This window comes from Saccostrea cucullata, unplaced genomic scaffold (genome assembly GCF_032062105.1).
Source record: "Saccostrea cucullata isolate Sc308-1 unplaced genomic scaffold, CSIRO_AGI_Scuc_v1 ctg334, whole genome shotgun sequence".
Taxonomy (NCBI): Eukaryota; Metazoa; Mollusca; class Bivalvia; order Ostreida; family Ostreidae; genus Saccostrea; species Saccostrea cuccullata.
The window spans coordinates 149,659-221,747 of NW_026923666.1; the positions used below are offsets into that span (position 1 = coordinate 149,659).

General features: G+C 34.4%; 2 protein-coding genes across 2 annotated transcripts; both read right to left on the minus strand.

Moving 5' to 3' along the window:
* Positions 1–2,747: 2,747 nt before the first annotated feature.
* LOC134264621 (ethanolamine-phosphate cytidylyltransferase-like) lies at positions 2,748–21,386 on the minus strand. Its single transcript, XM_062746902.1, has 15 exons — positions 21,231–21,386; positions 20,312–20,354; positions 20,156–20,201; positions 16,439–16,524; positions 15,550–15,625; positions 13,955–14,021; positions 13,285–13,332; positions 12,691–12,772; positions 5,986–6,126; positions 5,500–5,574; positions 5,265–5,342; positions 4,165–4,230; positions 3,905–3,970; positions 3,728–3,816; positions 2,748–3,460 (listed from the first exon to the last, which is right to left on the minus strand). Exons 1-15 carry the CDS (start codon positions 21,320–21,322, stop codon positions 3,376–3,378), a joined length of 1,140 nt encoding a protein of 379 aa, XP_062602886.1. The 5' UTR covers positions 21,323–21,386; the 3' UTR covers positions 2,748–3,375.
* An 8,175-nt stretch (positions 21,387–29,561) lies between these two features.
* Positions 29,562–54,593, minus strand: LOC134264616 (uncharacterized; the record flags this gene model as incomplete). Its single annotated transcript, XM_062746895.1, has 33 exons — positions 29,562–30,060; positions 30,863–30,963; positions 31,814–33,073; positions 33,172–33,349; positions 33,614–33,843; positions 33,942–34,080; positions 34,163–34,961; positions 35,075–35,235; positions 35,342–35,512; positions 35,788–36,009; positions 36,190–36,389; positions 36,584–37,025; positions 37,147–37,344; positions 38,576–38,814; positions 39,228–39,363; positions 39,491–39,643; positions 39,886–39,990; positions 40,343–40,489; positions 40,818–40,942; positions 41,049–41,228; positions 41,824–41,994; positions 42,191–42,369; positions 43,039–43,284; positions 43,817–46,377; positions 46,472–46,812; positions 47,045–47,861; positions 47,946–48,289; positions 48,430–49,249; positions 49,421–49,737; positions 50,011–50,168; positions 52,817–52,964; positions 53,341–54,178; positions 54,370–54,593. Coding segments are annotated over 33 exons (12,506 nt in total), but the record flags the coding sequence as incomplete, so codon positions are not given.
* Positions 54,594–72,089: the final 17,496 nt, after the last annotated feature.

Sequence of the window (72,089 nt, forward strand, 5' to 3'; positions counted from 1 at the left end):
CCTATCAGTTGAAACATCTTAAGTAGGTGGGTTGCAACCCAAATGTAGTTTGTTGTGGTCTCATTGTAAAATTTTATGGCAAAACATGTAGTCAGACTGCATACTGTGAGGCCTAAAATTATCAAACCAAGCTGCATTTCCAAAAGTCTGTCAGTTTTACCACCTTTTAGCACTTTATGGCTTTGTGTACTCTTGGAAGAATTGGACTATGGGTCATTGTCGGATAACAATGGGAAATCTCATCTAAAAGTGATAACTAAAAGAAGAGATATCCGCAGGTGATTTTTGATGAACTTTGGGTATGTCACAGTAACAGAATTGTGGTCCCCCACTTTCGGTGTTTTTGTTGGTGAAATGTCATTATTTATGGCATATTGTATCAAATATGAATGCCCTATCATATGTCATTCAAAATTTATCACCAAATTTGTTTATTTTTAATATGAGGTCCAATATGAAGGTCAAGGAATCAGAAATCATAGCATGCTCAGGAATATCTTGTCACAGGTAATACACATGTCAAATATGAAAGTCCTCTTCTCTATCAAATGTTGCAATGAAAAATAAACATTTTAGTATATGAAATATATAGATCAAGGTCACTGGGCCAAAAATCAGTGTACCGGTACATGTATTTAAAAAGGTCTTGTCACAGGTATTAAATATACATTTAAAAGATGAAATCCCTCAATCTTCTCATCCAAAATTTATGATCAAGGTTAAAGGATTTGAAAAGTAGGTAAGACTTCAAGGTCAGGGGGTCAAAATTCATAGTGTATTTGGTCTTGTCACAGATAATACACATATGTAATATGAAAGTCCTATCTCTTCTCTTTCAAAAGATATGAGACATGGAGACCGGTTCTTCTGATGAGACCGAATAAACTGAGGTCGAGTGTCGCAGTAGGTGCTGGCAGGAAAAAGATCCCTTATTGCTCAATGGCCCTGAGTGCCGAGTATGGGACAAAATTTGTAGCTCTCCACTGGCAAGTGGTGGCATCTCCGTATGAGTGAAAAATTCTCAAGAATGACGTTAAACAACATACAATCAATCAAAAAAATATGACCAAGGTTCAAGTTTGTGACAGACAGACAGACAACTGAGATTTAATGTCTCCTCACTTTTGCGAAAGCGGGAGATAAAAATATGTAAGGTCCTAAAAGTAGGGCATGTGACCTCATTTTGAAATTATGAACATATACGTATAGCTTTGAATAATAAATAGTCAAATTGTGTGGATCATACAAGTACCCGGTATACATATTGTGCACAGAAAGAAATGTTGAATCATATCAAACTTTGTCAGTTAAGGCATCTTTGGTGAACCAAAAACAAGTGTAGAGTAGTAAAATATTAGAAAGTTAACATTTTGTGGAAGAAATGTGAACTTGGTCTCTTCATTCCTTTAAAAAACAAAATTAATTTCACAGTATTACCAATGCAAATGAGTGAGTAGGAGCAGATTGATCACTATATGTATTCACAAATATAGACAAGGGAAGAGTTGAATGCAGGCACTTCAATATGATTCAAAAATGTGACTGTCTATAAAAATATTTCTTTTTGTCTAAGCAGTACTACTTGTGCTCATCTACTCCCTTCAAACAGAGCCTCTGTCTGCCATAAATCACACCTACACTTTCAAGAATAAAATAGAAATAAATGTTCTCTCGTTTACTTTCACAAAATTTAATACTGTACAATTATATGTCTATTATGCAAATAGAAATATATTTGTTCATAATAAAGCACATTTTCAAAATGTTTGAACTCTATGAAATCTTAGAAAATGTTTCTTTTTGTGAATAGAAAATGAACAATTACTGGTATACTAAATTTTTATCTTACAGAAATCACACATGAAATTTTTCTAAGTCCAAGGGACATAACTCTGTAAAAAAATACATTGATATTCATCTGATTAATGTACAAGTTTGTTTAGGTTGAAATATCAATGCACACTAAAACATAAATAAACAAGTTTAATATTAAATAATGAATGAGCACTAATTTAAATAATGGTTAAGAAAAAAAATCTTAAATAAATACATGTATACCAAATACATGTATACATATAAAGTTTGAACTTAAAGTTTGCATTGACACATACTGTGTCACGAGTTATCACAAGCCCTTAAGAAGGAGAGTAAAAATATAACACAGCAGCAAATATAATGAGCACTAATTTATAATGAATATTAAAAATGAACTTAAAGTTTATCACAAGCCCTTAAGGGGAGTAAAAAATAACACAGCAGCAAATATAAATAACAAAGTAAAACAAACACCTCAAATATGCATGCAAGATGAACATTAATATAATGGAAAATATAAATTAAGAAATACAAAGAGGGCATCTTTGTCTGATGCCAGTGTCTATTTTGCATAAAATTCAACCTGTTTTAATCCAAAAATGATGGAAAAATACATCTTTTTTGCAAAGTAAAAAATGACATACAGTGGAAACTGGAAATGGATAATTGTTTTATAGACACCTAAATAATGAGCCAAGTAATATTAGGTTGAGAAAAGTTTCTTTATTATTACTATGGTTCTACATGAAACTGTTCTTTAGAGACAGAATCAGGACAATTTTAAAAGCAAATGAATATGTTTATTTATAAGACTTGCACATACAGGTACTTGAAAAAGCTAAATAAATAGTGATTTGTATTATATACAAAACAATACAGGTATAAATAAGTTTTAAATCACAGAAAAGGAGAATGACGTAAAAAAAAATTAATAATTTTGACAACAGTATCTAAAACAGACATCTTTTTATCTAGTCAATATAAACTGGTTTTGATGTTGTGGAGCAGCAGATATTGTTTGGTAATGGTTACAGAAGCGGGACATGGTGTTGTTACTAAAAATAATACAGGGAGGATATGGACTGTTAACAGATTACAGGGGAGGTAATCAGTATTCTTACAAAGAATAAAAAAAAAAGAAATTTCAAATCCAGAACATTGTCTATGACAAAAACATAAATTCCTTTTTAAATGTAATACAATACAGTGGGCCTTCAGATATCCGGACGCCAGATATCCGGATGCTTCAGTATCCGGACGTTTTTTCATCAGAACGGATTTTTTTATATGTTATTTTGTCTTGTTTAACTGGTGATTCAGGTATCCAGACGCTTCACATATCCGGACAAATTGACTGGGAACCAAAGCGTCCGGATAAATGGGGCTCCACTGTACACACATTTATAGATGAGAGAGTATATATCAATCCTCTAGAACAGGACCTCAAAATTATAAAATTTCAAGTCTAGTAAAATCTAAATATAACTATGCACACATCTACACGTGACCTCAATTTAAAATCCTATCAATTGTCTTTCCTATAAGAATCAGCTGCAGTTTCTACCCACTGGCTTGTTTTTCCAACATGGCCAAAATCTTCAGTTCTTTGTCTTGTTTTTTCTTGTTTCGAGACTGATATAGCAACCTAGTAAAGATAATGTAATGCACAATGAAAGAATCCGTACTGTTAAATCTGTTATAATTAAAAGGCTCATTTTGCTTCTTATTCTTATCTTAATGTCTGAAATGCAATTAAATTTAGTATGTATACACCTGCAGATTACAAATTACAACAAATTTTGAACATCAAACATGTAAATAATGTTCTGTATATAAAAGAAAGTAAATATGTGTTGTACATTTACCTTAAGCTATATATTCAAATATTTTTAAAACAATTTTGACCAAATACCTATGAGAAATGATCCTGTCTATAATCATTTGAGTAGTAAGGTCACACTGGCTATCCAGAAGCTTGAATTTATTTCTACGTTTAGGTTCCTGGAAAACATAAATTGTGATTAAAACAAATTGTAAATCAAGTAAACATACAGAATCTGCAACTATTTCAAAACCACAAATTACTTACAGCATAAGGATCAGCTCCGTCAACATCAGGCATGATGGGAGTTTGTCCGTGACAGACCAGATCAACCTGTGAAAGGAACAGTCCAAAACAGTGACAAAAGAATACCATAAAGGGGGCAGAAGTCTGCTTAGTGTAACATAAGAAATATTTCCCAGTTTCATTTTTTAAGGACATTATTTTATCATGTACCATATCAGTTTGTTACCTAAATAGACGGTGATGATATGTAATGGTTTATAAATGAGATTTATATACTGCACCTTGAAATGATCCATGAGATCAGATGTCACAGCATAGGGAGCTCCTATTACAACCTCTGAGACATACTGAAATGTATATATCATATAAATAATTGATTGAGTATTGATCATATGATTTCTAGGCACAAATTTATAGATTTTTTTTTTCTGTTAGATTAGGAATTTACCATGCATATCCATGTAAAAAGCTTTGTATCTGTTAAAATCACTCAAGTCTGAATTTACTTACTTGAATTATGAATAACATTATATTCTTACAATTATTATGTGGTCTTGGGTGAAAACAGAAAAATAATCATAGGCAAATTGAAAATAAGACTTATCCTTGTGATACATTTTAAAAGTTTTAAAAGACAACAACAGCTGAATTAAAAACTTTTGCAACTGTTTCATTTTTAGCTCTACTGGTCAGAGACCAGAAGAGCTTATGCGATGGTAAGGTGTCCGTCTGTCTGTAAACAATTTTTCAAAATGCTACTCCTCCTACTGTTTTGGTCTGATTTCAATATAACTTGGCACACACGTAGACTGCACTAAGATACATAAAATAGTGCATCGGTTTTTGATTTCGCTGAACGGTGTTGCTATGGTTGCTAAAAATAGAAATTTCTGTGAAATTCCTTTGAAACTCTACTCCTCCTACAGTTTTTGTTGATTTCAATCCAAGGGGCATAACTGTCAAAAACTACCCAAAACAGAACTTGACCTAGATATTTATCTGATAACTTGGCACACAAGTAGACTACACAAAGATACATAAAATAGTGCATCGGTTTTTGATTTCGCTGAACGGTGTTGCCATGGTTACTAAAAATAGAAATTTCTGTGAAATTCCTTTAAAACGCTACTCCTCCTACAGTTTTGGTCTGATTTCGCTATAACTTGGCACAGAGGAAGACTACACTAAGATACATGATTTAGTGCATCAGTTTTTGACTTCGATGAACAGTGTTGCCTTGATTTCTAAATTAAAATAGAAATTTCTGTTAAAATCTTTCAAAATGCTACTTTTTTCCTCCTTTGTTATAAGTACAAACCAGTAGAGCTACAGTCTTAACAGAGACTTCTGGGGTTTTTTTAGCTACAAGAATATGACTTACCCGACAAGCTAGGACACTTAATGTTCTTTCATGTAAATTCATGATAGGGAAATTAGATCCTTTATATCTATTCACAGCCTGAAAAGATGTGAAAATGATTCATCCGACAGTGCTACGTCACAGTTTTATTAAACAGAAGTAGGAAATATTTATTTAATCCATCTCATTAACCAACTTTAAAATAATTACTAAATACATGTAGTTCTGCATGTGTATACAAGGTTGATATACTTACAGGGTCAGTGTGAAGGCCTACTATAACAAAATCTCCCTCCTGTTTAACTTTCTCTAGGAAATCTAAATGACCTACATGTTAATTTTTTGTCAAGGTCAACACAGAAGTAAATTAAAACAACTATACCTGCATACATATGTACATAGTAAATAAAAATGTTGACTTTAACAATCGTATAAATGACCTAAACTCTGAATTTTGCTTCCTCAAACCATTATTTACAAAAATTCTTTAATTTTTAAACCAGCATGTCATTAAACATGTTATATTGAAGATATATAATGAGTATTTTAAATGCATGTGCTTATAACTACACCGTATATAGGAAGTACTGGCCATAGTACATGCACCTCGCATCTTTGCTTCTTTTTTTTTTTTTTTTTAAAAAGAAAGTTCATCCATTCTTTATGAAACTTCAGCATATATGATAGATATCAATCTACATCTTTGTCTAGCCCTGGTGTATTATAAGTTTTCAAAAAGGATATGAAAAAGATCATAAGCTCCAGCCACATAGACGATTCTATCTCCCGGTTTGGGTTCCTTTCCGGAGGAGAACTGGATGATTTTATTGGAGGTGGGTAGAAACTGTGAGACACCGGTCCAGGGACTGCAACCTTTACTGCCCTGTGAAGAAATAAGTATCATGGAGGTAGTTAAAAAATATCTCAAAATAAAAATGTATCCATATTCCTCCTCAATATGATAGATTTAAAATAAAGATTTGTACTAATTATTACTTTAAAAGTTTACAAAATATCTAACAAGTCAGCTACATGTATACTTATTATTAATTTGATGTGAATTTTATCATACAAACAGGAATTACTTAAAATGAAAATTTAATAACAAACTTCATGCTTTTGCTTGTTTCCTTTTTTTAACAAGAATTTAATTTTTTTTTCTCTGACATACCAAATATTTTTTATTTTTATGAATAGGTGCAAAAAGAAATTTTCTTTTTCATAATGTGTATTTAAAATACAAAATATAATAAATATAACCTGAACATTCATGCAAATTAACATCTATATAAATAAAATTGATAAATGATTTTATTAAACAATTTTATTATCCAACTATAATCAGATCTATGGAGAAGAAAATTCTAGAGGGGGGTGGGGTGCATACAGTCACTCATACATGTATATTTCTTTCATTTCCTCTTCAAGGTATATGTGCACTCCGATAAAATTTTACAAGCAGAGCTAGTGAACTCACTTAAGACATACATGATTTTTGGAAAACAAGATTGAAGAATGAAAGGAGACTTCAGCCATATCACAAACATAGGTAATCAAAGATTACGAAGCTCACCTCGATGAATGTTATCAGTGTAAGTAATGCAAATCTCACATCATATTTTCTTAATATCTAGTATTTATCCCAACAACAATATTCTTGCAAGTTGTGTTTAACCTCTTACAGGGCATATACACATTTCTACTCATGTAGCATGAAAAACATGTATAGTGTAAACAAATATTTATTAATCTGTTAATACTGCAGATATCAATGTTCAAGTTCATTGGGATTAATCTGTTCCCAAAACTTTAACCTGGTCTCTTGTATGGAAAATATAGGTCAGATCCAGCATCCGAAGCAAGTCTGGTAGTGTCCATCCCTAGATGCATCATCCATGCAAGTTTGGTTCGGGTAGGTCTTATAATTCCTTGGGAAAATATAGGTCAGATTCAGCATTCGAAGCAAGTCTGGTAGTGTCTATCCCTAGATGCATCATCCATGCAAGTTTGGTTCAGGTAGGGCTTATAGTTACTTGGGAATGAAAATATACGACAGATCCAGCATCTGAAGCAAGTCTGGCAGTGTCTATCCCTAGATGCATCATACATGCATGTTTGGTTAAGGTAGGGTTTATAGTTACTTGGGAATGAAAATATAGGTTAGATCCAGCATCCGAAGCAAGTCTGGTAGTGTCCATCCCTAGATACATCATCTATGCAAGTTTGGTTCAGGTAGGGCTTATAGTTACTTGGGAATGAAAATGTAGGTCAGATCCAGCATCTGAAGCAAGTCTGGTAGTGTCCATCCCTAGATGCATCATCTATGCAAGTTTGGTTCAGGTAGGGCTTATAGTTACTTGGGAATGAAAATGTAGGTCAGATCCAGCATCCGAAGCAAGTCTGATAGTGTCCATCCCTAGATGCATCACCTATGCAAGTTTGGTTCAGGTAGGTCTTATAGTTACTTGGGAATGAAAATGTAGGTCAGATCCAGCATCTTAAGCAAGTCTGGTAGTGTCCATCCCTAGATGCATCATCCCTGCAAGTTTGGTTCAGGAAGGTCTTATAGTTACTTGGGAATGAAAATGTAGGTCAGATCCAGCATCCGAAGCAAGTCTGGTAGTGTCCATCCCTAGATGCATCATCCATGCAAGTTTGGTTTTGGTAGGTCTTATAGTTCCTTGGGAATGAAAATGTAGGTCAGATCCAGCATCCGAAGCAAGTCTGGTAGTGTCCATCCCTAGATGCATCATCTATGCAAGTTTGGTCTGGGTAGGGCTTATAGTTCCTTGGGAATGGACCTACTCCAAAAACTTTAACCTGGTCACTCATCTGGAAAATGTAGGTCAGATCCAGCATCCTAAGCAAGTCTGGTAGTGTCCATCCCTAGATGCATCATCCATGCAAGTTTGGTTTGGGTAGGGCTTATAGTTCCTTGGGAATGGACCTGCTCCAAAAACTTTGACCTGGTCACTCATCTGGAAAATGTAGGTCAGATCCAGCATCCGAAGCAAGTCTGGTAGTGTCCATCTCTAGATGCATCATCCATGCAAGTTTGGTCCGGGTAGGGCTTATTATTTCTTGGGAATGGACCTGCTCCAAAAACTTTAACCTGGTCACTCATCCAGAAAATGTAGGTCAGATCCAGCATCCGAAGCAAGTGTGGTAGTGTACATCCCTAGATGCATCATCCGTGCAAGTTTGGTTCAGGTAGGGCTTATAGTTACTTAGGAATGGACTTGCTCCTAAAACTTTAACCTGGGACGCCGACGCCGACGCCGGGGGTATAGCATAAGCTCATCTCGACTTTGTCGAGGTGAGCTAAAAATCAATTTTGTAAAATGAAGGCTTAGGCCAAATTCTCAAATCAAATTTTATACTCTTAATAACTTTCTGGTATACATGTACATCATCAAATTATAAAAATAAGTCTTAAATTTATTTTCCCCGTGTATATAAAACATAGGATATATGAAACAGGGGTTCTGCAAAGGGAGCATCTCAAATAATTTTCTTCAATCCCATTAATACATTATCCATTCATGACATTTTCACTACCTATCACAAAGTTTTACCAGACACTTGACCTTTACGTCCTGCCACTTACAGCATCAAAATTCAAGATAACTGGACACAGTAGCCAAAGAGCAAAAGCTTCTATTGTGTCAAAGTCATATGCATGGTCTCAATCTAAACATAGGTAATCAGAGATTACAGAGCTCACCTCAACGAATGTTGTCTTTAAGTAAGGCAAAGTCACACAATTAACCAACAAAAAGTGTACATTCCAAAAATGAAAATATTTAAGCAATTTTGATCTGATACTTTGAAATAGACCTACATAAAAAATTTAAACTAGTTCTTCTTCATGAAAATGTAATCAAAATCCAGCATCTGAAGCAAATTTGAGAGTTTTCATCTCTTGATGCAACATTTGTGCAAGTTTGGTTTATACAATGTTATATATATGGTTTATTGTGTTTCTTAAAAAATGCACTTACTCAGTTCTATCTCATAACAAAATTATCAAAAACTATTGTATGTAATTTTGATATCATCAGAGAACTGTCAGAAAAATTATGAAATTATATATTATATATTGATCCAAAGGTGACCTGGCCTTTGGGGACTACTTTCGTAGGGGGAAAAGTGGACTCTTGTGCGTTGGTGTCCCCCTATGACTATTTCTTTTTCCTTAATGCTATATGTACATGAAAATGTATAAAGTGCAAGTATGTGGAATATTGTATTTTTTATATATACAAATAACTGTATTTTTTTTTTCAATAGTTCTAGAATGTACTTACTCAGTACAAGTATGTGGAATATTGTATTATCTATATATACAAATAACTGTATCTTTTCAATGGCTATATTTTATTGAAGTGTGGACATCTGAATATATGTATATCAAAAATCAAATTTAATTAATTATTTCTATCTGATCCAGGGAGCCCCTGGCACCCCAGGTGAAGATATATTAGGAGGGCCTCCGCGGAGGTATTACCTCCATTTTTTTTTTGTTAACTATTATTGAAATAAAATTGAAATAAAAAAAAAAAAAAAAAAAAAATGTTATATAAGCCTTATAGTTTTTTGGTAATAGACCTGCACCCATAACTTTTACCTGGTCTATTAACTGAAAAATGTATGTCGAATTCAGCATCCGAAGCAAGTCCATTAGTGTGCATCCTAAGATGTATCGTCCATGCAAGTTTGGTCAATATAGAGCTTATAGTTACTTGGAAATGAAACCTACACCAAAAACTTTAACCTATTCACTCAACCAGAAAATGATGGTCAGATTCAGCATCCAAAGCAAGCCTGGTAGTATGCATCCTTAGATGTATCATCCATGCAAGTTTGGTCAACATAGGTCTTATAGTTACTTGGAAATGAAACCTGCACCAAAAACTTTGACCTGTTCACTCGACCGTAAAATGTAGGTCAGATTCAGCATCCAAAGCAAGCCTGGTAGTATGCATCCTTAGAAGTATCATCCATGCAAGTTTGGTCAACATAGGCTTATAGTTACTTGGAAATGAAACCTGCACCAAAAACTTTAACCTGTTCACTCAACCAGAAAATGTAGGTCAGATTCAGCATCTGAAGCAAGCCCAGTAGTATGCATCCTTAGATGTATCATCCATGCAAGTTTGGTCAATATAGAGCTTATAGTTACTTGGAAATGAAACCTGCACCAAAAACTTTAACCTGTTCACTCAACCGGACAATGTAGGTCAGATTCAGCATCGGAAGCAAGCCTGTTAGTATGCATCCTTAGATGACCATCCATGCAAGTTTGGTCAACATAGGGCTTATAGTTACTTGGAAATGAAACCTACACCAAAAACTGCACCAAAAATGTTAACCTGCTCCAGAAACATTAACCTGGTCATTCCTTCGCTGAAATTGCAGCATCTGAAACTTTGACTGGTACAATGAAACACACTAGAACCATCTTCCATGCATGTCTAATCAATATAGGACATAGAAGTACTTAAAAAGAAAACTGCTCCAAAAAACTTAACCTGGGACGCCGACGCCGACACCGACGCCGACACCGAGGGTATTACATAAGCTCCCCCAACTTCGTTGAGGTGAGCTAAAAACTGTATTTCACTTTGATCTTCACCTTTCAATTTTAGTCATTTTTTTTTTCTCAAACACCTCAAATTTATCAATTACTGTGTGGCAAAAGCATTGTAAAAATGTCCTTGACCTTCACCTTAAGGACAATAAAATGAAATGTTTCCTCCTCCTTCAAGTACAATTAATTTCGGTAGTCTAGTCTCTAAGTCTGATCTTACTTAAAACATACATCACTCTCCATCATTTTGGTCTTTTAGACTGTTAACTAAGAGGATTTATTTCACCTGGTTACCTATAGAAGCATCTACCAGCATATAGCAAAAAAAAAAAAAAAAAAAAAAATACATATATTAAACAAGCTTTGCATTGTAAAAATTTGTATAAAGGCCAAGAAAGGGATCATTTTTAAAGAAATTTTTACTCTGTGATATTCTAGATTACATATATGTGACTTAGTTTTTAATCTATATTTCTACATTTCTGTGTATGTTTTATAAATGTGGAGCTAATTTGATACAATTCTTAAAATGTAAAATGAACGTGTATAAAAGTAACTAAGTATAAAACAATAAGGAATGCAACATTAAACTACATTTTCTGTTATATGTTAAGAAATTAGTTACACCTCTGTACCACATACTTCCTACAAGAAAATGATTGAATAATAGATGTAAAAAGCAAAGTATAAACATGGCTTGCGAAGTAAATTACATGCACATTGAAGACTTTTTTACTGTGTTACTGTAAGTTGCATTTTACACAGCCAATAAAAAAAATCAAGAGCTTAGCTACGCAATTTAGTCTTCCACTTATCAGAAGAGAGAGTTGATGTTTTACCTACATGTACATATATGTACCTCGTTAGCAATTCTAATTGATTCATTAATAAATGTTTCAAGTAACTTAAATTTGCATTTTAATTCACACTGGATCACAAAAAACTCAATCTATAATAAGTTTGGTGAATGTGTAGATATCGATTTTCAAATTTGTGGGAAACGAACATTTTAAAACAGGTAGCTCTGCATACAAATTGCTATATTTTTTAAATATAGCACTGCATACTGCAATTTCCTTAGGGAGGTTAAACTTTTTCAGCTTCACCATTTTCATTTTCTGAATTATGTTGGCAAACTAAATTGCATGTTATGATGCTGTACTAGACAAGATGCAGCTACACTGAAAGAACATCTACATTTAATGTACTTTTCTTTTGTAGAGAACCGAGTTTCTGAATAAACAACAAAGAAAATTATATTTCACTTCTAGATGTAGTATGCAGCTAAAATGTTGTTAAAAATAACTTACATCTGGTGGTGTCATGCTCTATTCATATTTACAAACTACATTTACATAATGTGAACATGAACTCTCTGTCATATATATATATCTACCTCATACTGTAAATGTATTATATTCAGCGTGTACGATATTTGGCGGAAAGTGACTTTTGAATAAGTTAGCGTAGATTTGATTTAGCGCATTTCTTCATATTCTTATGTATGTGTTTCTATGCGAGACATTTAGCGTTGTACTTGAATTAGCGGTTGCTGCGTTCCGCCAAAGCTGCTAAAAAGAATACACAGCCAAATGTAATACGTTTACAGTATATCTTCTTCAAAATAATATTTCCCATTTCACTCAAAACATCTAGCTCACTGTTTGCTTACATAATTTGAAAATTGTTTGAAGATCAGTGAGCATTGAAGACAATAATGGAATGTTGCTGGCATATCGATAAGTCTCATATGTTGTACTGTTGGGGACATCATGGAGTGAGGGCTAGATAATCATAAATATTTTAAACAGAAACCTTAGATGAGATATTAAGGTATGATAACCTTTTTGTACTTACTGATCCTATGTCCCCTGCCTGAGCCTTGTCTACAGGTTTTTCCTCATCTCTTTCGTGGTGAGTTTTTGTCACCAGTAACATCCTAAAAATTATTTAGATATATGAATGAACAATCATGGCCTCTGGTCGGTTACTACACATATTTCACTGCACTTAATTCTCTATGTATGTTTGACCTTACCCTCACCCAAAGGATTTTGTTGATATTGTAAGAACATACAAGTACCTTTTTTGGACAAGATCTCAAAACTTTACACAAACAAAATGCAACTGTAAAACACATTACTTCTGGTGTCAACACATTACCATTTGACTTTAAAAAATGACTTGCCCTGAATCTCTTTGACCTTGACCTTCTACCTGGTATTATTATTAAGACACTGACTCTTAAATATTAAACAGATGACCAAAAACAATGTTAATATCCAACCAATTTTGTTCTGTTTATATACATGAACTGAGCAGACAACAAAAAACACAGGGCTGTTCCATCTTAACCTAATCCTCAATAAAATATTTAATTATATATCTTCGCTATCTGTGAACAGTTTCTGCTGCTGATTATCATAGCTTTGTATAATTCCATATCCATACCTTCCTACAAGATCTGTTGTGGATACACCAGCTGTTCTCTTGCATTCTCTGTAATAAAGAAAATACATTCCCAGTGAGAACAACAAAAATTTCATAATTCAGAAGTCAAAGTAGTTTTCTTTTCTCTGATTTTATGGATGTTAACATAAAGAAAACAAATACAAAGAAGGAACTGGAGTTAATTCCTCCAATAAATGCAAACACAATTCTAGGTCATTTCAGTAAAATGGTGGTGAATAAGCAAAATTTTTTGGTGTAGAATGAAAATATCAGAAATAGTCTACTCTTTCTTTAATATCTGATCACTTTGAAAATAAGAGAAGCAAGGACGGTTCATATGTTACCTTTCTCTTTTAACAAACTTGAATGAAATTCCAATAAGAATCATAGTTTTTAAAAAAAATCCATTGAATAATTATAGGACTCTGTTATACTAAAATACTTCACTTTTTAAATTGATGTACATTGAATAAAAGCAGTGTTTTCCCTTTATTTCACAGTAAAGAGTTAGAGATCAATTGTAACCCGGATTTAAACAAAATCTCTGTGGACCTAACAACAATTAAATTTTTATTATTTTTTTTTTTTATTTTGAATCCGCATTTTTGTCAATTGAAACGGTAAATTTAGCTAATAGCCAATTCTTAGGGAAAACACTGTAAAGTATTACTTGTATTTTCCAGCTGCCTTTACTAAGTGGTATGTATCTGTTCCATCAGCTGTCACTGTGATGTCATCTGTAATTGAAAAAAACAAGAGGCCCATGGGCCTTATAGGTCACCTGAGTATTGTGTAACAACTTTCAATTATATTTGGTTCGTGTTTTAGACCGGAGGCCATGAAATTCACAATTTACAATTTTGAAAGAGGCACCATTGCTTATCATAATTATTAACTTAGCATGCTTACTCTATTTACTTAATACCCAGAGGTAGATCAGAGTAACAAAGAGAAAATGCACTTCCACTTTATAACCAGTTGTGCACCTCACCCACTGACCCATGGGCCACATATTTCAAAATTTTGCAAATGTAATCATAAAATGGTTGATTAATAGCAAAGGGCAGATTTCAAAGCATTAATTTATTTTCAGACTATGTAACACCCCCCCCCCCCCTTTGACCCTGGGGGCATAAAAAAACACTTTGCTACATGCACCTTTCTTCATCATAAATATATATAGACTTGGATCATTGGCATAAAACCCAGAAGCAAAGGAAAATATTTTCAAAGAATTAATGTATTTTTACTATATAATCTATAGAGCCCCGCCCTAGCACTAGAACCCCTGACCCTGGGGCCATAAAATTCACAAATCTGGAAGAGGCACTCTTGCTCATCATAACTATGTGCTTAGTTTATTTAATACCCAGAAGCAGAGAAGAAGATTTTCAAAGAAATAATGCATTTTCACTATATAATCTACAGAGCCCTGCCCTAGCACTAGAACCCCTGACCCTGGGGCCATGAATTTCACAAATCTGGAAGAGGCACTCTTGCTCAAAATAACTATGTGCTTAGTTAGTTTATTTAATACCCAGGAGCAGAGAAGAAGTTTTTCAAAGAAATAATGCATTTTCACTATATAATCTATAGAGACCCGCCCTAACACCAGAACCCCTGACCCTGGGGCCATAAAATTCACAAATCTGGAAGAGGCACTCTTGCTCATCATAACTATGTGCTTAGTAAGTTTATTTAATACCCAGGAGCAGAGAAGAAGATTTTCAAAGAAATAATGCATTTTCATTATATAATCTATAGAGCCCTGCCCTAGCACTAGAACCCCTGACCCTGGGGCCATGAATTTCACAATTTTGGTAGAGGACTCAATGCTCATTACATTCATGCCAACAGTTTGCCTGCTTGATGTCCAGGAGTAAAGAAGAAGATTTTTAAAGATTTCATTAATTTTAGTGGTTTTGGCCCCACCTCTCAGGCCCCAGGGGGGCGGGGACCATGAAATTCACAATTTTTGTTCCCCTTCACCCATAGATGCTGTATACCAAATTTGGTTGAAATTGGTTCAGAGGTTTTAGAGAAGAAGCTGAAAATGTTGAAATGTTAACACACGACGGACGAAAACGGATAGCAATAGGTCACCTGAGTTACTCAGGTGACCTAAAAATAAAAATACTGCCACACATTTGATCTTTTAAGAGCTGACTGTCTGATGAACAAGTGTGTTATACTGTATGGAGCTGAGTGGGAGTTATTTCCCTTTACATATACCATGACTTCATTTCACAGCATTATTTTACATACCTCCATGTACACAGAAGTCACAATTGTATTTTTCCAGAGTTTCTAGAGTTGTCACATATGGAGCATCTTCTACAACCTGTAAAAAATGTTTCACTTTACTTAGCATTATAATTACTGTTAAGGCTATTTTATAATAAATTTTATGTAAGAAGCTTTGATCAACTACACATTGTACATCTCATATAATCAAACATTACAGAGCTCGATCGGCTCAAAGAATATTATTCATAATTAAGGCAATCAAGTTTTTTTTAGTTAGTAAGCATTCTTAAATCAATATCCATGCAGATTTACTTTTAGTAGGGTGAAAAGCTATTTAGGAATGGGCGAGCTCAAGAAACTTGAACCTATACACTATCCAGAAAATTATTTGAATATATTTAGGAAGTTTATCTCGTAGTGTCCATCCCTTGATGCATTATCCCTGCAAGTTTAGTCCAGGTAGGGCTTATGGTTACTTGAAAATGGACTTGATCCTAAAATTTATACTGAGATGCCAACACCAGTGTCAGGGGTACATGTATAGCATTTGCTCATCACAAATTTGTCAAGGTGAACTAAAATGAATTTGATGCCGAGTAAATAGTACATGTATATTACAAATCTTTTCATTATATTAAACTCCAAAGTAAAGGAGAAGGGTATTTCCAAAACAAAGGAAGGTGTACTGAATCAAGGCAAAATATACATAGAATGTAGCTAGGATTTAATTACAATGCAACCCACAGGATCATTGATTACAGATTATCTCCATTGTAAATTGAAAGATAAGAGCTGTCAGTTCTTGACAACTGAAGCATGATGATCAATGTTCTTGTCTTCATCATCACAAACTGACATAAATAAAAATACAAAATCAATGTAGATCAAATCTCCATGCGAGTTTTACCTCATCCACCCACTTAATAGCTCGCACCATCTTGTATCGCTCCTTTTCATTGTAAACAGGTGGGCCTTTGTGTTTGGAAATTTCCGCTGTAAAATTGAACAAGAGGCCCATGGGCCACATCGCTCACCTGAGAAGCTTTGACCATTCTGTTCTTTACCAGATTTCCCCCTTGTTATACATAATGTATCCCCACCCTACCCCACTGATCATAATTTAGACATTCTGAAATCTGCACTACCCCATGATCCTTCCATGGGCACATATGTTTCAGCTTTTTTGGCCCAGTGGTTCCTGAGAAGAAGATTTTCAAAGATTTTCCTACATATTTCTATGTAAAACTTTGATTCCCTAAAATGGCCCCGCCCTTCCCCCAGGGGTCACGATTTGAACAATTTAGAATCTACACTATACCAGGATGCTGTCACATATGTTTCAGCTTTTCTGGCCCAGTGGTTCTTGAGAAGAAGATTTTCAAAGATTTTTCCTATATATTTCTATGTAAAAGTTTGGTCGGCCATTGTGGCCCCGCCCTTCCCCCGGGGGTCATTATTTGAACAATTTAGAATCTACACTATGCCAGGATGCTTCCACATAAGTTTCAGCTTTTCTGGCCCAGTGGTTCTTGAGAAGAAGATTTTCAAAGATTTTTCCTATATATTTCTATGTAAAACTTTGATTCCCCATTGTGGCCCCGCCCTTCCCCCGGGGGTCATTATTTGAACAATTTAGAATCTACACTATACCAGGATGCTTCCACATAAGTTTCAGCTTTACTAGCCCAGTGGTTCTTGAGAAGAAGATTTTTAAAGAATTTTCCTATATATATCTATATAAAAGTTTGGTCGGCCATTTTGGTCCCGCCCTTCCCCCGGGGGTCATTATTTGAACAATTTAGAATCTACACTATGCCAGGATGCTTCCACATAAGTTTCAGCTTTACTGGCCCAGTGGTTCTTGAGAAGAAGATTTTCAAAGATTTTTCCTATATATTTCTATGTAAAACTTTGATTCCCCATTGTGGCCCCGCCCTTCCCCCGGGGGTCATTATTTGAACAATTTAGAATCTACACTATACCAGGATGCTTCCACATAAGTTTCAGCTTATCTGGCCCATTGGTTCTTGAGAAGGAGAATTTTAAAGAATTTTCCCATATATATTCAGTAAAAGTTTGGTCGGCCATTGTGGCCCCGCCCTTTCCCCGGGGGTCATTATTTGAACAATTTAGAATCTACACTATACCAGGATGCTTTCACATAAGTTTCAGCTTTACTGGCCCAGTGGTTCAGGAGAAGAAGATTTTCAAAGATTTTTCCTATATATTTCTATATAAAACTTTGATACCCCATTGTGGCCCCGCCCTTCCCCCGGGGGTCATTATTTGAACAATTTAGAATCTACACTATGCCAGGATGCTTCCACATAAGTTTCAGCTTTTCTGGCCCAGTGGTTCCTGAGAAGAAGATTTTCAAAGATTTTCCTACATATTTCTATGTAAAACTTTGATTCCCTAAAATGGCCCCGCCCTTCCCCCAGGGGTCACGATTTGAACAATTTAGAATCTACACTATACCAGGATGCTGTCACATATGTTTCAGCTTTTCTGGCCCAGTGGTTCTTGAGAAGAAGATTTTCAAAGATTTTTCCTATACATATTTCTATATAAAACTTTGATACCCCATTGTAGCCCCGCCCTTCCCCCGGGGGTCATTATTTGAACAATTTAGAATTTACACTATGCCAGGATGCTTCCACATAAGTTTCAGCTTTTCTGGCCCAGTGGTTCTTGAGAAGAAGATTTTCAAAGATTTTTCCTATATATTTCTATGTAAAACTTTGATTCCCCATTGTGGCCCCGCCCTTCCCCCGGGGGTCATGATTTGAACAATTTAGAATCTACATTATACCAGAATGCTTTCACATAAGTTTCAGCTTTACTAGCCCAGTGGTTCTTGAGAAGAAATTTTAAAGAATTTTCCTATATATATATATATATAAAAGTTTGGTCGGCCATTTTGGTCCCGCCCTTCCCCCGGGGGTCATTATTTGAACAATTTAGAATCTACACTATGCCAGGATGCTTCCACATAAGTTTCAGCTATTCTGGCCCAGTGATTCTTGAGAAAAAGATTTTCAAACAATTTTTCCTATATATTTCTATGTAAAAGTTTGGTCGGCCATTGTGGCCCCGCCCTTCCCCCGGGGGTCATTATTTGAACAATTTAGAATCTACACTATACCAGGATGCTTTCACATAAGTTTCAGCTTTACTGGCCCAGTGGTTCTTGAGAAGAAGATTTTTAAAGAATTTTCCTATATATTTCTATGTAAAAGTTTGGTCGGCCATTTTGGTGCCGCCCTTCCCCCGGGGGTCATTATTTGAACAATTTAGAATCTACACTATACCAGGATGCTTCCACATAAGTTTCAGCTTTTCTGGCCCAGTGGTTCTTGAGAAGAAGATTTTCAAAGATTTTTCCTATATATTTCTATATAAAACTTTGATTCCCCATTGTGGCCCCGCCCTTTCCCCGGGGGTCATGATTTGAACAATTTAGAATCTACACTACCCCAGGATGCTTTCACGTAAGTTTCAGCTTTACTGGCCCAGTGGTTCTTGAGAAGAAGATTTTTTAATGACCCAACCCTATTTTTGTCTTTTCTTGATTATCTCCCCTTGCGAGGGGATATGTCCCTTCATTTTAACAATTTAAATTCCCCTTCACCCAAGGATGCTTTGTACCAAGTTTGGTCAAAATTGGCTCAGTGGTTCTTGAGAAGAAGTTGAAAATGTGAAAAGTTTACAGATGGACAGACAGACGGACAGACGGACGGACGGACGACGGACAAAATGTGATCAGAAAAGCTCACTTGAGCCTTCGGCTCAGGTGAGCTAAAAACAGAATCAATATTGTTTAAAATGAAAAGCTATTTAAAATGACATATATTCTACTACATGTATGTAATAAAATGACAATCTTAACCATGCATAGATTATCAACAATTAAAACATTTCAAGCTATCCTTTAAAAAGTTATGTCAAATTGTTTGAATTAATTTGGTAGTCTGTCAAATGAAAAGTCTGAAATATTTCTTGCTGAATTTTTGTGTACTGCAGTATGTACACATCAAACTGGTAGATCATATTCAAATTTAAAGATTTCTCTTTTTCTAGATTTTCCTAGCCTTTGCAAAGTCTCTGTTTTCAATTGATCCTCTAAATTTCTTATCATGTCATTAACTGAATTATTGTATTAGTTGGTTTTCAGCATTGACTCAATATCATTTTAGGTGGATAGCCCTCTCTCAAATGAAGAATTGTACACTTAGAAGACTAGTGTGAAACACTGAATAAATTTGATAATGTTTGACATGATAATCATATATCTTCATATTCCAAACCATTTTTTTTTCTTTTGTGCTCTTAATATTCCATAAGGACAATCACTCATTTAGTTTCTTTTTCTTGGATCACAAAATGCTGAGCTTAAACAGCTTCATTTTCATTTCCATATTCTGTTGACTCTACTTTTTTGTGAGGTGAAGAGACATTAAAAGGCTGCAACACTTGCCTTTTTTTTTTTATTATTAAACCCATTTTCTTGAATTTTTTCTTTCAATTTTTTCTATATTGTCTACATATTGTGGCATGATATATCCGAGAATAGTTTTCTGCAGAGGACAAACAATTTTAAACCAAACACTTAAATCATACAAACCATCTGAATGAACTCCAGCAATCAGATAATCCCCCATTTGTTTAGCCTACAAGTAAAAAATAATAGAAACCTTAAGAAGAATTTTACAATATGATCATACCATTCCAATTTTTTCCCAATCAAACTCTTTATGCATCTAGTGTTTCAAACACTTACTTGTCGGATAGCATTGGCATGGCCAAAATGAACCATATCGAAACTGAAAATTAAGCAAAAACCATTTAAGTTTAATTTTGTCATGATAGTTGGACCCATATATAAATCAAAACATTTATCTACAATTATATAAGTGGTTCAGCCCTTGACGTGTTGAATGAATTAGAATAATATGTGTCTAAACTGCATAGGGATGTAGGACACAATTTTTACAATGAATATCATTCTAATCTATGGACCTAGGTACAAGAATGTTATAATAGGAAGATTAATAATATCATATCACTTCATTAATTATTAATGTAAATCCCTAAAGTTCTTCTGAATATGCTGAACAAACAGTTGTAAGAATTTTTAATAGTTTATCTTTCTTTTTTTTCTATAGTGAAAATTGCTTTTTTGTGGGGTTAAATCCACAGACACCTGACGAATGGATGGTGGAACATCCCCCCCCCCCAAGCTTCTGTCAGAATTTTTATTAGACACAAAATCTATTTTTATCCCCAAAAAAATCCCAGAAGCTGGAGGGAGAGGGGGCATCATCCATTCGTCAGGTGCCTGTGGATTTAACCTGTGACTGTACTTCAACTATTTTTCATTTTGGATCGATCTGTCAAAATTGTTTCAGCAAGTTATTTATTTTGAAATGTATTATGATCCCTGATTCAGGAAGGTAATAAAAATTAAAAGAAAAAGTCAATAAATGATCGATAATTTCTGCATAGTTAATTCCCATTTATACATAACAATATAACATTAAGCAACATATCTTTTCATCTTTTGATTGTTCGGTAGGCCTAGTTTTTCTGAAGTGAAGATCATAACCCCTCCCTTCCATTGCAAACCGATTACGATGATCGGTAATGCATTCCTAAAGAATCCAAATAAACATGAAACGTTTTGCATTCCTGACACTTACCAGCCATCGACCCACACTCGAACCTGCTTCTGCTTCTTTTCACTAGCCATGTCGTTTGAACTTTGATCATCCGATGTACGCTTCGTAGCCATGCTGATTGGTTCTCTTTATTATCGTGCGATATTGAACACCAGTTTAGTGACAAGCAAAACCAAACCAAACGGAATCTGTAGTTCCGAGTAAATCAAGTTCGTATCGCGATGCAGTTGTCAGAAGTGAAGCTAATTTTATTATTTTTATGCCCCCGTAATCGACGATTCGGGGGTATATAGTTTTTGTTTTGTCCGTCCGTCTGTCCAGCTGTCCGCAAAAACTTTAACCTTGCCCATAACTTTCGGTGTAGTGGAGCTATGACTTCCATATTTCACACTTGTACTACTCCTTGTGACAAGACCTTTTTTGGGTACCACCAAATTTGACCTTGACCTTGGAGTTTGCCCCTTTTACACCAAAATTCCAAACATATACATTGGCCATAACTTTGAACGATAGGTACTAGGAGATTCATTCTGCACATATGTATTCTTCGTGGCAAGACCTTTCATTGGATACCAACAACTTTGACCCTTTGACATTAACCTTGGAGATTTCCGTACTTATAAAAAACTTTAACCTTGGCCATAACTTTTGAACGGTAAGAGTTGGGGCTTTCATACTTTACATATAATCATTGTGAGAGGACCTTTCATACCTCACCAAGAACTTTGACTTTGGAGTTTGACCTACTTTTTAAAAACAAATATTAACTATACTTTTTGAAGGGTTAGGGCAAGGACTTTCATACTTTACACATTTAATCCCTGTGAGAAGACCTTTTATTTTTTACCGAGAACTTTGACCCTTTGACATTGACCTTGGAGTTTGACCAACTTTTTAACCTTGGCCACAACTTTTGAACGGTTAGGACTAGGGCTTCATATTTCACAATTGTATTTCTTGTAAATAGACCGTACTTTGAATACCAACACATTTAATTCCATTCAAGAAAAGTTTAATTTCCGCTATGTTGCCATACGAGGGCATCAGTGTTTCACAAACATCTTGTTTTTCTATATATATTTCACTGAAAACAAAATTTTGTTTGTAAAATCACTGGCATGATGACAGTTCTTGACAGATATTATCACAAATGACTTGATAATTCACGTTTTTTTCCTTTGAAACAACACTCTTTACCTTTTTTTCTGATCAGCATCGATTGATTGATTGATTGTATATTGTTTAACGTCCCTCTCGAGAATTTTTCACTCATATGGAGACGCCACCACTTGCCGTTGGAGAGCTGCAAATTTTGTCCTATACTCGGCACTAAGGGCCATTGAAGAGGGAGGGATCTTTTCATGCCAGCACCTACTGCGACACGGGGCCTCGTTTTATACGGTCTCATCCGAAGGACCGGTCTCCACGTCCCACAGTGGGATTCGAACCCGCGACGTAAGGATCAGCTCCTTACATCAGCATCGATATTTTAAAATACGCATCAGACGCCTTGTCGTAGTTTCTTTAGCAACTAAAGAAAAATCAACTAGATGCAAAATCACCCAGATTGAAAGAATGGGCAGCAACCTTGTATAGAAAGAAAGATATTAGGAAATGACGGAGTCATTAAGGAGATATAAGCACTGCTATACATAGCAATTCGTCTAGGAAGCACAGGGAGCCGCAAAAAGAAAAAAAAACTTATCAGTTTACCAGAACATGAAGGAACAAAGAGGTGATAAAGACCCCAAACAAGATCCCCTGAAAAAGCAGAAGTACACAGGAAATGGCAAAACTATATAGAGGTGGAGAGACCATTGTGTGAAGATACATAACCGCGATCAGATCCATCGATATTCCCTGACATTGATGAGGCATTAAGATAGAAATGGGCCACATCACGCAAAATGTGGTGACCAATGCAATTCATAAATTAAGAAAATGACAATGTCCTTGGAGAGGATGGTGTATGCCACGATATGCTGAAAGCAGAAGGAGAAGAAACACACTGAACCTCCAAGATATGTTTCAAGGGTAATGAGAATGATTGGATGAAAGTAGTCATCATCAAACTGCCCCAACAAGGTGACCTTGAAAACTGCAACAACTGGCGTGGGGTTACCCTCCTCTCTCACCAGCAAGACCTTCAGCCACACCATATTGTAAAATGCATCACAAAGTTCTGCTTTAGAGGACACTTCAACAGGAGCAGGTCCGAATTAGAAAGGGGAAAGCATGTATTGACTATATATTTGTGCTATGGGTCTCTCTGGAAGATCATGTGTTACTTCGGCATTCCACAGAAACTGGTTCATATCATCCAGTTCTTCTATTACAATTTTGAGTGCCGAGTGATACATAACAACCAGCTCACAGCTAGAACCTTATGCAGTGAAAACCGGAGTAAAGCAAGGAAGTATTCTGTCACCTGTGCTATTTTCCCTCCCAAATGGCATGGTATCTATGGAGAATCACACATAGCAATTCCGGTGCTAAAAATTCGGATTGAAAGTCAACACCTGAAAAGACGATTGTTTAACGAGTAAGCATCACTAGCAGTACATGTAATCTAGTACTGATCAACAATAACCCAGTTAGAGTATGCCAAGGCGTTCACGTACCTGGGTAGCAAAGTCACACAATAGGCGACAAGGAACTCAACACCATGATCAGCAAAGCAAACCAGGCTTTTGCAATATTGAAACCCATATGGAGATCCACAACACTTAAATATCATAATCAGGATTTTTAACGACAATGTCCTCAGTGTCATCATGAATGGATCAGAGTGCTTGAAAACCTCCTTGGCAATTGAAAGAAAACTTGAATTCTTCCAAACTTCAGACGTATTCTCAAGATCTTTTGACCAAACACCAACTCGAATAAAGAACTAATAAAAATGACTGGGATATCAAAAATATCAAAAACCATCCAAACAAGACACTGCCTATGAAGTGCTTACATGTATGTCCTGCGTATTCCCCTAAACTTACTGCCCAGGGTTGCCCTCAAATGGACACCCAAGGGAAATCAAAGTACTGAAAGCACTCACGGGAGTTGAACATGGTGTAAAATAAAATCTTTGATCGGGAGGTTAAGTGAGTGAACAATATTATTATTTCAAATACAGACAACTGTTTCAGATTTTTTGAGTTGCAACAATCTTGAGAAAGACATTCAGAGACACTGAATAGCAAAAAAAAAATGCATGGGCCATAATGCTTGCCTACCTACATTAGTCCTTTTTTTAATACCCCCTGCTTGAAAAGGGGGAGGGTATTTATTAATCGGGATTTCCGTCCATCTGTTTGTTACGCTTTAGGTATAACCATCCTCTTACACCACTGAACGAAATTTTCATAGAATCTTTATTACATATTGCCGTTGTGCACCTGCTATTACTTTTTCATCCTACATATATTTTGGGTTTCCCATTGCAAAACATGGACACTGCCATCATATTCATATTAGAGGCGGTTGATCATTTATATAATTCACTGATCACAGTCTTCAAATTTGTAATATATTTTTCCTCACCTTTATCCATGTGTTATGAAAATTTCAGTTTCGAAGGAATAATATCAATGTTGATAAAATGTGGATTTTCACACAGCATCCTTTTAAAAGCTAACAGGTTTATATATAAAACTTCTCTGTGAATATAAATGTATTTCAATTACACGAACATTATACATGGAGTTTGTCAGAACTTGATCTGTTTTAATATTTTGAAGAAAAAAGCAATACCAAGTTAAAAACAAATATTTATTGACCAAACATAAAAACAGTGGTATATGTGAGAGTTTGTGAGCGTACAAATTATCTGGTATGTAAATGAGGTTTTCCTTTTATCAAAAAAAAAAAAATATACTTCATTTTGTTGTTTTTAATCGCGATTCTACGAAAACATCGGTGTCCATTTTTGGTTTTAACATTTATAACAGAGTACTAGATTAACCGCTTTTGGCAGGTGATACTGCTGATTTAGTAATAAATACGCATGTTTCCTAAAGTTTTTTGCATTAATAATTCAATTTATCCAAGGAAATGTTCATGAAAAGTTTGAATAAATTCTGTGCACCCGTAAAAAAGAAATTGCCAAAAATCCGGGACCGTCGGGCGTCGGGAAGACTAGATTTACCGCTTGCCGTCAGTATGTAGAGTTGTCGTTCGTATCTCTCTGTGTATGAAGCTACACTAAAAATGAGTTCCATTACGAAAAACTTTTGAAGTTCTTTATAATTTAGTTTTACTTTGAACAAAATCTAATATTCAAAATAAGATTACTTTATCATTACATTTACTTACATTTCAAATTATGAAAATTAGATCAATTCAGGAGAAAATGACATGAACTATTTGTGGCGGATGTTTATGCATGTTTTCTGTTATCATCGGAGTAAATCGGTCGACACAGTAGCCTCGCTTTAGGCTCTATATAATCAACACAAATTACTGCGCATGTTAAATGCGTGATGACCATGGGAGATTGAACATAGTTCAACTCCCAAAAAAGGAATAGAGACCGGCTTTAAAGGAGACGTAGAGGCGAACTTTCCTCAAACAGCCGAAAAGCAGAAATCTGACCATTAAGACAGCACTTCGACTCGAGGGGATCCAGACCGAGCCAGAAATCCCCTGTAGTCACCTAAGCACCTGACGACACTGAGAGAATTGTATGAGTGAGCGTATTGAAGGCTACACCATAGGTATTTAAAAACCCAAGTGTTGAATTATTTCCCTTGAATAATAATGTTTATGAAAATAGTGTTTTTCATGATTTCTTGTAAATCGGGGGTCTATTTTCATTGATATTTTGGATTTAGAGAAACAATAAACACTCCTATTAAACCCATATTTAAGATTTGATAACAATGTTGATGCTACAATTTCACACCTTAACAAAGATGAACGCAACACGGGCTAACTAGGATGATAACCGGAGCTACGCAACAGGAGGTTGCAACTGCATTTAGTGTACATCAATCGGCTTTGCAGCGGTTTAACGTACGTCTCCACCAGCTAAGAACACGGATAACAGACCAAAAACTGGCCGTCAACGGGATACCACATACAGAAAGGACCGTCAGACCCCCCTTCAGCAATCGATTCAGAACTGCTGCACAAACTGCTGCTACAATTTCTGGTTGAAGAAAGCGGCATAAAAGTGCACAAATTGTTCGCAAGAGACTGAGAGGAGGAGATGGTATTCGTCCACGACATCCGTACATTGGAAACCCACTAGCGTTGAGACGTCGCACAGTATACATGTATATTGTTATGCCCCTTGAATTTGGGGGCGATGACAATGACATCAACTGGACTTTTAAATTTGCAACATAGGACATGTTTAATTTTTATCACAACACAGTCTAAAATCACTTAAATAAAATAATGTTTAAACTGAAGACTCAGATTTTCATATTATTCTGAATATACATTTCTTTTTTTGTTGAGTATATAATTTCGTTTTATTAAATTTTGCTCTCTATGAAAACGAAAAGGTCTGTTATAACGGGACATATTTATATGTAGCATCCATGGAATTAGATTCCAACAGATAGTGAGGAAACCCTGATCTCCAAACACACACATTGTGATTCAGGAACACAAACATCTTTTTATTATAAACTTCGGAGCATTTTTTTTTTAATTGCCGATGACAAGGTCTGCAAATTTACGAATTCCATTTTTATTGAAAAAAGAAGCTATCCATGTATAATGCCAAAAAGCTTTATTGATACCAGTATACCATGGGAAATGGTTGTATAAATGGTCTCCAAACACATACATTGTGATTCGGGAACACAAACATCTTTTTATTAAAAACTTCGGAGCAATTTTATTTTAAATGCCGATGACAAGGTCTGCAAATTTGCGAATTCCATTTTTATTGAAAAGGAGCTATCCATGTATAATGCCAGAAAGCTTTATTGATACCAGTATGCCATGGGAAATGATTGTATAAATGCTTCCGAATTCATCTGGTTAAATGAAGTCAATTTCACCGCAGTTTCTTTTTTAAGTATCCAGAATATGATCCATTGATTACTTCTGGAATATGATGTGCAATAATCCTGAATACTCCACTATTCTCCTTCACTGCTGTTAATATTTGGTAGAGTATTTAAAGACAGACTCTAAGGCTTAGTGCATTTGTACAACATTTACATTTACATTTTTGTCGGATTTGAGAATTTAGTGATTCAAATTCAGTTTGATTGCTGGAGGTACTGGGGGTATTAAGAAAAACAAGAGGCCCAGGGGCCACAGCGCTCACCTGAGCACATCGGGCTTGAATTTACTACCCCCTCCAGGCGTTCATCATTTGAACAAACTAGAATCTACACTACCTGAGGTTGATTCCATATAAATATCACTAATCATAGCTTTGAAGTACTTGAAAAGAAGATTTTAAAAGGTTTCCCTATATATCCCTATGTAAAACTTGGGTCGGCCATTTGGCCCCACCCTAGCCACGGGGGTCATGATTTGAACAAACTTGAATTTACACTACCTGAGGATGATTCCACATGAGTTTCATCTTTCCTGGCCCTGTGGATCTTCAGAAGGATTTTTAAAGATATTTCCTATATATTCCTATGTAAAACTTGGGTCGGCCATTTTGGCCCCACCCTTGCCCCGGTGGTCATGATTTGAACAAACTTGAATCTATACACTACCTGAGGATGATTCAACATGAGTTTCATCTTTCCTGGCCCAGTGGTTCTGGAGAAGATTTTTTAAAGATTTTTCCTATATATTCCTATGTAAAATTTGGGTCGGCCATTTTGGCCCCACCCTTACCCCGGGGGTCATGATTTGAACAAACTTGAATCTACACTACCTGAGGATGATTCCACATGAGTTTCATCTTTCCTGGCCCAGTGGTTCTGGAGAAAAAGATTTTTAAAGATTTTTCTTATATATTCCTATATAAAACTTGGGTCAGCCATTTTGGCCCCACCCTTGCCAGAGGGGTCATGATTTGAACAAACTTGAATCTACACTACCTGAGGATGATTCCACATGAGTTTCATCTTTCCTGTCCTAGTGGTTCTTCAGAAGAAGATTTTTAAAAAATTTTCCTATATATTCCTATGTAAAACTAATTTTGGCCCCACCCTTGCCCCGGGGGTCATGATTTGAACAAACTTGAATCTACACTACCTGAGGATGATTCCACATGAGTTTCATCTTTCCTGGCCCAGTGGTTCTGGAGAAGAAGATTTTTTAAAGATTTTTCCTATATATTCCTATGTAAAACTTGGGTTGGCCATTTTGGCCCCACCCTTGCCCCAGGGGTCATGATTTGAACAAACTTGAATCTACACTACCCGAGGATGCTTCCACATGAGTTTCATCTTTCCTGGCCCATCGGTTCTGGGGAAGAAGATTTTTAAAAATGCCATTAATTTTTAACAAATTTATGATTATCTCCCCTTGGAAAAGGGCATGGCCCTTCATTTGAACAAACTTGAATCCCCTTTACCCAAGGATACTTTGTGCCAAGTTTGGTTGAAATCGGCCCAGTGGTTCTCGAGAAGAAATGAAAATGTGAAAAGTTTACGACAACAACGACAACAACAACGACGACGACAACGACAGACGACGGACAAATTTTGATCAGAAAAGCTCACTTGAGCCTTCGGCTCAGGTGAGCTAAAAAATTAAAACATACTCATTTATGTAATTTTGAAGAACTTCCTCTTTTGGGAGGGAAAAAGTTGGGCGTTGGTTTACCTCTTATGGAATTCATTATTCTACAATATAATTCATTATTCTACAATATAATTATAATAATGAGCCTTATGAACAAAACCAATGTTGAAACCTGTTTTGTTATAGCTGATACCAGCATTTATTGATCGTGAAATCTTTGTGATATTATCTTTTTTACACTTTCGAATCGAAAGGATAAATTGTTTTAAATACTGCCCCATGAACTGTTAAATGAAATTTCAACGGAAATCTTATATTTTTGATCCATTATAAAATCTGCCAAGGTTTTCATTTCCATGTTTGATCCATCGCCTGGTATAATCTAAATCAGAAATAAAATATTTATGAAATTTTGACGCCATTTTAAAGATCAGGTTAACTTAATTTTGACCCTTTCAAAACAATCGATTTCTTGTCCTCGTTATTATATTACACTCACGTCACCATTAATGGTTTCTTTAGAAAGACCTTTATTTTAGTTGAAGGGAGAAGAAGAAACTGAACTCCTAGAAGAATTCAGTATCAAGACAATGTAGAGATTGATGTGGCTTCTTAAAAAGGACTCAGCGGCACTGTTTGGTAAAAAACAATACAACATCGGCATATCAATAATTAATAGACAATACAAGAAACATTGCATAATAATTTTATAAATTAGATAACAGACACAAAAATTCAACCATGACAACTCTTTTGTTTAACAGAATAACGTGCTAGAACATTTGTATACATTATCATCTCGCATGCTTAAAAAAAAAAAGAGTAATGTCTACTATAGAGTGCACAATTAATATTTAAATCCATTTTTTGAGAGTACCATCTACTTTTGTAAGTGAAAAGCTAGTTCACTGTCGTCGATTGTTAAAAAAAGGTTATGTGCTTATTAAAAACAACCCATGAATACCATTAATAATTTGCATAGAAAAATACAGTATATGTGACCAAGGTAAGACATTACAAGCTGGACATGGTCTTATAGAAACTGAAATCGCACTCTTCTTTCATCGTCATCTACATCGTCTTTCCAGATGTCTCGTTTTGGGCTAGCGGAACCTCGTTCTGAGTTTTCTTTGTCGACGTTGAGAAGAAACTCCTGGATTCCCGTCATTGGCTTTACCGTCTCCACTGGCTTAAAAGGAGAACATACAAGAAGTTAGTATAATAAAAACAAGATAGTGAAAGAGTTAAATTAAGGATGACGTAAAGGCTAAGTACATCTGTATGAAGACTGCCTTTATTATTGGAAATTTATAGAATGTATATGAATGCAAATTTCACAGTTAATAAATGCATTTTAGCCCGACTGAAAAGTAGAATGATTTATATGTATTAGCGATTCAAAATATTGATAACATTTTTTTTTTACATAAAATTCTTTTTTTAGAAAGATTATATTTTAGAAAATATTTCGTATGCAGTATGATGTTTAATTTTTGCTTTGGAATGAATCGCATTAGATACAAACATAAAAGAGCACTAAAAGTAAAGAATTGTTGTTAGATATTAAGAAAACAATACTACATGAATCTTTTACTAAACAAGTATATACAGTTACACTAAAGATGTCAAATTGTATAAATATATAAATACATGTATATACGTTTCCGTAACCATTCAAGGAATTCAAAATTTACAATATGACATCGCACTCATACAACCGAAATAATTACTGTAGCATGCATAATACAAACAAAATTGGGTACATAGTATACAGGTGTTAGTGAAGCCCAGACGATATCATTTCGCCAAAAACTCAGACGACTCGTATTCATATTCTAAAAATTATTTATTTATATAATAATTAATTTTTTCGCTTAAAAGATTTTCTATGACCAATACTACCTCGTAATAATTGTATACATTATATTTCAAATTGAAAACTTAAAGATAAATGTTTCATGATACTGTTGACGAAATGATGTTTCATATACCTTCGTCTGTACGCCTTCAACATCGCTAAAGGTTTCTCTAACTAGTCTCATTACATTTAAAGCGCTTACATTCCCTTTACGTAATTCATCTTGTAGATCACCTGTGTGCAAACATTGGAAAAGTAAACAAAGTTATAACTTTGTTATAAGAAAAAGACAGCACATAAAATATGGAAAAATATTTCAATTAAACTGGAAGATTTTTTCCTTGAGGTTTTGTTTTCGAAGCAAATATGAATTAACATGCAGTAACAAATTTCAAAGTAGAAACACACATGAGAAATTAAAAAAAATGTAGTTGAAAAATTAATTTAAAAAAATCTTCTGCAATATATATAAAGTCGTAAAAATCTTCAGTGCTCAAAACCTTGGTCAGTATACTAGTAGTGTATTTCTTGTCAAGATTTTAACATGTAACCACCGTGTCAAGAATGTTCAAGTGAACGATGGACTATAGGCAAATTAGGCAATCAATAATAATGTTTAGCATGTTACTTTTTAAAACTCATTTCTTTCTCTGACATATCAAGTATTTTCTTTAACTTAATGGAGGAAAAGTTATGGATAATGTTTCAAAAGCTATTTAGTATGATCAATGGCTTAATTAAAACCTTTGAATCATCTATAATAAAGTCCTTTTCTTTATGTTAATATAATAATAGATTCACAAATATTGTATCAATGAAAAAAAAAAATAGAAAATCAAAATAATATACAAGTGTTGAGAATAATCCGCAAATAGTATTTAATTGCATTATGAGCAAAGTACAATGTAACATTAAAAACAAAGAATTTTCTAGAATCCTTTCTGCAAACCTTATATCAAGTTTTCAGATCAAAAAAATTGTAAAATTAATTTTAAAAGCTCATAAAAATATGTGAAAACAACAAAATTCTCATGTAAAAAAAGAAAAGTAATAAGACTTGTGAAAATGTCTCATAAATACTTACTCCAACTTTCTGAATGATCTTCTTTAGAATCGGTTTTGCCAACAGTTGGTACGAATGATAATGCTGATTTGGCGGATTTCAGTACGATATCCATTACTCCAACCACATCTGGGGAACTCTCGCTATCATCTTTGACTTCAGAAATGCTTTTGTTGAGAATTGCAGCAAATATAGTAAATAACGTCATTATAACTAACAAAATGTACATAAAGTAAAAAGTTCTTGCTATTGCAGGGTTTGACTCTATCAAGGCATCGAGACTGTTGACACCAATGAACGTGTTAGTCAGGCTTCCAATTACGCTGAAGAAGCTCTTGTACTCTTTGACAGTTGACCCAAATAACAGATATCCTGTCCCGACAAACGTAAAGAACATGATTGAAAACATGATCAAGAATCCGTAGAGGTCTTTTCCTACGTTTGTAATAACTGAAATGATTTCTGTCACTTTCTTGCTGTATCCCAAGATCCGCAGGAACTGAATGATGGACACAAAAACCAAGATGGCAAAGATGATGGAGAAGGTATTGTCCCATAATACAATGTTAGCAAAATTAATAAACTTTGATCCTGTGACAAGCTGATCATAATAAAGGTCCATGGCTTTTGTTGCAGCTTGGATGCGTACTATGTAAACACCAATGGCAGCAAATCCAAGAAAGGCCATGATCATATCAACGTAATGCCAGGGATGCTTTAGGTAAGCTGGACAACCCAAATTTCGAATTCCTCTTATAAATTTTACAAACGAGTAGATGACGTAAGCTATGAAAATAGAATAACAAGCTATGACGTAGGAACCAACAGCTGAAGCAGATGCCACGGGTCGAAATGCCTCTGATTCATACCAAGTAAAAGCACGCCCAAGTTCGGTGAACTCCGTAAGAAACATGACGTAGGCAAACAGATTCACGTTCGGATTGTACAAAACGAACTCCAGAAATACAGCCCTTGTACGTCTGTCGATCCACGTTTTGTTGAGTAAATCATTAACAATATTGGTTGCCTCAGTTATTGTCTCTTTTAAACTTATGACATAACCGCCTCCACTGTATGTGTTATATTCACCAGCCTTAGGAATCCCCCATATGTCAAACGCACTAGTGAATTTCCAAGCTTCCATTGTTTTATCATTGGGATCAAGACAGCTTTGTTCATAAGGCCTCCAACCTAAACAGTATGAGTGGTCATCTTCGTCAGTCATCGAATACCGACTATAACAAGGGTAGGGCCAGGTAAGACGGGAATATTCACAGTCATCTACATCGTAAATAAAACCAAGTAATAATTCAACATAAACAACCAGTTTATAATAGAAAATTCATGGTAAAAAGAAGACCAAATGGAATTGTCTTTACCTTGTCCCATTCGGACTTGCCTCAGCCTGGGAGGACCTATTCGTATACTGACATTGTCGCCAAAGTACTGTAAATCTCTTGCAAAAAATATTGTCTGATTCGCGTAATTTCTCTGTGGAAAATATGTTGGGAGAAGCGAACCTTTTAACCAGCTGAAGAATGAATCTGTCTCCGAAATCTAAAAAAAAACCCAAAGAGATTGTTAAGTTCATAAACAATGTTTGTAGAAAAGATTTTGGTCCCAGATTCCTTATATTATGTTTTGTTTTATACTTATAGAAGTATTGCAGAATATGATAAAGAGACTAATTTTGTTTTAGTTCTATCTGGTTGTTTTGCATTTAATATTGATGAAAATATATGGATATTGGCCACTGGTAGGTTTGAATACATTCAAAATAAAATGAACAACAACCATATCATTTTCAAGATAGCAACTCACCTTAGAGAAAGAACTGTACATAAAATTATCCAAACTCTCTTTGAAACTGTAAGCTCTTTGATCACGCTCCATATAACTGATGCTGTAAATGGCGGACACATATACGGCATACACCAGTAATGTTATCATAGCGTTCCTTGCTGTGCGTTCCTCTTGTCGTTTCTTTCTCATAATTGCGACTTGTTCTTCAGACAAAGGCTTCTGACTCGTCACTATATTATTCACTAGAGCTGCTCAAATCAACATAAATTATGATATAAATTATAAAATAATACTAGTATTTTACAAATGCTAAAATTACCATATTTTTAAAAATTTAAATTCATACCATTAAAACCTTCACGACTCTTTGTCTTAAACTGCGTTTTAGACACTGATTGAAGCTTTTCAAATTCAACCTTAGGTGGGACGGACTCATCCGCCATTTTCCTGAATATCAAAGCAAAGACAGCCGATATCAAGAGAACCTGCAATAGGAAAAATACAAAAAAAATTAAGAAAGAATGAGAGATTGTAAAAATAACCCAGAATATCATATTCTATAGTTACTTTTAAAGGATCGACGCAGAGAAGAGATTCCAAGAAGGATAATAAAAAGGAGGATAGCCATTCCTCTGACTTGGCTATTCCCCATTCCATACTGTACAACAGAAGGAAGAAAGCTGACGTCAAGACGGAAAGGAAAACGACAAACCAAGCAATTCTTCGAACCCAGTGTGGCAATGGTAGAGAACTGTTGTCAAGTAAATCTTCCAAGTCTACATTTTCTCTGTTGTTGCTTAAGTTTTCGTCTTTATTTACAGTGTTCTTCTGCATTTCGTCTTCCATATCTTCAGGAGCTTCCTTCTCTATTACTGAACTGTTTTCAGTATTTTTCTTGTATGAAATGGTCGAGATGGGTTGATCCTTCTTTGCCTTTTTACGTTTACGTGGGGCTGGACGACTCTTTCGAAATGCAAATGTTATGAACATGATTGGTGGTGTTGTGATGGATATTCCTATAACGGACACAATAATGGTTGTTACTGATATACGAATAACTCCGACTTCCAAAACTCCTTCGACTTTGTCTTCATCAGAAGATCTAAAGAACATGGCATTAGTAATCATTGTCAGGAAAAGTAGAGAGAGCAAGCATGACAACCGTTGAACTCGAGTAAAAACGCTTCTTTTTGGTCTTATAAACATGGATAACCACAAGTGTTGTTCAGTTATGTTTGATTGTGTATGCTCAGAAAAGAGGGTGTTAAACGAAGTGATATCATCTTTGCTTGACACGGGAAGTATTCTGTCAATCATTCCATCCTCTTCATCAATAGCCAACCACTTGTCACACAAGAAAATATATCTGTAGAGACCAAAATAATGGTTATTCGAAAGAACAGTTCACTTGTGTTTTATACAGCCTATTTTTTTTTGAAACATGCATATCTAAAACATTGAAATATAGAGACTTCCTACCGTTCCTGTGTACGTAAATCATCAACAACAATCCTATTTAGATACCAACTCCGACGTCCCTTCGGTCCGGAGTTATCATGCCAGATTCGAATATGTGTCAAATTTCCCAATGATTCAGAATTTCCCATTACATATTTATTGACACTTGCAGTTTCAAAACCCTAAAATAATATTTTTACAAAAGATATTAAAAGTATAATAAAGATATCTGAAGACAAATATTTGGGAAGTAAAGTAATAAATAAAAATATGATAATGGCAATATACCTTTCGAACACCATCACTAAGTGATCTTATTCCGGTATCAGCCTCATCACCAGATATTACAAAATTAACATTAGAAAGAGTTCCTGCTCCCTTTCGCATCCCAGTGTAAACAGATAATAAGTAGAAGTTTGTATCAGCACCGTCCGTATCTTTCAGGAAATGAGTAGCCCACTAAAATTAAAATGTAAAACACATTTAATAAATTAAAAACTGTTTTTTAGAAAAATCAAAATATCATCTGTAAATTGTAAATGGGACACAACTTTTGCCTACATTCATTCTCTACAGTGTCAGGAAAAAAAAACCTGTTTGCTTTTACCTGTACTTAAAGCAACCTCAAAGAAATGATATTGTTTAAAAGGTAGACTTTTTGAAAAGTCTAAGAAATACTTCTCTTTCATGAAGTTACCATTTATACTTGTACATGTAACAAACGTGACAGTTACCTTTTCTTCGTCTTTCTTATCCTGTCTTCTGAGATAGATAGCAGCTAGAGCGTAGACAACGAGAAAGGCTATAAGTGTACCATATACGGCGGCGTTGGAAGGATCGAACTTTCCCCACACATTGGTGAAATCTATAGTGCTCAGGGGTACAACAAATGTGGAGGAAAATGTCGTTCCGGTACAACGACAAACCGTGTTTTCTTTCGTGCTAATTCTCAAAACCTAATAAAAGAATATGTTTACAAACAGTGTTTAGGTAAACATCTACAGCATCGTTCTTAGAATCCATAGAAACAAACAATAAGTTTGATTTTTATGTCAAGTTCAAAGTTTGAGAATGATAATTTGTCTTTATCCAAAATTGTTTAAACAATAGCACATAAACATGATATAAGGTGATACCTGACAGTTGTTAGACGTCCAGGAGTCTGTAGCCTTGTCATAAGATCGACAGCCTGTGGTTGTTATTGCCATGCTGAAGTTGGAACTCGTGGGTGTAAAAGGTGCAGACTCATTGTAGCCAGGGGTAGTTACAGATTGACTGGTGTCTCGACGTCTCCTTCTCGAGGTCGAAGAATCCGATGTATCATCGGTAATATCAACTAGAGAAATATTTATTTGGAATATACTTAAACTATAAACATGCTGCAGCTTTTGTAATAATTCAAATGTTTCTTTTCATAATATAAGGGATTTGTAAATGACACATAGAGTAACTATTAAAAGAAAACATTATTATTATTCGAAATTTTAGTAAAAACTTCCGTTAGAAATGTGTTTGTCTCTGCCATCTCACCTTCTCCAAGCTTAATGCCCATATAACAAATCCCTTTATTGCAGACACCACCATCCAAAAATATCTTGAAACCGTCATCCTCAACAGACCAATTAGTAGCCGACACCACGATTTCTAAATCTTGAGATGTTGGAAAGTAAACGCTACTGAAATAGAAGCTGTATAGAGTGTCATTAGGATTCTTTGTTATATCGAAGTTATCAGGTTTGAAGAAAACTACACCCGCATCGCCATCATTCTCCACCTCAAACTTATAATAGATCATTGCCTCGGGGAATGTCGTCTGGATTTTTGGTTCATATTCCACAGGTGCTGGAACGGGTGGATTCTTTATGACCGAGTCTACAGTAGATCCCGGGCCAAGGTCAATAGAGGACACACCAGTGGTCAGGGATGAGGCGTTCTCCACAAAATTATAGGGATTTCGTTTATAAACAATAACCTGTTAACAAATGGAATTGTAGGAAACTTGACAAGAAATTTGATTTAAAAATGAATATATCTTTGGAAGTTTTATTTTACCAAATTTTGTACAAATATAATGTCAAAGTATAATATTAAACCTTTATTGTTAGTTCTGTTTTGTTGGTTTCAAACTTTTTCATATAGGTTTCATCCATGTCATCGGGCGCTATTTTCTGTGTGACTATATCAAGCACAGATGTTGACACTAGTGATTTCTCTCCTAACGCCAAGGTTTTCAACTTCAGTCCTTGGATTGTTTCAATAACATTCTGCTGATTGGCGAGAACTCTAGCAGTCTGCAGAATATAAAAGAAATATTGTAAAGCGCAGGCAAATCAAAAATATACTCCCCATGAAAATATGAAAGTTCATGAGTTCTTCAGTGTAATCATGAGTTGCACATTGTTTTAATTGATAAATTTGTTTTACGATTTATTTAAATTGGGACTGCATGATAGGTAGTTTACGCTTTATAAACCGCGAAGCGGTTTATAAAAAAGCGTAAACTGTTCCAACCCAGTTTATACCGTATAAAATGGGTAGCTATTAAATTCATTCCTTATAATTTAATTTTCATTCATTTGATGTAAGAAAAAAAGATGATTGTTCTAACAAAATGACTTCAACTTGTACAAAATTTGAATGTAACGTCAGGCGGATTGATACATTTTTGACGTAAGTCATTGTGACGTAGGCAACCCATTTTATACGATATGAAGTAAATTTTTTATCCAATCAAATACAGCGTTACAACCAGAATTAAATTATTTAACTATATTGACCAACGAATGTGCAAGATACTCGAGATATAATTTCCGCAACCATATGTACATGTATCTGCTCCTTTTTTGGATTATTAAATTATGTACCAGAGCAAAAGATTTTGTTTTGGTCATGATAGGTAAATCTCTATACCATATCCTTAATTTAAATGCATATATTAAAATTACTACAAATATTATTATAAATAATGTAATTTACCTTAAAAAAAATTGCGTTTCATTCAATATAGTAATGAGCAAAAAAATAATGAACATTTTTTTTTTTTAAAATCCGATCAGTTCAGAAACCACCCAGTCTAAATCAACTCCTAACATGGAAATATGGATGGGTTGAAAGATATACCACAGTCCCTTACTATGTTGAACGATAAGTTTGAGAATCGAATCCGGAACGTTATCTATAAACAAGCCCCATGACAAAAGGCGAACAAAAATGGTCACTGGTATACTCTGAAAGAACATTTATGAATAATGAACAGCGATGATAACGTGGTTTCATTGGTATTAATGGTCATGGGGAGCAAATTTTGTGGTTTGGCAACATCTTCAAATTTGTTCCTATATGAAAATAACATGTATGTATGCAGAAATACGTTAAATCCATCCTAATTTAAAACAAATAAATATGCAGTTCGTTGAAAATCAAAATTTTTGGTCTAGCTCAACCATAAACAACGAAGAATTGAGGACACTATGATAAATCTAATTTAAAATAAATGACTTGTGAGATCAGACAAAAACGTACAATATTTGTTTGATTCAGTTGTATCTCCCGCTCATGTTGTCGAAGAAGAAAAATCTGGTTGGACTTTTCTTTGTAATTGGTCACGTTAGATATACCCAAATGGGCGTTCATTTTATTCTCAAACTCGGATTTTAATTCCATCTCTTCTTCAATGTCATCTAAATTAAGTTCCACATCCAAGTTCATCAACTTTGCCGGCAGCATTTTATCCATTACTGTGTTCAAAACTCGTATGGCCACTAAAACATAAACAATACCTAAATTACAGTTGTAACAAAAATTGAAATAGGACGGGGTTGTAAATTTGAGTGTTACCTGTTTTCTGCAATAAGTGAATAATTCACTTGTTAACACCCTGGTTTGATTAAAAGTAATCCCATATTTTAAAGTACTGACAATCCTCCAGAAGGAAAAAAATAAAAGAGGATTTACGTTGGTATTAGCAAAGATGCATTTGATTTTGTATATACAAACATCATTTTTATCTTGAACATTTTACAGGGGAACATACTCGTATCAGGGAAATAATATCAAAATAAGTGCCAACACATTTACATAGTTTTTTAATTTATCTGAATGTTATAGAAAATAAAAAAAGAATGATATAATTGTATATATATGGAAGAAAATATAATAAGAAAATATTTATCACCATCAATTGTGTCTCTGACAATGTCATAATACTCAAGTGGGAGGAAAGAAACGCCTTCATCCAACTCGGTTGTCACATTACTGATGACGCTTTCAAAACAATACGTCATATTGTAGATGAATCCGGTTAAGTCCTCCTATTGATTTTTCAAAGTAAGACAATATAATGATGAGATGGATGCTATAATATCAATCTATTCCAATAATAGTTGCATTAGCAGTTGTGAAAGCAAAAATTGTTTGCTAAACATTTGACAACCTTACCAAGACATCCAAAGGTATGTACTGTTTCAATCGAGTTAGAGAGTCAAGAGTTCCAAAAATGTGTTGAATGTCGTTGATGCTAAATCTTTTTGGGTTGTCGGAACAATCAAGACTAATTCCTGACTTTAGAATGTTGATAATTTCTCTTAATTTCTATGAAATAAGAACAAAATAGATTATGTTTGTCTATCTTATCTGACCTTTCTACACAAAATTTAAAGAAAATAAATACAAGATTACCCTGTTGTCAAGGGATCAGTTTCTTTTAAATAAAAAGGAACGTCTTTGCAAGTTGAAAATTAAATGTTATCTGGTTTCACAATTAATTACAGTGTACAGTCCACAAAAGTTCTCTGTAGAATACTAAGTATAAAGATAGTAAATTTTATGCTAACCTGAATATAAAGTTGCTCCACAGGATCAGGAGTAGGATTTACGGTGACCTCGTCTGCTACCCGAGTGTTCGACAACACTTCTTGTTCTGTAGGAACCGTTTTTGACTATAAAGTATATCGGATATTAAACTTAGGAAATATTAATTGTGACCACAAAGTAGTTTTGGGCTTAATAAACTATACATTGTACATTGTATATACAGTTATTACGTTTGGTAATGTTTTAAAAATATAACATCATTGCCTGCTCATCAGCCAATTGGCTTAATCACGGTTATAGTATTTATATTTTCAATCTATATGTACATTATTTTGTAATTTACGTAACGATAAAGGTGACTTGACACCTCCAAGAAACACCATTTGATTGCTGAAGTATGAATTCTACAAAACAAAGTATCACAACATATCCTTATAACTTGGAACAGGATATTAATCGTTAGACAATCAAACTTACATTGGTGACATTGTCAAAAAGTGAGGCAGCAGCTCCTAGAACCCCTACTGCAGACATATCGTTACCGCCAGCTTTAGCTTGGGCAAATGAAGTCAACACACCCTCAAAGAAAACTTCTGTAGAATCTGGTTTTGCTGGTGGAATTATCTAACAAAATTAGAAAGGTTTGAGTGCTTTGAGTGGCAATTTACTAAATGTAAGTACTGTAGATTCCGTATTTATCGCGAGTACTTATTATCGCGAGACGGCTCTCTAACGTCAAATCGCGAGAATAATAATTCGCGAATGAACGCTTGATCAATAGAATTTACATGGATTTTAGCACCATAAAAATGAAAGCGAGTAATTTTATTTCGCGAGTGTTGCTTCCCGCGAAATTACGCGATTATTAATTCCTCGCGTATAATTAGGAATCTACAGTATTTAAAAGACCCAAAATTGTATCATGAGGTTAAAATAAGGTTAGAGTACCTACAGGTATAATTGTTTCATATAGGGAAAAGTCTCCAAACTCATCTATAATTTTAACACGGATCGTCACATTGTAGTCAGTAAAATTATCTCCGGCTTGGACAGGTACGCTTGTTATTGTGCTTTCACCTATTTAATAATAAAGTAAGGTAATAAATTTGAAGTAATTTATAACAAAGAGTTCAATGAAAAAACAAGTTACTGAAACTCAATAATTATATTCGCCGCAACGTACCGCCTCTGTACAGAATGCTTGTAATTGTTTGTATTCCAAAGGACGTGTTCTTGGTCATTTCTGTTTCGTATTGGTAAAGCAGCACGACATTGTTGTTTTGATCTCTGACAACATTTCGTGATTCATGTAAACCCTCATCCAGCCAGCCATTGCAGTCTACACTCAGTCGGTTGATGGTATCTTAAACAACCACATATTCATTAATAGATCTACTAGGTACAAGATGAAAACCAACTGCAGATAGCAAGCATATAAGAAAAATAATGTATTCTTCAAGATAAATGATTAACAGTCTATTTAAAAGCACTGTCACAGTGGTAAAATAATCGAATACAGAGAAGGTAAATACTCTCACGTATAATAAATGGATGAACTTTATCAGTAAATATTTACATCCACTGAATATTTTCTTCTTTATTTCTTAAGAAAACCCATTGCGTTCATCACTGCATGAACTACATTAGGCATATCACCTGTACAGATTTCTTGATCAGTGGCCGTTCCATCAATGAAACGTACAAAGACGTTTGCATCAATAACACAATAATTAATATTTTTAATCCTACTTAAAATGATAATTTAAACAGATATAAATATAAACAATAAAATGTCTTACTTTGTTTGTTACTGGAATGAACGGTCGCAGCTATTGCAGAAAAAATTTACATAACCCGCTTACGCGGGTTATGTATTTTTTCTGCAACAGCTGCTTCCGTTCATTCCAGTAATAACAAACAAAGAAAGCATTTTATTGTTTAAACAATTATAAATATACCTGTAGTCGTGTTGACTTGGCATTCACCATTGTATGGAGGGAAGTTGGTTCGAAACGTTTTGTACACATAGTTTGGTCCACTGTCGTTAAATGACCCCTTCATGGCTATGAGATACTTTTTGCCCATTTCCAACTGATGAGCTTCAATGGTTATTCCTTCACGTGTGATTCCTTATGACGATAAAAGAAACACTAAATTGTACTTGCCTACATATTGCTTCTGTACGTAATACAATGAAATTACAAGACGGTAAACCTTTTCATCAAGTTTGATTACAAACTTTCTCCTGTCAAGCAGACATATATCAATACCATTATAAAGGTAAGTATGATAAGTCTAGAAAAATAATCATCTCTTTTTATAAACCTGTTGTTTCTGTCATTTCTGTAAAGTTAGCGACTTCTTTATATTCATTCCCTTCCTCAGACCACAACTTCCATTCTGACAGCAGTTTTCTAGATCCCGAGCCTTCACAGTTAGAACACTGACCTCTTAAAGCGTAGGAAGCCGCAACACCAACTTTTGAGAGACAGTTTCTTGAGCAGCTGTGAACGGTAAAATGAAACAGTGCACAGAACTATATTAAGGTCATACGCAATGTAGTTTGAACTTTTTTGGGTTCTTCCCTGGAGTTGAAGAGTTCCACGAAATAAAGGACCCGTGTGCAATACTTTTATGTCTATATATGGATTTGTACACTTCTTCTAAAACAATTTTTAATGAAAAAAAAAATCTGGAATTTATGTTTTGTAATTTTTGTGCATTTTTCTGTCATGGCATACGTATTTACAATTTTTAATTTTCGTTTTTTAATAACACATTTGTTAGATGAAATGAATAATCATGTGTAGAATGAAAAGGATGAACAGAACGATCAGCAATCGATCTAAAAAATCAACAATACAATCTGTGTACAGTCATTAACCCGGACCCTCAGAAAAGCCATAGTTGGGCTGAGGTGCCTAAGAGCAGAAAGCGTCCCCTTTTACCCGGTCACTCCTGCCGCAAGCCCAATGTAAAATTGATTGTTTTTAACGCAAGTAAATTTGATTTGCACATGTATTTTTTGTTTAAAAAATATCTTGCGAAGCATTATCATATATATGAAGCTTCATCTTCAGTTTCATTTAGCATTTCAATCCAAAATAATGTTCTTTTTCAAAATAAAAAAAACAGTGGATACTCAATTATCTAATCACGTGTAAATGTCAAACCTCAGTGACAGGATTGGTAAGTCTCCAGAGTCCACCACTAAAACTTGTGTATAGCTGTCAGTAGATCCTGGACTGTTTCTGATGCTAACAGTGACGATGGCTTCGTATCTTCCAGCCGTTAAACCACTTATCTCATATATATACTTGTCAGTTTTAGCTACAGAATTTTGACAGTTATTGCCACCTTGGCCAGGATTCAAATTAATCACTCCATCATCAAATAATTCGAAAGGATCCTGTGTTAACCTTAAATTGAAAACAGTTTAATAGTCATTATATGTATGATAATTTTACAAAGAATAAAAGAAATACGATGAACTACTAGTATTTATTTATAAACATGTGACGTACTTATTTTGATAGGGAAAAATGGCTTTCAAATACAGAAATTGTCTGAAGCTTAATACGCGATATTTTTTATAATAAAACAATGCAGATGTAAATATATTTAATTACATTGTTTTAACAATCTAATTGATAATACTGACAAGAAATCGGCTCATTTTTCGCTTCAGTTTTTAAACCAATGATTTTCTTTTACACCTCGTAATTATATATATCTTGTATTGCTTTACACATTTTACATGGAAAAGTATTGTATTAGAAAGGTACACTGTATGGACAATTTATCCATCTAGGCCTATTTCGTCGAACCAAAAATTGAAAAAAGTTGTATATAGTTTATCATTCTGATCAAAATAGTAAACTCAATCTTTCAAATCAGATAACATCAAAAGAAGATATTGTTATTGCTACAAATTCATAATTATTATCTCACGTTTTACAATTCCAACTAAAGTCGATGTTTTCCGTCCCACCCTTTCCGTTGTGAGACAAAGAGGCGTCAAATTCATAAGCTGATGTCGTACTAGTAATGGTTTTGGTATTTCCTCCAACAATGTATGCAAATGGAGGAGGGTCCTTGAATGTCATGTATGTGTGTTCGTGAAAGTATGTAGTCGCAAGTGTCACATTTAATTCTATTTTGTAAAGCCCTGCCTCGAATGATCCCTTCGTGATGAGAAATGTGGCCGTGTTTTTGCCCAAAGGATTATCGTAAAGAACGATCTCTTTGTCAGAACCAAACTCGTCTGTTTCCCGAATGGTCCAGTTATATTTTGTATTATTTTCAATGCAGTGAACATCCATTCTACTATAAATATATACATCAGTTGCTGTTGAAACAGTTAGAGATTCATTTGGCATTGAGTTCTTTCGGTCAAAAAGTCCAACTTTAGAATAACAATCATTGCCAACATAAATCGGCTTGACAATTGTGACTTCTGATATATTATTTGAGCAAGTTATAGAAACTGTTAAATTTCCAAGGGAAATGTATGTATAATTATACTGCATAGGACTGACTGATGTGATGTTGAATACTTGACTGTAGATAGCTTTATCTACCAAGTCCCCTGTTCGAAGACTACAGTGTGTGAAAGGTCTCTTTGGTAATCCAAACGGAGGATGTTCTGATTTATTGACAATTTCAACTAAAAACTTGACTTCACCAGGTGGCAGTACTACTTTCCAGGAACTGGGGTCCAGAACAAGGTCTATTTCCCCCGAAATATTGTAATCAGCGATGATTGGATTATCAAGATACACTACCTCTGTTATTGTCCCATTATTTCCAGTAACTTTTGGTAGATAGAACCCGTATTCAAAGAACTGAAGACTCACATTTGTTGTACTATATCCATTGTCAGACTCGTAAATGCTTACAATTTCCTGCAGATGGGATACATTTGGACTATTTTCCAAGATGTCCACTTGAAAAGTGTAGCTTACATTCCCAAACATTTTCGTAGCAGTTAAAGTAAAGTTCTCTTTTCTCAGGTCAATACTGGGCTTGTCACAGAAAAGAATCATCGTTCCGAGAGTGATGTTGAACACTCGAGTAGACTCTGTGTTATAGTTGTGATCGAGAATTTTGAAAGTCATTGTATAGTTTCCACGCTTTGTAAATTTGTGAATGTATTCAAATTCTGTCTGGTTAATTTTCTCTTCAGTAGATCCATCTCCAAATTCCCAAACAGTTTCTATGTTTGGGGGTAACCTTGAACATTCAAATAAAGTCAGGTTAAAAGTAACATCAACAGGGTCATGCTTTGGTTTAAATGGGAAATGGATTCCATCTGATGGACTTGTAGGTACAAGAGACATATTCATGTTGACTGGGTTCATAAACGTATAATTAAAGTCTTGTGCTGTAAAGGAACGCACTTTGATTAAAGAAAATCCCTGATAACTGCTCACAGAATTATGACAAGTAAAAGTTACATTCTTGTCACCATCTGTTTTAAATGTATAATTTCGCTTTATTGGATGGTTAAATCCAAATTGAGGTATTGGTACATTAACTGTAGGAGGATCTTCATCGTTGTCGAATGTGCACACTACGTTGGATGGATCGGGAAGGTTTTCTAACAGATTCATCGTAATATTCTGTCGTCCGTCTGGCCTTGGGATCATCTCAGTGGAGGGGGAAATGCCTATCTTACCCTCATGCAAAGGATACTCAATTAAAACTAAGATCGAGTTTTCAGAAGTATGACGTGGGTTCCATGCCTTAACTGTTACAGTGTAATATTTCTTTGGTTGTGAATATGATTTGTTCCATGAGCTAAAATTATAATGATAATACAAATCACTTTCCTTGTTTGTAATGAATGTTCCATCATCAAAAGTTACGTTGTAAAGAAAATTCGAATTAGGTGTGGAAATAAATTCGAATTCAGCATCATGGTCTACCCGAGTAGGAGGCACTTGTGCCAGTTTCACATCTAGTTTGTCCCATATGCCAATGACCTTAGTTAAATTTATACTGTTGATTTCTGAAGATAGTATGGCTGTGATTTTGTAGTATCCTTGATATACATAGTGATGAGTTAGAGGAACACCGATTGCTAGCTTTGGATCATTTGCATCCAAAGAAATATTTGTTGAGTCACCATCTCCAAAGTGAACATCTATGTCAACAACACCTTGGGGTTGATTTGCAGAATTCTCAACTTGTATTACAATTGTTGCGTTTTCGATTGTTTGAACAGTGTCATTTGGTAACAATAAGAAACCGTTGATAGCATAGTAGTAAAATATCGTAAAACTTCTGCGTATTTGTGACACAAGGTTCTTCCCTATCACAGTCACATTAATTTCTCCTGTTTCGCCAAATGTGTGATTAAATATAAACGACTGTGTATCGTTGCATGGATGTAGAAAATGCTGTTTGTCTTTTGGGCCAAGGAACCACTCCGTATTCATGTTTGAGCCATTGATCATTGTTGCATTGATCTCTAATGGGTGACCGACCTCTGTATACAGATCATATTCAACCTTGAAAGAAAACAATCAATTTGAAAAAGAGCGTTGAATCCATGGAGCTTAGAATTTAAATGATACAATATTTTAATATATGAACAGAACTTACCAAAATATCCTCTATTGCCTGTTCATAAATAAGAGTCATGTTGAGAATATGCTCCTCCGTTTCGTTCTGTGCTAGTAGTGAGAAAATGATTTCGTATACACCGTACGTGAAGTTGTCCATCAAGAAGGTGGTCATGGTAAAAATCACATTGTCATCTACCTGGTTTATGATTGCCGAATTTGTGTCAATAGTAATATTGTTGATGGAGGCTTTAAAAAGTAGGTCAGGTACGTAGGTATTGTTCAAAGTAGCGAAATTGAGGCGGACGTCGATAGAAGATTTAGAAATCAATTTTATTGGTAAAAACGAATTTCCATCTACTGTGAAGTTGGTAATCTGGTCTGAAAGACATAAATGTCTATCAATATAAAACAGTTATAAAAGCAGCGATGTTCTTCTAAATATCTTGGGTTTTCGAGTTTTAAAAAATCGTCTGATGCAGAAATTGTTTTCAAACTCAAGATCATTATAATATTTTAATGCACTTAAATTATTTTTGATTGATGAACATAGACGTTGAAATTAGACAAAAATAAGAATGAACAATTTCTTATCTTTGAAATGATATACTACCTTGAGACACGTAAATTAAATAGGAGTGGAAACTTGAATATAAAGGATTCCATGCATATAGGGTAACGTTATACAAAGCAGGATATTCGTATGATTTATTCCAGCTCTGGAAGTCATATGACCGATAGAGGTCGCTGTCATTGTTTTGTCGTATCTCTCCATCTCCGTAAGATACTTTATACAAAAAGTTCGAGTTTGGATTGTTGCCAAATTCAAAAGTGATATTTTCATAAACTTTCTTTTCTACCTCCGAGGACAAATTCACGGCTAGCTTATCCCACACATACACGATGGACATAAGAGTTTCTGATCCAATCGGTGAAACCATATAGGCGGTAACGTTATAATTTCCTTGAATGTCATAATGATGTGTCGTGTTGAATTCAGATTTTAAGTTGAAGGAATCAGTTGATAAACTGACACTCACATTTGTTTTATCTCCGTAATCTAAAATCAAGCTGACCTCCCCTTGAGGTTGAGAAGCCGAATCATTTACAATTACTGCAATTTCAGCGAGTTCTGTTGTTTGGTAAGTTTCCCCAACTTTAAGATAAATACCATTGATTCTGTAATAACTGTGCAACAATAGAGAGAAAGTCTGGCTGGAGACCAAGTTCGTCACAAGAACAGTTACATTGATGTCTCCTGTGTGTAGAAAAGTATAGTTATAACTAAAAGATCTCGTTTTGTTATTTGAGTAAACGAAAGTTCTTGAAACATTCTCATGCATCCACTCCACTACCAAATTAGATCCGCTAGTTATGGATGCATTAAAAACAGTCAAAACTCCAACTTCGACATTCTCTTCAAAAGAAACCTAAAAGTAACAATATTAAAGATTAAACAATATGATCACAATTTCGTTACATAAATTGAAATTTAGAAGAATTAAAAAACTTACTTGTAGACCTGTTATTTTCTCCTCATAATATAAAAGCACAGCAAGAGTTCGAAACTCAGTTCTATTTTGCGCATAGAGTGTCATATTCATGGAGTGGTTTCCAAATTGTACATCTTGCAATAAAAGCGAAAGTGGGAGGTTGATATGCTTTTCTTTCTCGCTAGTCTGGTTGATAAAGATCAAGTCCGGATTAATTTCTATCTCTCCTATCAGTAATTCAAATTCTACGTCAATCACAGTGTTGTTGATTGTTTCAAAATACACCAAAACCTCTTTTGATTCCCCATATATGTATTCAATGACCTCTCCTTTATCTGCATCCAGTGTAAAATTCAGAATCTGATCTGTAATAAGAAAAAAAAATGTATTTTTTTTTGAAAAATTCATTTAACCTCTTTCTCTGAAATCTGTTGACTAAAATTTTTTCATTATATATTGAATTTTTACTAAAATTCTTCTGAACTGTACGAGGAAGATAACTGACCTTGTGTAACTTTGATCAAATAAGAGAAGTAACTGGTATAAACCGGGTTCCATGCCGTCATGGACACGTTATATATCCCTGGGTTTCTGTAAGATTTATTCCAGCTTTGTAAATCATACTCTCGATAGAGATCACTTTCTTGGTTTTGAATACTGGTTCCGTCTCCAAATGAAATGTAGTACATAAAATTTGACCGCGGAGTGGATCCAAAGGTAAACTCAATATCAGTGTCAACCTTCGACTGAGTAACAGACGATAGATTAACGGCAAGTTCGTCCCAGACCTGGACAAAGTATGTCTGAAATACTGTGTCCCCCAAAGACCTGAGAACAAGCCGCACAGAATAATTTCCCTGGATGTCAAACTGATGGGTGAAGCTTAAAATAGGGGTAAGATATGTATCGTTTGCAGACAGAATGCAGTTTGTAATGTTGCCATTTCCGAAATCAATGCTGGCATTGACCTGACCCTGGGGCTGAAGTGCAGACTCGGCAACTGTTAAAGATATATCCACATCTTCAAGCGTTTGATACGTTGATTTTCTAGTATTTATAGTAATTCCATTTATCTTGTGGAAAACAACAACAGTAAAACTCTTTGTTGCTATTGCAAGTTCGTTCGAGACCGATGTGGTGACATTTCTTATTCCGAAATCTGTAAACGTGTAGTTAAACTGGAAGAACTTCAGATTGTTTCCTGTGTAATTACAAGTTTTCACAGTGTTACCATGAACCCATGTAAACTGTAAATTAGATCCACTTGCCACAGATACGTTGAAGATAGCAGGTTTTCCCAATTCTATAAAACTGTTGTATTGAATCTGTAAATACAAAATTTTATAAAAGGTATGTTTTTCAGTCATATGGACAAATAGTATGATTGCATACACAGAATAATCATTGCTCATAGAGGATTAATGTTCAAGGAATCAGCCTCCATATAAATATTTATTTAACTATATTTGTATAGCTTTATCATCTTTACATTTTACCTCATATTGTGTAATATCTTCTTCATGATTCACTTCAACTTCAACCTCTTTACTATAATTTTCGTTTGACAATCTGAACTGCATAATATGAGTTCCAAATCCAGCGACTGAGAGCATTTGCGAAGTCAAATTGAACTGAATTGTTTTGTTTTCCGTATCGAATAGGACAGACTGTGTATTGAGCATGGTACTGTTGTTAATGAACGCTTCAAAGGACGGGGATTCAGATACATAATCGAAGTTAATGACAGTGTGGTCTCTGCTCAGTAATGAAATGGTAGCATCTTGATCATATGATAGCTTGAACAAGAAGACACCTAAAATGTGAAATACAAAGTTTATATACAACATGCACAACTTAAAAAAACAAACCCAAGAAAAAACCATAAACAAATCTGCCAACAGTGGAAAGGAAATACGCGACAGGTTCTATAGTATGAACGACATGTAGTTAATTGTACACACACACAATCCCCATTCTTCGATGTAAGTGTGTATATAGAATATTTTTTTAGTGAATTACACATGATGAAGAAGATAAACACTAGAATTGATAGACCTTAAACTCTGAATTCCTTATTTTTCCTTACCTTCTGTTGAACATCTGACGCCAGCTACATGACAGGAACTGAGTTCAAGACTATGGACACAGTCTATGATATCCCACTCCAACCCCTCACAAACCGCACTCATGCGTGACATCTCACCAACACCAAACTGAGATCCGTAGTATGCTATGGCTGATGTCCTTTTTTGTTTACAAAAATGAATAAAATAGTTATTACGATTTATTTCTCTTAAGCACACCCTATGATATAGAGAGCCTAAATATATCATTTACAATAAGAAATGTGATCGTGGAATAGAAGTTTTCATAATATTAGCTCAGCTTGACCGGTTTTTCTTGAACAACGATTGAAATTTAACTTTATTCTATTCTTATTTTGTTTCAATAACAAATCAAAGTACTAAGAAGTACTGAAAGCCGGGCTCATTTACAGGGTAATGAACAAAGACCGTGGTGACAGTTTAAAATCAGGTTCAGACGTTTAGAGGATATGTTACACACAAAAATATTTCAATGGCATGTAAGGTATTAAAAAGTTTTTTAAAAAAATAAACAAAATATAGCTAGAAATTAACAGCGTAAAATATTTATCACATGTATCGTTTCGATGTTTTATATACAAACAGAAGTAAATAAACACCGATGCAGCAAGATTAATTAAGGTCAAACGACTATGCACTGATGTTTGCAAGTCATTAATGATGTTCCGTGCATTTGTGTTAGCCTGATGGTACAACCTTTATTTGTAGAATATGACGCAGACAGGGATACCTGATGAAAACCTTTCGCACATTTTGAATTGCTTTGTAAAATATTAGTCAAAGGAGCCAGGAAAAATATTAAACAATTTAATATTTTGATAAAAATAATTTTATAAGGTGTTTGAATGGATTTTGTTTTCTCAACAGCGGCTGCAACTAACTTTAACTCGTAAACAGTTTGGCGGTGAAGAAGCAGCATTTCATGTTGCTCACCGTTAGCCGGGCATTGCTCTACGAGCAATGAGCCCGGCTAAAAATCATAGCTATATATTTAAAAGAGAAATAGTTTAAGGTAAGATCAAAACGGGACCCCACCAAACGAAAGAATGAATAGTCAAAATACGATATCAATTAGGTCTCTGTCATAACGATAAACAACTTTGCCGTCTGTTGTCCCAGTTACCTCGGCTGTCACAGTTGCCGGTAAAAGGGTGTGTTTATGGTCCATGGATCCTCATAAGAAGGCAAAGCTTTAATAATCATATGATTAACATAATTTTGCAATTTTGGAGGCCAAAAAAAAAACGTCATTTCCTTGCAATGTATACGTAAACTTCAATTTTGATTAATATTTCAAAACGTTGACCTAAAATTCGTTCGTAATTTGAAAAAATAATACATTTTCACACGATGGCAATGTTTGCAAATTAATGAATCTATTGTGTTTCTAAAGAAGTGATTTTTTTTTCATAAAATAAATTTTATAAGACACTAGTTCTGTGCAAAACTTTGCTACACTAAAACAGACCACCTTGCCTCCTAGACGATTACTAAACATACATAATTTACACTACCTTTTTATATGAGTTTCATCTTTTCTGATCTAATGATTCTTGAAAAGAATTTTAAAACCTTGTCTTGTGTCTTTCAGAGTAAAAGTGTGATCCTTCGTGTGGACCCATCCTACCCCTAGGATCCATTACTAAAACATTCTAGCTTTGATATGCTTTATATCTATAAGCTTTCATATAAGTTTCATCTATTTAAGTCCAGTGACCCTTGCGAAGTTTTTAGATACTTTTTCCTATATCTTTTAATTAATATACCCTATATTTACCCCCATACTTGTATTACCCCCAGAGTCATGATTTAAACAATTTAGAATCTACCTTCCTGAACAAGACTCTACATCCTCTTTAGTCACTGTCTAGTGTTTATGATTGATTGATTAATATACCTCTATATTTCACTGATATGGAGACGTACTATTGCCGGTGAAGGGCTGCATATTATGCCCTTACGGCCCAGTCATGCCACACTGTGACAACAAGTTAGAATTTACCTTCCTTATCAAGACTATATATTTTCTTTAGTCTAGTGTTTATGAGAAAATTTTAAAGATTTTTCAGTGTTTTATTCTCTAGGATTTTTTGTGGTTCCTTCTTATTTCAGGAGTCATGATCTTAATAGTTTGAACATTCATTATGATTCAACTCTTTCATATAAGTTTGGCTTTCTTAGTTTACTGGTTCTAGAGAAGAAGATTTAAATAGATTTTTTCCCCTATCTATAACAAAAATTTTAACAATGCTTTACCCTTGGATCAAAACTGAACAATTTAATATCTACACAACACCAGAAAGATTTCACATAAGTCTCTCCAATTCTTGTCCAGGGATTTTTGAGAGGTTGCACCCTATTTTGGTATTTTCTTTCTCACCTTTCCATTCCCATGAAAGGGGGTTTGGCCCTTCCCTTAATTTAGAATTCCCTCTTTAATAAAGGATGATTTGTGTCAGGTTTAAAATAAATTATACCAGTGGTTCTTGAGAAGAATTTTTTTTACAAAGTGTTAAGCGTTCTCATACAGAGGACAACAGACGGACGCCGGACAAATATGGTCAGTAAAGCCACTTGAGCATAAAGTTCAATTGAATTTAAAACAACTATATACAAAATATTTTGATTAAATTGTAATAAAAATTAAACTTGCTCCTTCGTACAATTTTATTAACGTAACTGTTTATTTATTTATTCATTTGCGTTAAATGTCTTTTCATTACATACATTTAAAAAAAATAATCATATTCTTTAAATAAAAAATGACTCTATTCTTTATCTGCCTACCTGGCGAACCCAGCCATAAAACAGACCATGTTCGCTATCGTATTATTCCAGTTGGTGTCACACAATGAAACCCAGCTCCCTGAGTAATACACTTCCACTGAACCCTCAAAGTGAACATTACCTCCTCGAAGACGCACCGGTGTATAATCTTAAGAGGAAAATGAAATAAGTATTAAGAGTACTAAAACATTAATTGCAAAAATGTACTTTTCCAAAAGAGTAAAGATGTAAGTACTACTATTTGTTTAAATAACAAAACAGTAGCACGTATTTTAAAGTAGATTTATACAATTGCAATATATACATATACTTAGTACATGAAAAAGATAAATAAACTAATTACCTGTAATTTTGCTAGTATAATTCACAAAGGTTTGTATATATTGGACTTTTCCAGAAGAGGAATGATGTAAGTTCTACTATTTATTTAAATTACAAAACAGTAGCACGTATTTTAAAGTAGATTTATACAATTGCAATATATACATGTACGTAGTTCATAAAAAGATAAATATACTAATTACCTGTGATGTTGATTGTATAATTCACAAATGTTGTGTACATTGGATTCCAAGCATTCATAGTGACGACATAGAGTTCAGATTTGGAGTAAGTTTTTGTCCAAGGCGACACATCATATGATCTATACAAGTCCGAATCTGAATTTTCCCTCGTCGTTCCATCCCCGTACGTCACAAAATATCGAAAATTTGAATTCGGTGGATTACTGAATTGAAACCACATAATTTCGTTTACTTTTGCCGCACTGTTGGAGTGAAGAAAGACACTTAATTTATCCCATACATAAACAACATATGAAATATTTTGTGAATGTACAGGCGAAATTAGAGTGATTATGACCGTGTAGTTTCCTTGAATTGTGTACGAATGACTTAACTTACTTAACAGCAACGGTGCAGATATTTCATTCAAAAGAATCTCATTGTCAAATTCGAACACCCCTTCGGACCTCCATGTGTCTCCCCACGTCACACTGAAATTCACCAATCCCTGAGGTTTTTGAGCATTGGAATCCAACTCAAAATTCATTGTTATATTTTCTGACGTGTTGAATGTTCTACTAATATTGTTGGTGGATATTCCATTTATGGCATAATACTTGTACAAAACAAGCATCTGTGACACCTGTGAAACATCGTTTACAATAATAATCTCCAAGTTGATAGCGCCAGTTTGCGTGAAGTTATACGTCCACTCAAACACTAGTAAGTCCGAGTCTTGAGAACAGACGACCGTAGTTTGGTTTTCTATCACTGCTATAGTTGTATGATTGTTGCCGCTGCTGATTGATATGTTAAAGGTCGTCAATTCCCCATAAATGGAGTAGGTAGGATAGTTTATCTGAATAAAAATATACAAAATATATAACAACATTCAATGAATTGTGATTTTTAGAGATTAAGAACGAACTTTAATCTTTGTTTAAGCGTAAACTTTTCCAAAAAATAAAAACTTGACTTCATCTAGACAAACCTAGGAGCTCTTTCCTCTTACTATAGCAATAGAAGGAATATACAATAACATATTTTTACCTGTAGACCACTTATTTCCTGTATGGACGACGTACTCCATTCCCCAGGAGGCCCTGTCGTTGTTGACGTCACAACAGAGGTCTCCGATGTCGTCGTTGCTTCAGAAGTTGTCGTGGTATAAGTAACTGTAGAAGATGTTGATTCTGTGGTATTTTCCACACCGGTTGTTAAAACTGGTGTTACTTGTTCTGTTGTGGAGGACTCTGTTGTTGATGCAGAAGTCACTGCAATAATAAATAACCTGGCTTTTATTGCTTTACTTAAGACAGCCCAAAAAGAATTGCTTTTACAATTCATATTCTATCCAATGTCCATAAAATTCTGAAGGTGCTTTAGAATATTAACATTCAACCTAAATTATTAAAAATGTCTTTTGTAATATTCTTTTTTATTTATTAATTTATTTTTTTACTCCTTATTTTTGCATCAAATCATGGACTTTTCTGAGGCGCAGAATAGGCATTTACATTTTGCATTACATGTATGTAATTTAGATTTTTTAATTAAGAAATACCCCCGGTAATAGTTTTAACTTATAAACATTTGATTAGCACAGTAAAACAGTGTGTGGAAAATTATCACTATCAGAATGGATCTCTGAGCAGTGATTTACATAATTTGGGTAAAGAGGCCAATTTTGCCTCCAGTTTTTTCTTGATACGGGAACTTGATTTATATGCAGAGGAGAGATCTCCACGTCTCTCAATAAGATTCAAACCCACAATGTAGGGACCATCTCCAAGTCCGCGACTCCGGAGCAGACGTTCTTACCACTTTGCCATGCGGGCAAGGAATGAATACAATGAAGCAAACTTAGATTTAACCATGAAAGGAAGAAGTTATAAGGAAACTATAGTGATATTGCCTAAAATCTATTTGTTTTTATTTGGTTACTAAAATGCTTATCAAATGAAAAGGATAAGAACTTTTCAAGGATTTTCAGCAACTCCGTTTTACTCTATATCCATTCAAATACTTATTTTATATATTTACTACAGGTGTAGTGTTTGTTTGGATCGTAAAATGGCACTGACAAAATATACACGGACCACAGTTATGTAGGTCAGTGTTAGATTTTAAACGGTTTTTCTAGAAACAATTGAATTTTTCGTCCATGTTATTGAGTAGATACATTGAAATAATCAATATACTGGTAATTTTTTGTAATTTATACAATAAACCAGGTAAAAGAAGCCTTTTTGGCACCTTTGAGCTATATCAAAAACTCGATGAAATACGTGCTCCTCAAAAAGAGGATCAAATTATTGTAGGTCCTGGATCGATAGAAAGGAATCTGACTTCGGATTACATCGTTAAATTCCACAAATATTAATTTTTGTGACAAGCGTAAAAAGAAAATCCGATATTTCATCTCAAATTTTCTGTAATGTTTGTTGTTTTCTGAGTTTTAACGATTTGGTGAAATTTTTATATATTTCTTCCTCTTTTCTTGCAAACTTTGCCAATCAAAAAAATTCTATTAAAATCTAATATTTTTGAACACCAAAATGCGATAAAAACAATGAATCTGTTGCGCGTGTTTTATTGTTTTACTGAAGCTTCTCTTTTAGAATATGATAAAAAAAACTCAACTAAAAGATTCCTGATACAGACAAACTCAAAATTATTCATCTCAATAATTAGACTACAAGCTCGTAAAAGACATAGAATTGTCCTTATATAAACTTAAATGAATTTACCCGAATCCTCGACTTTGACAAATAAATATTAGAAAATCATTTTTTGGACAGTAATGGAGTGTATCAAACTCTAGTATTCTCATATTTATATTTAATGAAAGATTATAAAGAGTTGAAAAGGAACTCCTGTTGTAAAAACATGTATTGACGACGACATAAAAATTCTAGCTAATAAAATGAATGAAACAAAAACAACGGAATGAAAATAGAAAACTAATTATTTATGGTATTGAAATGAGGAACTTGAACAAAAGGCATTCATTGAAGATCACTAGCGAAATGGAATAAAAAATTGTCTATCAGCCAATTAAAAACCTTGGTTCACTATTCCGTATTTTGAAATTGAATGTTCAGAGATACAGGGAAATAGCTTTAATTTAGAAAAAATTCCTAATGGATCATTGAACATGAGAAAGAAAAATTTATGTAGACGTACGTAAAAGAAACATTATTAATCATCCTGTTTTAAAAAATTAATAACATATTGTAAATAATGTAAAGATAAAAAGAGATGGAGGTCCTCGGTGCAGGCCTTATGTGCTCAAATCACGAAGAGGACTATAAGTATGTATGTAAAGATAAAACAGATCAGTTTAGCGAATTCGAAAATACTTTATTAACTCAAGAAGCGCGCTCGTAATACCGGTATCTCTATATAGTTTTGTTGTTACTGATTAGTTCGACAAAGCCCGACATTATATATATATCATATCATTTTGGGGTCTCAAACCAGTATTTTAGAAAATCAATGAATTGACAGGGTCTCAAACCCAATATTTTAGGAAATCAATGAATTGACATGCATGCAGATAAAAGACAAAGAAAAAAGTATCAAAACGCACTTGTGACAATCATGTAGAAATATGAGAAATTCTTTGTTGCAGCTGAAATATTAGATGCAGATCAGTAGCCCGCTGGGCTGAAAAAATTGAGATGGACGACCAGAATTTGATTTGAACATATTTTATTGTTTAACACAAAGGATCAGAAACAGCAGGCATGTTCATGAAACTTTCGTAAGATTTGTCCTAAGACCATTCCTAAGATATGACTTAGGAAGAAATTTAGGAACATCCTAAGATCAACTTAGGACATGTCATAAGATGTATCTCGACGGTGACTTAGGAACATCTTAAGTTAGGACATCCTAATATACAATGAACACTTGTTTCTTAAACATTTATCGATAAATATAAAATTTTGGAGACATTTACGGGAAAGAAATTACATAACATAAAAAAGGAAATCCATTTACATGTCCATGTGACCTCAGTATATTTTAATGTTTGCATTTTTGATATAAAATATTTTATACCGCTTGTAAATCGCATTGAAACAAACCAATTGTAGTTAAGATCAGTAGTTTAAAAAACCATAACCTCTCAGTAATCTACCTTGATGATGATTATGATATGAAGTTTTATAAAAGTTTATTTTATTTTTTTATGAATAAGCTTATTCAAAATAAAATGAATTTTGTAGGACACGAAAAAAGTATTCAATCAGGGAAATCACTAGTAATTTAAAGCCAAAATTTCATTCTTGGATATTAAAACTCTTAATTGTTTAAACATTTGAATGACAAGTTTTTAAAATTTTGTATGTTCTCCCAACCGGTTAATTAAAAAATTAGAACATGTCAATAGTTTCATTGTCTCATAATAGCACGTAGTATGCTAGAAGATCGAGAGGAGGGGGTGGAGGGCTGGCCCCTCCTTATTTTCCTAAGACAAGTTTATTGCTATGCATCTATGATGGAAGTTTTGATTGACGAATATGTATATCGCAAAAAAAAGTCATGTTACTAGAATGATCATAAGTTGTACTGTATCTGTATCTACATACCAATTATTAGCATATGAAAGAGGGGGTATTTGTTTCTATATTCATTAAATGTATTGATATGGCATTTTAAAAATAAGAATGGGTGGGTGGCGGTCATAATACAACGTATGTGATGAATATCTTTGACAGTATCATAACAACGGTCATGAAATGGGGGGGGGGGAGGGGAGATAAATAAAAATCAACTTACCTGAGAAAACTTGACAATCAAAAAAAAAAAGGGAAAGAATATTGTCCAAACCCGAAAATCCTATTTTTGAGAGAGCAAGAGAGGGGGCGGGGTCTAGGTTTCAACTTCTTTCATAACCTTTTTTTCATTCAAACATTACCCTCATTATAATAACCTTGTTTGTCTTCATTTACTTTGTACAGTATTTGATATGGAATGAGCAGATCGACTGATAATAAAAGGGTTCCCCTCTCACATATCATTGCCCGAGGAGCGTTGTATTATATTTCTCCAACCAATACCGAAAATATTCATTATAACAATATCCAAAATTTGTACTAGGTAATATTCGGAACAGCACATTCGACATTTATAGCATACATGTATATGAAAAGAGGCTTATGGGTAACATTTCTTGTTTAATCATTTGTGTAAATCATCAGCTCATAAACGGACTGAGAAACAAGAAAGCTTATACTTGCAATGTCCAAAATCATAAGCATCAAAACAAACTTAGGATGATCTTACAGGTATTATGTTGTGCTAAAGTTAGGAAAAACTTAGGAAAGTTCCTAAATTTAGGAAAGCCTCGAGAAACTGACTTAAGACTAGGACATTTCCTAGGACGTTCTTAGGACACATCGTAGTCCTAAGATAGCTTCGTGAACATGCCTGCAGGTTCTTAAAACTTACAAGTTCTTCTTCTAAAGTTGATACAGTTAGAACAGTTGTCATAATAATAACATATTAAAGTATATAATATTAACGACTAGAGAACTACAGTGCCACCCATAGAAAGAACTGTATATTCATTGCGCACAAAAAAGTATTAAAATTTCTTATACTTCTACCTAATTGTTACAAATGCTATTGAGACTTCTTTTTTGCAAATAAGAAATTCGAGTACTAAAGGGTAAGGTTAAGTAAAGGTTAGTATTTATTTCTTACAGATGAAGAATTTCTTATCTCAGTCACAGGATATACCTTCTTCAGGTCTTGCATCATGTTATACATAAATATTTTTATTCTCTTTATACTAGTATATCTATAAAAATGATGATTTTTTAAATCCATATTGGAAAAAAGTAATGTGCCTAGAGTCAGATAAAAATTACTGAAAATGTAAAATAAATTAATAAATTACATTAAAGAATAGTTTTCTTAGCTTTTTTTTTTTAAATTTCAATTTGATTTTAGTTGGAAGGCTTACTATAGAGTATTTCTGTTTGGAAAACTCTACTTATTCTATGCATACATCCCAAAACTTATGAAATCCTTATTTCAAATTACTTTTAGGTTTTAAAAAATCCTACTTTTATATTAGTTTGAAAAGGAAAACGTGTTAATTCTCGAAATATATGGTTCCTGCCAAGGATTTTAATCTCATGTTACTATTTCTTTGTCAAGTTGCGCAATTGTTAGACAGGGGAAAAAATTATCTTCTGCAATCCCAAAATTTCAATTTAAAGGGTATTTATGCAATTTAACTTTAAATATTTCTGAAATTAAACAAAATCTTATCTTCCTTAAATAAGTGGAAACACTTCAATAGATAAAACTATGAATAATATCATATATATAATGAATCTTATATGTGAATCAAAACATACCCGAAATGGAAATGAGGATAATATAAAAGATGAACATCTTCAGTTCGTCCATCTTCTTTCTATCTCTAAAAACACAACTATCCACCCATCTTTACAGCAGCTTCTGCTTCAGTTTCTATACTTTTTACAACAAAAAGGGGACTACTATACCACATTAAAAATCACTCATTGATTTTTCGATATATTTCAGCATGATACATTCACTTTTCAAACCCCTTGAGTTTATTGTTTGTTAATTGGCCTTGTCTTGATGTGAAGCATGCAGTTTTGGAAACAAAACACCAACGTAGTGTCTCATGGATTCATTAATTATGCATGACAGGTAATTTTAACACTTATTCAATAAACATATCATTTTTGCTTCTGATATAATTTCTAAACTATCTAATCTGAAGCATCACGGTATTTGTTAATACGTGTATCAAAGGGTGATAAAATCCAATGATAGCATGCGTCAAAATCAAGCAACCTTGAAATTTTTGAACGTTTATATGATAATTCTTATTAAATTTTTATGTAAAAGCAAACTCTTATCTTGCTGTGAAGTATTCTAACATGATGGTGTTTTGATGGGGCTTTGAAATAGGCTCTGGTCTATGTTTATAAATGTGTAGCTCAAAGAGGTTTTTTTTTAGGCTGTATATAGGCAATTACTGAACAAAAAAAAATCTACTATCTTTATCTATACCTTTAGAAAATTTAACAAGAAGGTGAGATTTGAAAAAAAAAAGAATAAACAAAACGGACTTTTAAAAGAAACAAATAATTCAGTTAACGTATTTTCCATTATTGACAAAACTCGGCAATTTTTTTTTACAGATCAGAATTAACAACAGTGCTCTCAAATTAAAAACTGAAATCAAAGAGGTAATTAATGACAGGAAAAATTAATAATTACACAGATTATAGACTTTATGATAGGGAAAATTATGTTCATGCATCAAGAATCTGCATTCTGTAGAGAAAGGAACTTTGAAGTAGAATTAATCATGTAAATCAAATCACTCGTAATGATTTTTTAATTATTGTGAATTAGGTTACAATATTTAATAACGTTACTAAAGTACTCTCGAACACTTTGTCTATGATTATTTGCAAAACAAATCAATTTGATATGTTCATCAAAAACTATGGAGAGAGGGAGAGAGAGAGAGAGAGAGAGGGGAAACACAGGCATCTGACCTTACTCATTTTTCTTTTAATAAAAAATACCCATACCTAATAGTAAACCCTAGTTTATTATAAGGTATGGGTATTTTTTTAAAAGAAAAATATCTAATGTCAGGTGCCTGTGAGATGAAATATATATTGGAAAAAAATATCAATAAATTACACAGTCGGAAAGGTAACAATAGTTTCAAATTAGTAGAAATTATTCCTTAATTAAGATGATTTACATTGTGAACAAAGATTTTTTGTCACACTTTTGAAATGAATTTGAAAAAAAACCCTGCAATTAGTAAGTAAACGTATATATATATTAAAACCAAACTCTGTTCAGAATAAGTGTCTTGTATTTGTACATACGAGGGTTGATCCAACAGTAATGTCACAGTGTCCATATCTTTTATATTTGGCGTCATATTATCAAATATTATATACCAAAAGATGCACAAATATAAATCTGATTAAACTTTAATTTTTCATTCAATAATGTTTAACTGAATTTATTTTATAGATGTTTAAAACATATATGATAGGGGTGTCGCCGCGTCAAAACCGAACGTCACAAATTAAAGTGTTCTTTTTTTTAGTATTAAAAAAAGACAAACACTAAAACCCCTGTCACACCGGGGCTGCGTCCTCACGGCGACTGCACGGCGTCTTCAAAAAATGCAAAACGCCGAGGTGATCGCAGTAGAGTCTCCTACAGCGCCGTGACAACGCGGCGAGATCTCCACTGAACGCCGTAGGGTCGCGTAGTGTCTCCTAGAACGTCAGGGAACGGCGATCACTTTGGGCATGCACAAAGTACGCGCCGTGTGATCGCGGTCTGATAAGAACGCAGTAGAAACGTAGTACGATCGCCGTAGCAGCGCGGTGAGATCTCCAACAACGTAGTGGGAGCTCCGTACGAACGCCGTGAAGACTCACATGATCGCGGTACGAACGCAGTGATAGTAAACTGCGCTTCCACGGAGACCTCACGGAGATGTCGCGGAGTCCTTGGAGATGTCACTGCGTTTCTATTGCGTTTTTACGGCGCTTCTAATGAGATTTATCGTCTTGTGATTTTTTCGACTGCGATTACACGGCGACGGCACGGAGTTGTCACTGCGATCATTGCGCTCCCATGGCGTTTCTACAGCGTCCGTTGGCGATCACAATGCGCTTTCACGGCGTTGTTAGAGCGTTGTCAGCCAGCTCACAAAACAAGGGCAATAATTCCAACGTATTTGTTGCACCATGAGCATTTAAGTGAAAAAAAAATGGAAGAGAAAATTACACCAGAACTTGTTCTGTTGTTACACTTAAATTTTGTAGAAAACTTTTCAGTATGTTTATTTTTTTTTCATTCATAATAAAATCAAAGAAAATCTAACAACACATCTGAAGCAATAAAATTGAAAAAAAGGAGTTTGATCATAAAACTATTAATAATTTAGTACTAAATTATTTAAATAAAACATTTTTAATCATTAAGAATATTTCTTGGCATGATTAGAAGTCTTTTCATCGTGTAACTTGAAACTTTAAACAAAAATGTTTTACATTCCTTCTGAATATATATCAATGAGTATAGAACGCATTGTGAACGTATTGTGAACGCAGCCAGCGCCGTGAGAACGCCGTGAACACGAGGTGAAAACTCCTAACGCGCCGTGAAAACTCCGCGGAAGCGCAGTCAATCGCCGAGAGATCTCCGTGGGAACGCAGAAGAACGCCGTGAGATCGCCGTAGAATCGCGTCCGTCGACGTAGAGACGCCGTGACATCTTCATATTGTGAAAATTTTACAGAAATTTGTGCAATTTTCCTGCGATTCCACGGCGATTTTAAAAATTTAACAACGCCGTAATGACTCCGTGTGAACGCAGCTTGGTGTGACAGGGCCTTTAAAAAGCATCTTTTAAAAGCGCCTAACCCCCCGTTCACACAGAGCTGCGATTCTACGGCGATCATACCGATCAAGGCACGATCTGAAATTTTTTTGGATCGGGGCAGATCGCAGTCGATCGGCGTCTAAATAGAGCAAATTTGGCAAATTATGGTCTTCGTAACGACCGTGCTACGATCTCCCTACGTCAAACGCGTTGCTAACACGCTTCTACTACGATGTTACGCAGACTGTTGCCGACAAGCGGCCGTGTTTACTGCGTTTACGCTACGCTGCCACTACGACATTGAAGACCATACTACGACGCTACACAGACCTAGGTGACTGTACCGCGATGTCGCTACGGTGGTGCTGATCATATAACGATTGTATTGCGCTTCAAGTACGATTTTTGCGATGATGGAAATATATCTTGCAACCGCAGATTTTTGTTGTACGATTTTAGCAAAGCGACCGCAGTTTTTTTTTTTTTGCGGCCTTAACCACATTGTTTACGGGCATTTTCAATTGTAACTGTAACAAGATGTGAAAAGTCTCAATTGCAAATGATCATCAGGTATAGTGTCACCCTTTACATGTAGTTTACAGATTATGATTGGTCAAATAAAAGCGCTATATAAGAACAAACTCCTGTCTGATAGGTCGTGATATGATCGGCGTAAGGTCATTGTAGGTCTTCGTAGGATCTTCAACGTAGAGAGATCGTTGTGGGAACGTAGTACAAACGTAGAGGGAACGTTGTATGAGCGTACTTGTTAATTTCCTACGCTCTTACGGCGCTTCGACTACGATCACGAAGATCTCTCTACGATGCTTTCGCGCTGCTTGTACGATTACGGCGCTTCTACTACGCTCCTTTTACGACTTAACCCCGATTCATGTTGGCCACGATCCTGCTACGCTTGTTTTGAACATGTTCAAAATAAGTGGTGAGAGCGTAGAGCTTTCCGATCATGAAGACCCTACTGCGATCATACTACGCTTATGACGACTCCACGACGTTTCTCCTGCGATTTGTTACGATCGGCCACGCTTTCGACCAAGCTTTGATCGTAGTAGAAGCGGCGTCTATGTGTGAACGGGGGGTAAACGAACAATACTTTAAAAGACAAAAATTTATATCATTTTCTAGTCTTAAATTGAAAATTATATGACATCACTGCTATTTTTTTTTAGCTCACCTGAGCCAAAGGCTCAAGTGAGCTTTTCTGATCAAATTTTGTCCGTTGTCTGTTGTCTCGTCGAATATATCGTTGTAAACTTTTCACATTTTCGACTTCTTCTCAAGAACCACTGGGCCAATTTCAACCAAACTTGCTACAAAGTATCCTTGGGTAAAGGGAATTCAATTTGTTCATATGAAGGGCCAAGCCCTTTCCAAGGGGAGATAATTATGAATTAGAGAAAAATTAATGGCATTTTAAAAATATCTTCTTCTCAAGAACCACTGGGCCAGGAAAGATGAAACTCATGTGGAATCATCACCAGGTAGTGTAGATTCAAGTTTGTTCAAATCATGACCCCCGGGGGTAGGGTGGGGCCAAAATGGCCGATCAAAGTTTTACATAGGAATATATAGGAAAAAACTTTTAAAATCTTCTTTTCAAGAACCACTTTGCCAGGAAAAATGAAACTCAGGTGAAATTATCTTCAGGTAGTGTAGATTCAAGTTTGTTCAAATCATGATCCCCAGGGGTAGGGTGGGGCCAAAATGGCCGATCAAAGTTTTACATAGGAATATATAGGGAAACCTTTTAAAATCCTCTTTTCAAGTACTTCAAATCCATGCTTAGTGATATTTATATGGAATCATCCTCAGGTAGTGTAGATTCAAGTTTGTTCAAACCCAGACCCCCTAGGATGTTAAAATTCAAGCCCCCCCCCCCCCCCAATCAGTAAACTTGCAGTTCCTAGCAAATTGCTCAGGTGAGCGATGTGGCCCCTGGGCCTCTTGTTTATGAAAAACATCGTTGATTTATTCCAGTGCATTGAAAAAAGCAAATGTCAAAATGGACAAAAAAGCCAAAACAAACTGTAATGTATTTTTGCTTCAAAATGGAGAAATCGCCAGTAGAGACAGTTACTTTGATTCACCAGACTTTCTGAGGTAAGAATGTAAATAAGAGACTTGTTTAGATGATTTCAGCGATTTTCGGTGAGTGATGGGTCATTAAATGCTCAGCAGATGACAAGAAAACCGAAAGATGGGAGGGCGGACGGAAATGTTATATAGTGTGTGACGTTGTCAAAAAGACAGACGAAGAGAGCGATATGTAAAATTCTAAGTTGTTTTTTTTTACTACTGTTCAATGAATTTTGACAGAATTAATTATGAAAAGTGTGAGTGTACGATGGGTACTAAGGGTAAGAAAGTAAAATTTGTGAACGTGTTGTGGATATCAAATCTCAAATATTTTTTTTAATGAAACGAAAGGAAGCGTTTAAATATATGACGTCGCATATCCGTCATATGACATTTTTTAGCTGCGGCGACTACCACAATCGCACGTTGTATATAATCCGATATTTTGAAAAGTATAAATCATGTAGAATTAAAATTTTCAGGTCTGATTTGAAATAAATGTAGCTTTCATGACTTTTTTGTTTTACGTCGACGGATAGCGATTTTATCAAAGTTGTGACATTACTTTTGGATCAACCCTCGTAATTATTTTGCATGTAGACATACTTTCTTGCATGTTTACATAATTTATATTGCATGTAGGGGATATAAAAATGCTACCATACTATCATGGATACTCCTGTTTTTCCGACCACGACAAGGATCGAGCACACGGTGGGTATGTTAAGTCTACAGGGGATGTTTACTGTTCCATGGCACCAGATCCAATCTCTGATGTATTAGAGGTTTTTTTTTGTTCTGCTCTGTATTTATGTTGATGTAATGGACTTTTGAACTTGACTACCTCCGTTCTCTCCATATTTCATTTTAAAAACAGTTTTTGATTTTTAATATGATGTAATTTACTTCGAAAACGTTAAAAAAGATAAGATGTTATAAGTATGTACACGTAATCTGATAGAACATCAAACAATGAAACTTAAGGTAGTCCGATCCTCAGTTTTATAAAATTTGCAGTTAAGTAATCAAAAATACTCAATAAAGTATCTCTGAATCCACAAAGATATGTAAATTTATCCACATTATTTCTTAAAAGTTTAAGTGTTAAACTTAATCATATTATAAAGAAATTTACAAATCTCCAATAAGTATTAAACTTAATCATATTATATAAGGAAATTTACAAATCTCTGGAATATTCTTGCAGAAAAAGCGAATTGGAATATCAGCAATGCATTTTCTAATTGCAAATTGATCAACAAATATATTTTAGGTTAAAAAACGATAGGTTTCCAGGCATTCAGAGAAATTGTCATGATTTTCATACTTATTTGGTATTTTTGTCTTCTATTTCCATCATGCATTCTATAATACATAGTGTAAAAGGCTTTTGTTATCATTGCAGGACACCACAAATCACTTCTTATTTCATATTATGCTAATCAACATTGGTATTTAAGGCTGGATTCAAGAAAATCTTTTTTTTTTCCTTGTGTAGGGTACAAATGTCAACTTTTATAAGACCTTTTCTAAGACTTCCAAAAACATAGAATCTTATAAAGATGAATAAAATGAAAATTGTTGCATAAAAAAATTTCATTTTTAAGCTTCATTTTGATGCATTTCAAATTAAATATTAATTTTTGGAGTTATCTTTCCTGGCTGAGGATCAGATATCCTTAAACCGTTGATGACTCTCTTATTGCAAAACCCTGTACGTCAATCATTTAATAAATCATGAACAATCAACAAAATGATATTTTGTCTTTGAAAGGGTTAAAAATGTAAATTGGTTTATTTGAAAAACTTTAAACATCGATCACTGGAAAAGTGCAAAACCCTGTATAATCATTCATGAAATAAATCATTAGCATAAACATAAAGAATTACAAGTGCCATCAAGACTATTTTGAATGTGTCGAAATTATTTATGGTATTTATTGTACTATTTATCGCAATAGCACAATTTGAGGGTCTAATAAATATCATCTGTTCGGAAATGAGGGGTATATTCGAATATTCAGTTGAAAACTGAAGGTAACAAGGCGCGAATCCAGAAATTTTTTCCTGGGTGGGGGGTGGGGTGGGGGGTTCCACCCCAGGTAGCAAAAATTTCCAACCAAGAAATTTCTTGACAAGCAAGCAAGCCAAAAAAAAAAAAAAAAAAAAACACGTAAACTTATTTTCCAAACATGAAAAACCTAGGAGGCTGTCGTTGACTTTAATTTCAACTTCATACCAGTGTCTTTTTTTACCAATTTCAAATAGATCTTTGTTTTCGATATGGGGCGTGCTAAATTTTTTGTGCTGATTATCATTTTACTCATCGATTGGGTGTTTGAATTCAATGTAATCAATACTATTTGCATATGAATTCCAGAATACAACAATACCCTGATAGAACCATTTCAAGCTTAGTTTGTACTTTCAGTAAGGCGTGGCATTCTCGGTGCTATACGTTTACCGCTTGTCAAATGGCGAATAGATTCTCATTGGTTAAGAAATTAATAGCATCAGAAACTTTAAATTGTTGTTGACAACGATGAGACGACTTAAGCTCCACCTCTTTGCAAGTGGAGACAATGTAATTTGTTATTCGATACACTAATTGGCATTTGCCCGAATTTCTATCCCATGTATATTTCAGTAGTGAAGGAAAGCTGTGTAAATTTCAGAAGCTAATTATGTAACGTCGAGAATGCAACGCCTTACTGAAAGTCAAAACTAAGCTGGAAATGGTCCTAATACAGACCACTCACATTGAATGATTGTTTACCAGTACGGCATTTGTAGTCAGCAGCAACACGTGCATGATCAGTCAAAGCCCGTTTTCCGTCCTAAAAACAACCAACAAAAAACCATGTAAATTATATTTCTTGTAATTTGACGGTATGGGGTTTTAAATACGTATAAGAAAATTTAAAGAATGTAATTAATAAGGCTGCTCTGCTGCTGTTGTACTACGTAGTTATCAATATCATCAGAATAGGAAGTAAAACTTGCTCTGTCCGTCCACATGTAATTGTTGTTTTCTGCATGCTAGTGAACAATCATTCAATACGATTATATTAGTATTGCCAGTGGTATTGCTGGGTTTTGTATTTTATATGCAAAGTTTTATTGATTCCATTGAAATCAAACATCCAATCGATGAGTAAAATAGTATGTATACGATAATCAGCATGCAAAATTGTAGCGCGCCCCATCAAGCAAACTGTCACGCTGTTATTAAAAGCGATAAACACGTTTTAATAACTCTGCAAATTCCAGGGGGCTGGCGGACCCTGACCTCCCCCCACCCTTTTTAGACCCGCTTATGGTAACGATTACTCTCTTGAGATCTTAAATTTGATTGGACTTTTGAGCGTAAATACTGTTCATTAAATCCATATATTTCATTCTCAAAAACTGTATACAATACATTTCTGTGAGCTGGGCAAATAAATGCTATAGATAGCGAGTAATTTCATTTATAATATAAACAAGCAGATTCAAAGAATTGTAGTCCTCCGCTTTCATGAAATGTCATTTTAACTGCATATTGTGTCAAATATGAACACCCTTTCATATGCCATTCAGAGGTTATCACCGAAGTTGATTTTTTTTAATTAGCTAAATCGTGAAGAACAAGATCGAGTGGTTAGAAATCATAGCATGCTCGGAAATATCTTGTGGTAGGAAATCCACATGTCAAAAATAATATGAAAGCCCTATTTCATCTGAACCAAAAGTTGTAAGGAAAAATTAACATTTTTTGAAAATAAGTTCAAATCTCAAGTGTTTTTTCTTTTCTTCTGACAAGTCAGAATATCGACCATAGAACGTACGAAATAGTGACTTTAAATGAGACTGCTAATATTCTTGTTTCAGCAACTTATTTGTCAATAACTTTACGTCTTTGTAAAAATTGTTCGTCCGTAAACATGCTCAGATATCAAATCAATCCCATGCGAGACATAAACTCCGTTTGCAGAAGATGAAAGTATATTGTATTTATAAGGGAATTAAGTTGACGATTGAAAAGTTTATATGTCAAATCTCGTTGTCATAAAGCTTGGTTGTAAGATTACCATTAACGTCGTGATCATTTTAAACTTAAATATGCAAATAGTGGAATAGACGTGTAAGCTTCTGTGGCATCTTTTGATATCAAGCCAGTCAGGGTATATTGTATTGACATAAGAATAGAAATGACCATTGTTAATTCACAACACGTCGTCGATATATCTAAATGTCGAGTTAAAGGCCTCAGGAAGTGTTTTCTTCTTTTCACGTATAAGATTTTGATCAAATTCTGCTTCATATGAATACAAAAATATGTCTAATAAGAACGGGGCGCAATTGGCACCCATGAGAATTCCACAGAATGTTGGAAAACCTGTTTGATTTCAAGGAAAAAAGGTTTCAAAAGGTTCTAATATTTTTTACCTTGACCTTAGAAGTTGTCCTTTTAAAAAATAACCCTGGCCATAACGTTTGAACAGCTAGTATACACTATAGGACGTACTTTCATATTTCACACTGAGGTATTTGAATTCCTTATGACAAGACCTTCCTTTGGATACCAACAAGTTTGACATTTCAGAATTGACCTTCGAGTTTGAATTGCATTTGAGAAATTTAAGGCTCTCTATACGCTGTAGAAGACTATCATTTAAATCTTGACCCAGATAATACATGAAAATTATTTTGACATTCAAAAAGCGAAATAAAAACAATTGGGTGAGGATGAGAATCTTCAAATAAATTTTAGGCCTTGGGATGAAGAAATATCTTAAGCTTAAGTCAAATCTTCATTTTGTAATTATAAGTGGGGAGCCCCTAAATCAAATTTCTTAACATATTTTCCCAAAAATGTTGTTATCTGCAAATTTTGAGATTAATTCTAAAGGGGTATCTTGTGATTTCTTGTGGTTCGGTAACTTGTAGGTGCATTTTGGTTATTAGGGATTTCCACCAGTTGATTTATATTTTGAAGTATCTGCATATAATCAGCGCAGTTTAAAAACGTGTTTAGATTATCGAGATAACCGTCAAAGTGGAGAGAAAATAATTCCACTTTGTGATAAATTTTTCCAGAGTATAAACGATTTTACTTGCAAGAAGAAGGTTTATGAGAAAGAACTAATCTTGAATACTTTGAAGAAATCAAATGCTACAGAAATTAAGAAATACTGTAGTGGGTTACTATCATCCAGCTTCAAGAACAATGAATGCGAGGAAGTGTGTAATAAAAACAAATTTACAAAAGATATGTGCGTATTGATATACTTTGCAAAGAACATAAAGGAAACAGCTCTTGGAAGTAAGCATTTTAATTTTCCTTTTAAGCTAATGTGTATCCAGCTTATATAATGCTTTTAAGCTAATGCCTACTCAAACTATGTCATCATTAGTGGGAACTCCCCAAGTTTTTTTTTTAACTTGTATTATGATTTATTTCTTATTTTACACATTGTAATAAACTTGAACATTGTTTTAGTGATTAAATCGTGTTAATAAAAAGTGCAATCGCAGGACTGAAATCTGCAGTATATAACAACACTAAATAGAACATTGTTTCACACCAGTGCTATTTCGTCCAATGAACCCTAACTCTGTCACCAGGGCCCTCTACAATATGCCAACGTATTGAAGACAATTTTCCCCTTAGTCAAATTTTTCATACCTTTTTCTCAAACTTTTATTCGTAAAACAAATTGTTTTTAAGATTTCAAATAGTATTCGGTTGTGTTTTAGACCAATCAGAGAGCATCACAAATTCCTGATCATATGATAAAGTTTCTCACTGCACTCATAGTTTTTTTAAAAACCTATTTAGATTCTTTAAATGATACATTAAAAAATTCAACAGATGACTACACTTTCTATTTAAACAAGGTTTATGAAATAAAATCACAAGAATTTTAAATGTAACATTTAGGAATCCATATTTATGCTGCTAAGCATGTTTCGCTGTTAAATCGCACATAAGTCCAGATGAAGAAAAGGTAGCAAAAAGTTCTTTCATTGGTTTGTAAATATTCCGCTGAAGAATAATATTTTCATACAATATGGAATATTGAACCCTGATTCAGTTTATCACATCTGATTTGTCACCCATAGTTTTGAACCTGTTTCTTTTTTTGTTGAGATTTAATACTTAAAATTTTGTACATATAAATAGAGAATAATACATACCCTTTTCCATATCACATCCTGTATCAGCCTGAGACACCAATATCAGCCAGAGGGCCGAAGGCCCCAGGGCTGATATTGGTCGAGGGCTGATACAGGATGTGATGTGGAAAGGGGTATGTATTAATATGTTTATTACATACTTAGTAATAAAATACAGCATACATTAAGTTGAGAAGAAAATAAGTAAATGATCATGCATGGACTTCTTATATACATGTAAATGGTCTATTCAGACTATTGTCTCAAACGATTTGGGTTTGTTTCTACTTCTATATCAATGCACTCGATCCGTAATTTGAAAATAATTTATCATTTGTAAATTAAGATTAACTTTATTTTCAAAAAGTTAAAATTAAGAGAATATGAACCCACCAAAAGTTGTGTATGATCACAAGTACTGTTTTTGTGGTTTAATTTACTAAGTGATATTGATATCATCAGGTCAAATTGACCCTCTGATATATTCTATAATAAATTGAGTTTTGACTTTTATAAATTAATTCATACATTTTATTTCATAAAATAATTAATTTCATTCGAGATTTTTAAGAACATGTGTCATTTTCCATTAGATTTTGGTTGTAAGTCGTAAAAGTAATTCCTGGGCTAAATCCGTTTTAGAGGGTAAACGGGGAAGAAGGAATGTTGGCGGGTAGAATGAAGTAGTGGCGCTGTGGGCCGTAATAAAACGTAAAGGGTAAAGATGCCATATTCCTTATGGTCTTCCAATATAAAGTCCAAGAATTGGTGAATCAGGTTTCCAAATTTATTAAAGACGATGGTGAATAACAAACATGAATTTTAACAATATCTTACGAGACTTAATCGAGTTGGGAGGCCCGACGCTCTACCGGCCACAATTCAGGCCTTGCTCGAGTTTCTAAGTCAGTCACTGTCAATCCCGGTTGTGTCATGGCAATTGAAGTGTTCATTTCAACTTCATTGAAAGGTACTCATGTCTTATTAGAACCATCACAACATCTCCCTGAATTAGGTCTGGCAGGAGCCAAATGTTTGGTTGAAACCCTCAACGATGATGTTCACTTTATGCAAGTTATCAATCCTACGAACAACCC

Excerpts from the sequence above, each read along its gene's own strand:
- LOC134264621 (XM_062746902.1), bottom strand. The coding sequence starts at position 21,322 with ATGGCTACGAAGCGTACATCGGATGATCAAAGTTCAAACGACATGGCT. Across the intron at positions 3,817-3,904 it reads ACGGAGCTGATCCTTATGCT|GAACCTAAACGTAGAAATAA; the intron begins GTAAGTAATTTG and ends TATGTTTTCCAG. Across the intron at positions 3,461-3,727 it reads GACAGGATCATTTCTCATAG|GTTGCTATATCAGTCTCGAA; the intron begins GTATTTGGTCAA and ends TATCTTTACTAG.